A 64,233-nucleotide genomic window follows, 5' to 3' on the forward strand; every position below is an offset into this window, starting at 1 on the left:
CTGTTATACAATTTTACTGAAATTAGTCAAGAATATACAAAAAACAGTATACATTTTTTTAAAAAAGAAGTGTGATAAATAATGGCTTTATATTGAAGTATATGAAGGCAGACTTACTTCAAGATCCCTTCTCAAGCTTAACAGTTACAAGACAACGAAAGTTTTTAAAGTCTTTATGAAAACTAAGACTGACGGTGTTTCAGTAAAATTGTTTTTGTCTGCAATATAAGCATCGCGTGTGAAAATCGCGTCGTGTTAATAAAAACATGCAGTCTGAATATCCTACGGTCCTTATCAGCTGGGTGTAAATTGTTTTGACGGCCTGTGACAACTTTCAAAGTACCAAATTTTCCTATTTCAGAAATCTAACTTTCTTGTACTATAACTTTATTTAATACTTACCTTTTTATGTGTCAAAACTCCTCTGTATATTTGGTATCTTGTTTCCCCTGTCCGAAAGTGTGTTCCGAAGTAAAACCTGTAAAACTTTCGTGTCTGTTCGTCGACGTTACGGTTCACTGGTCGGCCAAAAGAGAGAAGGGCCACCGAAATACAAGTCGTGGGGCTCCTGCAGGGAACGTAAATAACAAGGTGACATTGTCCGCCGAATATTATTTCTATTTTATTCAAAATATACCGTGGATAAAATTCATGACCGATTGGATGCAGCAATTGAATTAAATAAATACATATAGAAATTTTGGTGAAATATTTTGAATACAATTTTATTGGGCGAGTGGATATGAACAATACGCCTCTCTCACTTGCTCTGGGCCCTGCTTACCCATTTATGTACCATTTCAGTTGACTTGGGTGAATACAGTGCTTGGGGGAAGTTCAAAATTATAATAAAACCTTAAAACTTTACAATATTAATAATTTCTTTACATTTTTTTAAATTCCCCATTGTATGCCCCAGGGACTTCTTGTTGACAGACACGACAAACATCATAAACAAAATTCTAGCCCCTCCTATTCCAAAATTTCGTCATTTCATGCACACTTATCGAAATAGAATCCAATTATTGCATCCATTGACTTAAAAAAGGATTGGCATAAGTGCACTTTCTAACTTATTTTGATGTTTTGAATTTTTGATGTTTTCAATTTTTTATTAATTTATTAAAACAGATTTTACCTAGAATGATAAAAATCTCGATTTTTTTTATTATCAGATGAAAAAAGGAATAAAAAAATAGAAAAATTGAGATGAAAAAAATACAAAAATTGCGCTACAATCTGTCATGTTGATTGAACAGTGTAATATATGTTGACCCCCTCTAATAATAATAATGATGATAATAATAATAAATGGCAGTAAACGTTTGCTCTGCACATTTTAATAATTATCCGAGGTTTAGTTTCTTTTTGACTCCCTTGGCCATAAATAGTTAACGGGAGATAACTCTTATAAAAGTTCAAAATAAGACCAATAAGAGTTGCATTGCTTGTTTCCTTCAAAGGATATTCTTCAGATAATCTCCTTTTCCGAAGATAACTTTTTCAACAATCTCCTCTTCGTGCATTGAACATTGGCAACGTCATTAAGATGCACATTAACAATCTCATCAAAAAAAGTCCCCCCCCCCCCCCAGTGGTTTGGGTTTTCACTAATTAGAGGTATGTAATTTGATTTCTTCTGACAATTAAGGAGAGAGACCAAAATAAAAAAAATCTGTTTGATATGAATGGACTCATAGAACACAAGGATGGCTATTTCTGATAATTTTAGAGCTGTGACCAACGCATGGCCGTAGGAACCCGGGGTGGGGTGGAGGGGGGCATTACTATACATTATTGTAGATTACTATAGAAAACATAGCTACTATATGCTGGTGCCCCCTTAATAAAATCGTCTGAAGACTTTTTTTCGCTTGTCAAGGAATATTTGGTTGTTGATAGTGCCCCCAACTGAAAACGTATGGCTGTGCCCCCCTCCCCCCTCACACACACTGAAATTGCTTCCTACGGGCCTGCAACAATAAAAAAAAAATCATGAAAACATTTTATTTAACATAAAAATATAAATTATAAGAAGATATTTTAAAGATAGAAAGAAAATCTAATAAAACGTCAATAAAATCAGTTAAAGATCAGTTTAAGTTTATAAACATAGCTTATAAAGCTATAATTATAAATACGGTGTAACAAAAACATTCTTGTTGATTTGATTACAGTTTTGCAACGAAATGCAACCATACAACAGCAATCTTACTGTTAGGAACGATTGAAAACGTTAAATTCTGACATTGTAAATTTCCAAACTTTGTTAAGAAATCAGAAGTCCATGCATTTTGGTGGTATTAAGTATCACAAAACGACATTTTTGTGTCGCCTGCAGAGCAGAGATGCACTTAGGGATCAATTTACCCTGTCTGTCTGTCCGTCTGTCACACCCTTTATCTCGAGAATTGTAAGAGGTATGGATTTGATATTTTGCACATATACAGTATATATTGCTTGGTACTATGGCTTTTTAAATTACCATGGTTACTGACCTTGTGACCCTTGACCTACTTTTCAAAAATAGATCATAGTGCCGATAAACGGAATATTTTTGACATTTAAGGGGTAGGTCTATGTTATTTAGCTTGTGCGCTGTTTGTCATGAGATATTATGAAAAAATATCAGCATTACAATCCACTCATATAGATCATGTAGACTGACAATTGTAGTAAAGACAAACTGATCTCTTTTGGAGGATTGTTGAAAACACGTCGAGCTTATGATACAGTGCTTTGAAACTGTATCGTATTCGCTTACCAAATAAACTTGTATTTAAATACTATAAAAATACATCGGGATTGGTATTCCAGGTGGATCATGTAGACTGACAATATTGCAGCAAATACAGAAAGAAATCCCTTTGGAGGATTGTTGGAAACACGCATTAATAAATGATAAATACTAGTAACCATTTCTAATATAATTTCTATTTAATTATTCATTTGAGGGTTAGGGAACAACATTTTCTTGTCAAATTCTATTGGAGTCTTATACTAATCCATGGATGTCATTTTTTCTTTGCAAGCGAATGCATAAACTATCATGCTAATAGTAAAAAGTAGCTGACTTCTTTAAGATTTATTTACATCTTTAAGGAAACTACAAAGCAGGCGACACATGAGTTTCTTGGAGCATTCCTGATTCAAAGAATCGCAATACACCGGTAAATAATTTAGTTTCTTTACTGTAAAGGTTTGCAAAAAAGGGACAAAACAAAACATAACCACAAACACACAAAAACTAAACAACAAAAAGAAACAAAAACGGATATTAAGGGGTAGGGGGTAATGAAACTTCTGAAGGACTAGCCGATTACCTCCATAGCATAAACTTAAATTCTAACAAGGGTTCCGTGTTACCTTGGAGGGTACTATTTCATTTACTACATATATGTAAGGAGATCCCTCTCCCACGCTCGATCCTCTTCTGAACAAAAGAAGTAAAAAGGCAGCCGTCACGAGAAAAGGGTGCTTAAGTATGGAGGATAATCGTGTTCAAATATCCAGTCTTGTAAGTTTGTAAATCCGAACTTACAATCGTAGCAGGTTCATAGTCTACACATGTAAGTAGGTAATTCTGATTAATTTTAGCATGTAGTTCCGAACATACATGTACAACTTCAGAATTTACTGTAATTTTGCCCTGCTTGATATCATACTTGTACACTTCGTCTACTTGTAGTAAACAAGACATTAAACTTGCATGTGTTGTAAGTTATCCTTTCATCCCTCTATACATGTTTTCTGCTATCTATTTGCCGAGAACACAAAGACAATTCACAAGTCTACAAATGTATAGTCTAGATTGTCAAATTTTAATAATGAGAAAGTATGGAGGAGTATCAGTACCGCATTTTTTAATGTTTTATTTTCTAGCTGTATTCTAACGTCTTGTTTTTCCAAATATCAATACCCCCTAAAACGTTGTCACGAACCCGCATTTACTGGATGGCTATTTTCAAAAACTTGATATCATTGCAATTAAATTAGGCACTGATCACAGTAGCCTAGTGTCTATGGGAGATAGCTTCGTACGCAATGGGAGCTCAGCGTTTGGTTGTCCAATCTTTCTGGTGCCGTGCCAAACCGAGATATTTTAAATACATGTAGAAAGTGACTATTCCTTTGGCATTGAAAGTCAATGGTCTTTCGACCCTAAAAACCGAAGCCCATCTAGATCCCCGCATGCCATGCATAAGCGGGAAATAATTCATATCATGAAATATGGTGATAAAGAACAGTATTCAAGCTCAAAAGTCCATTCAAACGATAAAAATCAGGAGCAGAGCAAACAAGGACCTCTTAAACATCGGAGGAGGGATCAGGTGGCATGGAGAAGTGAGCATCCCTGCTGACCGGTCACACACACAGGGAAATAACAGAAAATCCAATCGACAAATCAGTGTGTAAATAATGGCATAACAATTAGTACGAAAAATGTCAGTCAGCATTTGACTTAATGGTAGATTTTTTTTTTTTGCTGACAAGGTCATTGTATCGACCGTAGAACTTACGAAATGATGACTTTAAACGAGACTGTTGATATCCTTTTTTCATCAACTTGTTTTGTCAATAACTAACCTCGTTTTAGAAATTGTCATACATAGCGCATGCTCTTGCGTAACGAATCAACTGAGAGATATGCAGCTGATAAGAGTATATTGCTGCATAAGTAAGGGAAGTTGACGATTGAAAAGGTAAAGTCATCACGTTTATCATGAAGCTTTGTTGTTAGGTTATCATTAACGTCTTTTTCTAGTAAAATATCTAGGTATGAAACAGATGTGTCAGACTTTGTGGTATCTTTAATTTCAAGCTCACTGGGATATATCGTGTCGACATATGAACGGAAAAAACTATTGTTAATTGATAATATGTCGTCAATATATCTAAATGCCGAGTTGAAGGCCACAGCAAGTGTTTTCTTCTCATATATAAGATTTTTAATAAATTCTGCTTCATATGAGTACAAAGATAAGTCTGCTAATAACGGGGCGCAATTGGTACCCATGGGAAATCCGACAGATTGTTGGAAGACCTGGTCTCCAAAAAACACATAGATATAGTCAATCAGAAACTCAAGTATATCTTTTTAATATCAACTTCAGAGTACTTGTGTTTACAAACAGAATGTTTTTTAACAAAATAATTTTGTAAATGACCAATGACAAGGTAAATAAATTTTCGAGTTCCATTCTTATTGAAAAAGCAGCTGTCGATAATGTCAAAAAGCCTGGATTTTAATTTATCACTGGGAATGGTTGTATATAGAGTTGAAAACTCACACGTTTTTATGTTATTTTGGTAAAATTTTGTGATTTTAAATTTTTCCAAACGTTCCTTGCAATTTTTAAATATCCAGATCTGATTTACACAACTTCTCACAAATACATTGTTGCACAGTACTCCTGAAGTTTCTCCTTCACTGCTTTTTATATTTAAGTGAGGAGTAAAGAAAGAAGTTTGGAAGAACTCTTACTGGAACCCGCTAATCGTTAAATATCGTTAAATAAATTGCGAACTTGTGAATTGCGCGGCATTATATATAGATACTGGAAAACATGTAGAGAACTGATTGGTAAGTTACACCACAATGAACACATTCAAGTTAACTTGCAACCCATTCAAGTTAAATATCTTGTTTTATACAAGTAGAAGAAATATACAAGTATGATATCAAGCGGGTCAAAATAAGAGTAAATTTTGAAGTACCCAGAAATGCAAAATTTACAACATCAAAAATGCAAAAAAAAAAAGCCAGCTCAGTTATATATGCAAAAACGACTGACATAACTTTAACATGAAACTTAAACACTACTCTCTCTCTCTCACCCCCCTGCAATTACTCTCCCTTTCTCTTTCACTCACTCTCTCCTCACCCACTCCTCTCTTTACTCCCCACTTACTGTCTCTCCCCACTAACTCTCTCTCTCTCTCCAACCACTCTCTCTAGACTCAGGCTCTCACCCCACATTCTCACACTCTCTCTCTCTCCACATGCTCACTCATTCTCTCTCCTCTCTCTCTCTCTCTCCACACTCTCACTCTCTCCCTGCCTCCCTCCCCACTCCATCTCTCTTTATTTCTTGTCCGCCTGTCTCAGTAACACTTTGGCCTTAGAAAATAAATATATATAAGCCTGATACATATATGTTTCATAGTTTTTTTTCAATAAAAATAACGGGGAAAATACTTTTTCTACAACAAAGAGAAAATTTTTATCGTTATTTTAAAATGAATTATAAAATGTTTATTCTTGATCTTTTTACTTTAAAATGGATTTAGCAGAAATGTTTATTTTTTGCAAAAAATGAATGCAATTTAAAATTCTACGGGCGATAACTTCACACAACAGAAAATACTGCTTCCCAGTTCACAATTAGATCATTGCGTTGTTTGTTTGCATGTTTAATGAAGAAGAATTTTATATGCTTGAAGAACAATACTTATATGTTTACTAACATGCAAGGAAGATGATATGTCAGTTTGAAATCCCAGTTGGATATTATTTATTATTTGTTGTACCGTTATGAAAAGTATCTAAATTATCCAATGCTGAGAGGAGGTCTATGAATTATTCTTTATTTGATCAAGTATGTAATATGGGTTTGACATTCACTATCCGTTTCCTATGCATGCACTCAGTTTACTTATATTTTTATAATTTTTGTCCAGTTCAGATATCGTGTCGTTGCGTTTAATGTTAGCCAAAATGCGTTTGCATCATGACTCCCTGTTGTTCTACGCATTATCCGGTATGTCATATTTTCTCATTGCATATGAATGTTCGGTTGCTGCTTTATTCAAATGCGTACTGTTAATAAAAACTACATATAACCTTTGTTAGAGAGCCATGCAAAATGTGTGCTTAAAATTGTTACAACGTTGCCTCTGTCGTGCATACCACCCTCCTCAAGTTATGTAACGTTAAAGAGATGAATTTGTAAATCTTAATGAATTTAAAACAACCTGCATTACAATGCACATATGTATTATGGAAATAAAATCCTTATAAGAGTATTTTCGGTAGAGAAAAGATTTCTTTTCACTTTTATACTAAAAAACCCTTTTATATTTTTATATTTTAAAACCTCGTTTCAGACAGCAAGAACGCTTAATTTGTTTATAGGAAAGACGTACATGGCCAGAAAGGATTTTTTACCAATAGGCCACTAGTAAATTTAAGGAGTGGGTTACAACCCCGTAACCCCTTCAAAACTTGCCACTATAGATACGCTTATACGAATCTCGCATGGTACTTGATTCTAACACAATGTGTTACAATACTTTTTTTTGTACAGTTCTATATTTTTTGCACACGCAACTTCAAATGTGCTAATATTGCCATTCATACTCAGGAAAAAATTATGTAAATTAGACTGAGAAGCTTTTTTCATAATACAACATTGTTTTTTCTATTGGTAATTCTTTTTTACATGTAACTAGAAAGGGGAAAGACGATACTACCTTGTATAAACTTGTGTCAATTCTTGGTATACCAAACACCTCTTTTTTTGAAGCAATCAATTTTTATGTAAAAAGCCTCATTTTGCTGAAGACTTTGTTGACACTAACAAACGACAAAAAACATTGGTAAAGATTTTGAGCTAATCACTTTTTGTGTCCCTGATATCGAAGGTCAGAGGCATGTTGATTTAGTTCTGTGTTATTTTAATTTTTCACAAATGTAATCTTCAACTTTATTTTATGAGGAGAAGTTTTAAACTTTATTCATAGAAAATCAAAGATATTTACGAGATCGAATTTTCTTATTAATCTTCCATTTTTTTTCACGCAAATTTATTTGGGTATGGTTCCAAAGCGTTAACCTTTCTTATAACTTCTAAAGAAAAAAGGAAGACTATATTTTTATTTGTTGCACATTATTTTCCCAGAGTAAAATCAAAGAGGATTAGAATTATGGAAGCTATACATTTTTTTATTTATATGTGTCTATTTCTTACACCGGCTAAGAAAAGCATCTTGATTTTTTAAATAATTACAGCTGTGGAAACTTATTTTATTAAATGTGATAAAACAAATCAAAGAATGTGCGACCATATAACAGTGATAGAACATCATTTTAGTCTTGTTAGGCTTTCCTCTAATGGGGATAAAACATCTTGTATTATTAATGTATAGTATAACCTTTTAATTTTGTCATTTAAACTTTAAAACTTTTAGAAATGAACACTTCATATCATAAGGCTGCGTGATCTAACCCCTGTGTATTTGCCTAACAAGAATTTTCCTACCAAAACCATGCAGTTTTTTTTCTGGTATCAAAAAATGACACAGGTCATTATTCTACAGGGTCATTTTTCTACAATCCACGTGGAGAAAAATGACCCCAAGGCCGTAATTTCTACAAAAAATTGGGTCATTTTTTCTATGTAGAATATTGACCAGGGGGACAAATTTCTACATAGACAAATATTCCCGGTCAATATTCTACGGGGGTCACTTTTCGTCCTTACACCGGCTTATGTTACGGTGTTCAACCGGAAATGCTGCTTCCTCACCGCCAAATCAAATTTACGAGTAAAAATATAGTACGTATGCTCAACCACCTTTGATGCAATACAAACTCTAAATTAAAAAAAATTAAGTTAACTAAGAAATTCTCTAAACAAAACAAAACAAAAACAAACAAACAAACAAAAAACATTAATGGTAATATACTTTCTTCCCTCTTCTTCAATTAATTTGTTTAAAATATTTCATCAGGTCTCCATGTCTGCGTCATATTCTATAAATAAAGGCTGTGTTACTAATGCGGGGAGCACGTGACCCGATGTATACCTTGATGCAAAACTGCCCGCTGAGGACTCATCTGTACATAAACGTTTAACCTTGCTGCATCAATGTTTATTTACTTCTGTAAGTGGAATAAGACCCGAAACAATATTTAAAAAATGTTAAATTCAAACTACATTTTATTTTAAAACATTTTTTTGTTTATACTATATGTCATAAATATATTTTTTGCGTTTCATATTCGTCTAGTGTTATTTATCTGTTATTACAATGTACATGTATCTTTCATGTAAGACAGTCTTTGTTCACTACTCTGTAAATGAGCCGGCTCTCTGTACTTCTGAGTACTTTTATTTCTAAACAGATTAATTCCTTAAGTCCTGAAATTTAAAGTCTTAAGCCTTTTTTGTCAAGTACACTGTATATTTTTAATATGTACACAAAGCTTAATTAAAAATCAAAACAAAAAATTGGGGTTTATATGCTTCTTTTGGCGCTATGGTACATTTAATATGACCTTTTTGTACTAAAATTGTCTTAATCATTATAAATCACAATTTCGAAATTTTCTCTCCAATATTTTTTATCCAAATATATCATGGGACAAAATATACTACTATTTTTTCTTAGAAAAGGCACATTAAAATTGTGACAAAGAAAAAGTTTCAAATTGCTTAGCATAATCAACTATTTGACCTTTCTGACAAATGAAAGGTCAAATGACAAATTGTCATTTTTCGGGCATTAAAAATTTATCAAGCAAGAAAATTCTTTAAAAGTCTTAAACTTTTGTTGAATTTAAGCAAATAGATCAAAGCTATCATATATTCAGAAAAGAAAATCAAAAGTGGGGGTCTATGATGTAATTTTTTAGATATTACTAAAAAAGTGTTAATTTTAAGTTAAAACTGGCTCAATTTTCCCCTGTATTTTCAGAATATATTTACTATATTTGTCACAATATGATGATAGAATTTAATATTAAAAATAATTTAATAGATATTTCAGAACCAGCATCAAACTTTCACTGCACACAATACAGCAGCACTGTGTGCAACCAGCATGGAAAAATAGGGATTTATACTTAACAATACTTCATAAGGGAAAATTGTTCAATTTCTTCTAAAACTTTGTGAAACACTGTTGCCCCCGTGTGTCAACTTATAGCGAAGGTTAAACTTTCTCAGATGCAAATCAAATATATTGGTACCCAAAGTAAGGTCTTATCCCGAGGAATATTCCTGTGAAATATGAAGCCCTAGCAGCAACAATTGAAAAGATATGGAAAAGGTTAAAGTTTTTCAAAAGTATGTCAAACTCCAAGGTCAAAAGGTCAAATTTGTTGGTATCCAAAGGAAGGCCTTGTTACAAGGATTACATATGTGAAGTATGAAAGCCCTAGCACAAACAGCTCAAAAGTAATGGCCAAGGTTAAAGTTTTCAAAAAGTAGGTCAAACTACAAGGGCTGTAATTGTTGGTATCTAAAGGAAGGTCTTGTCACAAGTAATACACATGTTAAGAATGAAAGCCCTAGCACCAACTGTTCAAAAGAAGTGGCCAAGGTTAACATTTTAGAAAAGTAAGTCAAACTCCCAGGTCAAGGTCAAAGGGTCAAAGTTGTTGGTATCCAAAGGAAGATCCTGTCACAAGACATATGTGAAGTATGAAAGCCCTAGCACCAACCGTTTTAAAATTATGACCAAGGTTAAAGTTTTTTCAAAAGTAGGTCAAACTCCTAGGTCAAGGTTAAAGTTGTTGGTATCCAAAGGAAGGTCTTGTCACAAGGATTACAAATGTGAAGTATGAAAGCCCTAGCCGCAACTGTTCAAAAATTATGGCCAAGGTTAAAATTGGGTAAAATTTTGTAAAACTGGGTCAAACTCCAAGGTCAAGATCAAAAGGTCAAATATGATGGCACCCAAAGAAAGGTCTTGTCACAAGCAATACACATGTGAAGTATGAAAGCTATAGCTCTAACCAATCAAAAATTATAAGCATTGTTAAAGTTTTTGCGGACAAACAGATAAACAGAAAAACAGACAGACAGACGGACGGACAAGGCAAAAACTATATACCCCCGCAACAAAATATAGTTCCCGGCTTAATCCTATTTGTATGGAATTTAATCGCCGTTTTTTTTTCTTGAATATAGTTTAATTTGCATTGTAGAATCCAAATTTGATGTAAGAACTTAAATAAGAAATAAAGGTCCAGACAAAAAATTATTCTAAACCTCAGGATCGAACTTCCTTAAAAATGTATTTTGTTGATTATGCAGAGGTGTCAGCCATTTTTATGGAACTCTTCTGGTTTTATCCATCAAAATATGCATACATTTTTGCCCACTAACCCACTATTTTCTTTTCGCAATTTGATTCTGATTGTTTTCATAGAAAGAACTCTGGTTTTTCGCCTTATATTCAATGCCTTGTATCTCAAAAATACGCTCACTAACTCATTTTTACGTCGTATTTTCTTTCAAATCATGAATATCATGAATATTTTGGCAAGATTGTAAAGTTAAATAAGTTATCTCAGCAGAATACATCTTTTAAAAATCTATAAATCATACACAAAACAAACTTCATAGAATCGGTGCCTTGGGTGTATATGAATTTCGTGAACATTTATGCAATTTTTGTTATACGTGTAGATACATAGAGGATACTGAGTGATTTCATACTTGCTTTAAATATTCGCGAGGCTTCCCAAGCGGATATACATCAACGAGGTGGATGATGCAAATACATGGATATAAAATTAAAACAATAATAGATGTTCTTTTATCTTTACTTCATTAATCTTTGATAGATATAGAATAAGAAAACTTGGATACTTTTAAAAATAAGTGAGGCAAATCTTAGAATATTTATTTTTTACATACCTAATGACTGGACACTGTTATTTTCTTGGTATACAGACTAATGAATACTGATTATTCTGGATTTTCAGGAATTTCGATGAGCTTAGTATCTATTGGGTCCACGTAATTGATTAGTTCTATGCTTATTTTATTGTATCATGAAATGTGAAGATAAAGAAGTTAAAGAACAGTGATCATGTACAAAAGTCCCTATAAACAAAATATATTGCGAGCAGAGCCAAACAGACCTCTGAAAACAGGAATGGGATCAGGTGTCATGGAGGAGTAAGCATCTCATGTCGACCGGTCAAATCTGCCTTGTGCCTCTTGTAATGATCTGTTAAAAGGAAAAACCTGTACACGATTCAGTGTAAAAATAATGGCCTAACAATTTGTAAAAAAAAAAAAGGCTTTAATCAGTATTCGACCTAACGACAGATTGCATATGCAAACAAGGTCATTATATTTGCGGAATATTGACTTTATAAGAGATTGTTGATATCCTTGTATCATCAGCTTATTTGCCAATGGTCGGCTTCGTTTTAGAAAATGTTCATACGTAGAACATACCCTTGTGTTTCGAATCAGCTGGGAGACACAAACTCTATGTACAAGTGATAATGGTATATTGTTACGGGGGAAAAGATTGTTGACGTTAGAAATGCTGAAGTCACCAGTTGTCTTTCTATAGTAAAATATCCTAATATGAAGCAGATGTGTCAGACTCTGGTGTCTTTTATTTCGAGTTCACTGGGATATATAGAATCAATTTCGGAATGGAAATGAATATTGTTAATCGAAAAAACGATAAAAACGATATATCTAAATGTTGAATTGAAGTAAAAGAGAGAGACTTCTTTTCATGTAGAAGACTAGAATGAATTCTGCTTCATAAGAATACAAAAACAGGTCTGCTAACTTGTACCGATGACAATTTCAACAGATTATTTGAAGACCAGATCACAAAACTATATAGATATTGACAATGAGAAACTCAAGCATCTTTTCTATATCAACCTTGGAGTACCTGTTTCAGAATCAGAATGATTTTACATAATAAGTATAAGTTTGCAGATTACTAATGACAAAGTGTGCGAATTGAGTTCCATTTCTATGGAAGAAGCAGTTGTCTATGATGTCAAAAAGTCTGATCTGTGGAATGGTTGTATTAAGTATTGAAAAGTCATACATTTTGAAGCTATTGATTTTGGTGAAATTGTATGATTTCAAATTTTCTAAAAGTTTTTTGTTGTTTTTAAGTATTCACATTTGATTACGATAAGATAGAATTGAAAAAAGAGACTGAGTTTGCTTAGCAGAATTTTAAACATACAATGCATTCGGAGAATGATCTAGCAAAGTTATCCAAAAAAGTTAAATGACTCAATATTCTTACAGACTTTCCCCACAAACTAGACAGAAGTGTCCACTACTCACTCAGGGGCGCAACATTACAGTCCTTGTCTATCCTATCGTCAAGGTCATTGAAACAAAAGTTCTCAATGATATACTATATACAATATCATTATGTTCTTGTATCCATAAATTCAACTGGTTCTCAAGCGCAGAGAACCAACAATTTGATTGATTGTATGTTGTTTTACGTCCCATTCGAGAAGCTTTCACTCATATAGATGCGTCACCAAATACCGGGGAAGGGCTTCAAATTTAGACCTCTACTCAGGACCATTGAGCAGTGAGGTTCTCAGTTTTTGAGGTCTAATCCGAAGGATCCACAACTTTCACTTCAAAGTACCGAGCGCTTGGCGAAGGAACAGTTGCTACCTATTTTTTATCGACTTAAGTCAGTCGCAGCCGTGATTCGATCACACGACCTTCCGATCATGGAGTGGGCGTTCTACCGACTGAGCTACCGTGACGGTAACCAGCAATTTGAAAAAGAATGGGGAAGAGCCACCACAGTTAAAAGGGAAAAAAATCCGCCTGAAAAAAAAAACTCTGAAGCAGCAAAAAATCCCATACCTTTTTGTAGTGTTGTCAACGAGTACTCGGTTAACCGGTTAATCATCGGTTAGTAAAACTGCTACTCGGTTACTAGGATAAATCGTCCTCTTACATAGTAAATCAGTAGAAAAAATGTAATTTTTTGTTTATTCATGCCTCCCCCTTTTATTTACCATTTTATTAACCGTTAGATCAATTTAAAGTAAGACCTAATGTTTTACCAATATGATCCATTTGTTTTGATTAGTTTTTTTTCACACTTTTTATAATTGATGGCTTTGATTGTCAAGGGGTGTGTATACACGTTTTTGAAGACTTGCGTTAATTATAACCAAATCAAATAAACCTGTGTAATCTAGTCCGCATTACAACATGAAAGACGATACCGCCACGTGTATCAAAAGCATAGAAATATTTAAAAAGAATGGCTTATTTTAAATCCGTGAGGTGTTATTTATGTAAAATGGGATTAACATATATGCTAAACCACCGCAGACTGAAATTTAACTCTGAAACCCGCGATATGTAAAGGACATCCCGCAAAACAGACAACTTTTACAGTGTGTTTTGAGAACAAATTTATTAAGATAGTGTGTGTTTGTAATTATAAATAAAATTCACATGCCGTGCATTTCCGTTTTACAAATGATAAATATAGAAATTGTAATGACTATGATGGCATTACATATAGTGTATATTACAGTCACTAATGAGTGTATACAACGTGAACAAGGATATTTAGAGGTCTGAAGAAAAAAAAACATATGAGTATCCGGTTACTCGATCGGAAAAGTAAGCGACCAACAGGTTACTAAAAATCTTCCGATTTGACAACATTCTTTTTTTCACATTAGCAAATAATATGATGATCAAAGATCAAATCAATTGGAAATTGTTTAAAAAAGGAGCATGGTAAACATTTTTGGCCCGTAGAACACGGGACACTTTTTTTCTGAGTATGGTATTTTGCTATAGTAATTTTTCATTTAGATGCTCCCCCCCACTTTTTGTTGTTGTAATGTCAAGCACTGGCAAATTCCAGGATTTGAAAAAGAAATGTACTAAAAAAGTAAGACAAAGGTCCAATCCCAAGAAATAGGATTTTCGAGTTTGGACAGTTTACATTCCATTTTTCAGATTTTTTAAGAGGTTAACCTATAGTGCATATTAGGAATTTTAAAAGGTGTGAGTACTTTTTTATCTCACTTATTTCATTTACCGTTTCCTATAGCAGTCCCCCTCATCTACCTGGCCGTCACAATCGTTATCGATTTCATCACCCGGAGACATCATCTTCGCATGACAACCCTACAATAACAAAGGGTAAAATTAAACAAATCTTTTTTAAATATACATTCACTATAATACTCCTTCCAAAAGACAGCAATACAATGAGTCACAACGCTCACCTGAGTTACTTTGGCTCTGCTTTTCATGATTTGAACAATTTAGAATCTACACTACCCCAGGATGCTTCCATATATGTTTCAGCTTTTCTGGCCATTTGATTCTTGAGAAGAAGGCTTTTTCCTATATATTTCAATGTAAAACTCAGTTTAGAATTAAGACTACCCCAGGAAGCATTCCCCATATATTTCAATGTAAGATTTTGATTCCCTATTATGGCCCCACCCTACCCCAGGGGCCATGATTTGAACAATTTGGAATCTACACTTCCCCAGATATCTTCCACATAAGTTTCAGCTTTTCTGGCCCAGTGGATCTTGAGAAGATTTTCAAAGATTTTTCCTATATTTTTCAATGTAAAACTTTGATACCCTATTGAGGCCCACCCTATTCCGGGGGTATGATTTGAACAATTTAGAATCCACACTACCCCAGGATGCTTCCACATAAGTTTTAGCTTTTCTGACCCAGTGATTCTTCAGAAGAAGATTTCTTAATGATCCCACCCTATTTTTGTCTTTTCTTGATTATCTCCCCTTGTAAAAAGAATTGGCCCTTCATTTTAACAATTTAATCTTCCCTTTACCCAAAAATTCTTTGTACTAACTTTGGTTAAAATTTAACCCATTGGTTCTTGAGAAGAAGTTGAAAATGTGAAAAATTTAAGGACAGACGACGGACAACAGGTGATCAGAAAAGCTCACTTGAGCTTTCAGCTCAGGTGAGCTAAAAACACTGAGGATTTGATCTTCAAATTCACTTCACTGTCCAATGCTTCTCAAAATGATAAATCTTACATAATTACACATAAATAAATTTTCACGTCTTTTTTCCAGAACTACGCTGAAGTTTTGATTCTTATATTTGGAAACGCCGCGTGCACCCTATGTCAAATGTCTTGTAAACCTTGGAACTCATATCGTATCAAACAAGGTCGTAGGTGTCATCAGTGGTAACCAAAAAAAGGCTTTAAACAGGATTGTTGAAATCCTTGTAACATCAACTTATTTATAAGTAGCTTCCCTCTGTTTAAACATTAATCGTATTCAGAGCATGCCCTTGCGTATCGAATCAGTTGGGAGACATAAACATCATAGCCAGGTGATGTTGGAAAACTTGTACATAAATAAAAGGAAATTGACGATGGAAAACTGAAGTCATCTTGTTTGACATACAGTTTTGTAATTAGTTGTCCATTATCGTAAAACATCCACATATGAAACAGATATGACAGGCTCTATTTTCGACTTAACTGAGATATATCGACATATGAATTAAAGTAACTATTGTTAGTTAATTAAACGTCGCATTAATATCTAAATGTTGATTTGGAGGCCACAGCAAGAGTTTTCATGTCTGGTTTTTGGATAAAGTATGTTCATAGGAATATAAAAACAGGTCGGATAAAAAAAAACACATTTAGTGCTCATCGGATTTCCAAAAGATTGTTGGAAGACCTTGGCTCCAAAAACTACAAAGATATTGTCAATAAGAACTCCAGCATCTTTTTAATATCAACTTCAGCGCACTGTTATGTAGAATCAGAGTTATTTTAAACAAAGTAATTTTGTAGATGACCAATCACAAGATATGAAAATTTACGAGTTTCATTATATTGAGGAAGCTATTGGCTATGTTGTTAAAAAGCCTGGGGCCCGTTTTACAAAAGAACTTACGACTAAGATCAAAATTTTATTCTGTTTATACCTTTTTAATTTACATTGAATTGAAAATGGTTTTAATCTTTTTAAATGGAATGGAGAAAGATATTATTACGCTAGCAATTTTTAAACATAATTATTAATTTTGCAAAATTTTACAATTCAACTTAAGTTTTTGGTCTTAGTCGTAAGTTCTTTTGTAAAACGGGCCCCTGCTCTTAATTTATCGTGAGGAATGGTTGGATAAAGCGTAGAAAAAGTCATATGTTTTGATGCTATTTATGCTTGAAAAGTTTTGAAATTTCTTTTTCAAAAATTCTTTGTTTTTAGAATCCACATTTGAACTACACCACTTCGTGAAGATAGCTTATAGAACAATTATACGTCTGAGGTTTCTCCTTCACAACACTTCGTGAAGATAGCTTATAGAACAGTTATACGTCTGAAGTTTCTCCTGTACAGCACTTCGTGAAGATAGCTTATAGAACAATTATACGTCTGAAGTTTCTCCTTCACAGCACTTCGTGAAGATAGCTTATAGAACAATTATACGTCTGAGGTTTCTCCTTCACAGCACTTCGTGAAGATAGCTTATAGAACAATTATACGTCTGAAGTTTCTCCTTCACAGCACTTCGTGAAGATAGCTTATAGAACAATTATACGTCTGAAGTTTCTCCTTCACAGCACTTCGTGAAGATAGCTTATAGAACAATTATACGTCTGAAGTTTCTCCTTCACTGCAGTTAATATTTTGATGAAGAGTAAGGCTATAATCAAAATTTGATACAGTCGATTTAGATAGATATAAGTAAATCATCGTATTTATAAATGTGTTAAGAGCAGAAATTGAGTATTAAGTTTTTACTGGGATAGGAATAAAACTGTAGATGGAGGCGTGTTTCGAAAAAAAAAATTACAGCCGAATAGTCAAACGGACGACGGACACCTTACCAATTAATTAGCTTTTCTTGTCGTACACCCAGAGGTAAAAAATGGATTTTTTGTTTTATTGACATAAAAAAAAATCACTTTCGTCCAATAACCGCTGAAAAGAAAAGAAAATGAGAATTAATTCATTATTCATTTGAAAGACAAACTAATAAGAATAGTTTTTTTCTACCCAAAACAAATGAATAAATTGGTAAAGAGAAGCAAATGCGACTCACTCAAGGGCTCTCCACTGCAGTCCTCGTCTATCCTTCCATCTGCATCATCGTCTGAAACAAAATTAAAATATACTGTTTTAGTGTCCTGTGCTTTTTGCATTGAGGAAATCTACCCTGTTACTTAATAATGGTACATAATTGATTTTAACGAACCTTTTCCATTGCAGTCCTCCTCATCTACCTCACCGTCACAATCGTTATCGACTTCATCACCCGGAGACATCGCCTTCGCATGACAACCCTAGAATAACAAAATATATACTACTTCCAAATAAACAATGACGTACATAATAGTACTTCATTAATTCTTATTGCCATATCTAAAAAAAAATCCTCTTACAATGTTCCTATGTGTTTAATAAACTTGAATGACAATTGATCAAGGTTAATTTATTTTTCTTTGATTGTATATAGTATATGATTAAATGATTATTCCATAATTCACTCACAGAATTAACAGGTTTTGTTAGCAGACCAATAGGGAATCCATAAGACTCGAGGTTAGCTTTACCGAACACGATACCGCCAATTACTGTGTTCGGATTGCTGTGCGTGACGGTATGGGTACCAACTGATATGTTGACGTATCCCGCTGCTAGATTGGTGCCTGGGATGTGGACATACGTTTGATTTTGTGGCAGTGGTTTTCCGTCTAGAATCAGACCAGCGGTTTGACTGGAATCAACCACAAACATAAAAAAGTTTTGATACTCGCCTTTGGAGTATTGGGGTGTCGCAAAAGTGTAATCTGCAGCATACTGTTCAATGGGAGGAATTGTAATTAGGCACGGATCTGCTGCATCTGAAGGCAGATTGGAATGTTTTGCCTGTGTTGCCGAGAGCTGATACACAGCAATTGGATGATTAGATGTCACATGAGCGTACAACTTAGAGCTGTAATTCCTTTGCACATGTTGTCCAGCATGACTGAGAAAAAAATGGTCCGTAAAATTTTTACCATCAATGACTCCAGTTACTTTAACACTGGTGTGTCCTTGGCTGGCAACGAATCTGAAAATGTCACCTACATCTCTTTCAGGAATTGGCACTGTAGCAAAGTTTTTACCCCAGGCCTGGACAGGTAGTAACATTTCTGTCAGATGGTCACGTGAATTACCAGTGCTGCCAGCAATAGCCACAACAGCCTTCTTGTTACCACTTATGACACCCACAGCTTTGTTTGATATGATGTGAGTTCCTGTGAGGTCCCCAACGGAAGAGATTTCAAGGGTGCTGAAGCGGTTAAGGGTAACGTTTATCCACTGGTTTCTGTGGTAGACATGACCGTGGAAATTCACGCTAATGTTTGGATGATTAGCTAGCTTGATATGAACACGAGTGTGGTCATGGACACCGATCACTGCAAACACACAATAATAATAGGACGGGGAGTAGGAAATGGTGTAGTATTCTTTCCCCAGGACATCTGTAGGCAGTGCCAAGTAGGCATCGTCCGAGTAGACCTCTCTATTTACTCCATATACTACGATTTCTTCATCAGCCGAGATCAAAATTCCTTTGGTGCTTAGCTCGGTGTGATTCAATCGGAAGTCCTGATCGACGGCAACTCGGTGCACAACTCCGCGAGTTACAACAAACTGTTGATTTATATGTGGATTGCGAGATCGTGGTGACGTCACATTGACGTGTACAGGTTTATTGCTGGAAGTGGTAATGAAGATCTCGGGATTGATGTCTGTGTGCTGTAGAATCTTGTTATCCATAAACGTTATAATAAACTGTTTCCCTTTACTGTCCAGTGCTCCTAAAATGAGAAATCATACATGATTGTATACTTTAACAGTTATTTTCAAAATTGAGTAGGTATCAATTATGATTCTTGCAGTTGAAGAGCCCAGTTACATCCCATGACAAACATTCTGAACACTTTGCAAAGGCGACGACACATAATGGGAATTCTTATTCAGAAATATGAAGTCAGTATTTTTGATTCCTTTAAAATATTTTCAATGTTTTAGTAAATGCATCTTTAACGTTTGTTTTGGAATATAATACGAGAGAGAGATTGACTATGTGTGTGTTTCTTCTCAATCTGTCATTTGCTAGCATAACAATACCGCTTATGGTATGTTTTAGAAAGGATACAATGTAAATACAAACATTTTATATTATTAAAATCATTTTAGAGTGCTACAACTCACACGATGTGTGCAATAAAAATCGTATGGTGTTGTAATCACTTGCTATTTCAAGTACCTTCTTATACACACCTAACTTTCACTAGTCATGCAACCCTTAATTTAAAAAAAAACTACAATTAAGATTCCTATAATTAACTATAATCTATTACAGGAAAGAAATGTAAAAGTAATCAAATGTTAAACAAAGAAGTTGATGTTAATGAAACAAGGCTCGAAATGCATTTAACAGTAATTAACTGAACAAATCACCTAAGTCAAAAAAGTACGTGAACTGTCTTTAACAAGATTTGATTTGTTTTTTTTTTGTTTTGTTTTTTTTTTTTTTCAATTTTCTAAATCTTGTAAATGAATTATTTTTAAATCTTTGGATTAAAATAGATTTTTTCCCTTCAAAAAGAAGAAGGACAAAGTTAATGGAATTTTGTTGAAGCTTCCATTTCTTTAGATTCATCACTCATACAAATAAACGATATAGCAGGGTAAAAACACTACGAATTATCGGAATGGTTGAAAGCATGATTTGTATGGCAGGATTTTTTTTGAAGCGTTTGAGGATACCTAGACTAGAACTTTTTGGTAGTTCATTTTCTCTTAGAATGGACTTTGTCTGGCAGGGGTTTTGTGAAGCACCGCCAAATCCTATATTTATTGATTCTTTTGATAATTGATGAACGTTGTACAGTTTTAGCATCGAATATAACACTGTTTTGTTTTGTTTGTTTCTTTGTTTTGTTTAACGTCCATCTGGAGAATTTTTCACTCATATGGAGACGTCACCACTTGCCGGGGGAGAGCAGCAAATTTTGACTCGGCACTGAGGGCAATTGAGCAGTGAAGGATCTTTTTCGTGCCAGCACCTACTGCGACACGGGACTTCGATTTATACGGTCTCATCCGAAGGACCGCATATAACACTGTGAAGAAATATCTTATTTGGTTTAAATTTATTTGTTCAATGCTTATTTCATATCATTTCTGTTATAAGGATTATTAACTTGCATGAACAAATATAACCTTACATCAGATTCACTATTTAATAAGCATTCTGAGAGTATTGCATAAGCAATACTAGTCCCTTACCGGCAAGTGTAATCTGGCTCCCGTTAAAAATTGAAAATGCCATAATCTCGTCATAAATCAATGAAGCGGAACGAAATGCAAACTTGATCTGTAACTCATCAAGGTAAAGTAACACGCCAAAAATCAGCTCAATATCTGCAAGCGTTTAGAGAAAAATGCGGAAAACCAAGAGGGACAGACTGACAGAGGGACAGACAGACACACAGACGGACAGACTCAGAGGAAACTTATTGCCCCTCCGGTTTCACCGGTTGGTGACTAATAAAGCATCATTGTCGGATACCCACTGGTGATCTCGTCTTTTACTCATCACCCGTGGACAAACTGGCCGAAATATCGTCGTAAAATACGCTAATTATACGCTAATTTGTTGATTATAGTGGATATCTATATGATAAAACATTTGAAACACAATTTTGTACTTCGCTGTAAATGAGTGGTTAATTAATTGAATTTTCTCCTTCAGCTTTTGGCAAAACATATTTGATAGAGCTCACCTTTAACGAAGGGAAGCACCATCAGGGCAAAAATCCACAACTTGTTCGCCATAATTGTAGAGGTAGCAGTACAGATAAAGGTTGTCCATGTAAATCAAAATAGGCTATCTCGAAGATAAGGATCGTTAGTATGCAGATGACAAGTTTACTTTTAATGCAAATCGTTTATTTATTCATTTATTTACTTTTGGTTGCTCTTTTGGTGATCGAAACGATAAACAATGCAACAACTACATGTACAAGAAACTCTTTTAAAACAATTTATTTTTTATTAATTTTGAAAATTTCTACTGGGCAACTAATTTCATTATTGTTTTTTTTTACGTCATAAATGTAATACTGATTTGGTAAGTCAGATGCTTTGTGCAGCAAATGAGGGGTGAGGCAAGAAGAAGCATCTGAAAGATCCACCAGAATTGCAGCGATCAAAGCCTTTTTTCAATCTTCAGTCACTGTTACTAGAATTGATTTATAACTAACCTTAGTTTAATGAGCCGCCACAAATGGATTAAAATTATATTTTTCAATATAGATAACTACATTTTATTCTAATTACCTAAACATTTTGAAATGATAGGGAGGACACTTAAAGACCTGGAAATGCCCTTCACAGAATTACTGGTTAATTTTCTTGTAGATTTGTGTAACTTAAGCTTACTTGAGCTTATCAGGGAAGACGAGAGACAACTTTGTAATATTTTTGATGGTTTAACTATAACCAGTAAAATAAAAAAGAAATCAAAATTAAATCAATAAATAGTCAATTTAGCGCGGTGTTAGTTTCAGATAGAAATCAGCCACAATTAATTCATTCTTTCGGTGTTTTTAGCTCACTTGCTCTGAAAGCTCGTGAGCTTTTCTGATGACCTGGTGTCCGGCGACCGTCTGTCTGTCTGTCCGTCTGTCAGCTTTTAACATTTTCGACGTCTTTTCAAGAAGCGCTGGGCCAATCTTAGCCAAAATCTGCACAAAGCATCCTTGATGAAGGGGATTCTTAATTATTCAAAATAAAAGACCAAGTCCTATTCCAAGGGGAGTTAATCAAGAAAAGTCAAAGTCAAGTCTTCTAAAAAATGCTGGACTAGAAGAAATGAAACTTATTCGGAAGCCTTATGAGGTACTTTAGATTCTAAATTGTTCAAATCATGACCCCTGGGGGTAAGGTGGAGCCCCAATAGGGGATCAAAGTTTAAATATTTACATTGAAATACCTAGGAGAAAAATCTTTCAAAATTTTCTTATCAAGAACCATTGCAGAAGAAAAATGAATCTGGTGTGGAAAGTTTTCTGAGGTTATGAAGATTCTGAATTTTTCAGATCATAATCCCCTGGGGTATAGAGGGACCAAAATAGGGGATCCTAGTTTTACATTGAAAGACATGGGAAAAATTCTTTAAAAATCTTCTTCCCGAGAGCCACTTGGCCAGAAGAGATGAAACTTATGTAAAAGCTTCCCCAGGTAGTGTAGATTCTAAATTGTTCAAATCATGGCCCCCAGGGGAAGGATGGGGCCACAATAGGAATTCAGTTTTACATTGATTGATTGATTGTATATTGTTTTACGTCCCATTCGAGAATTTTTCACTCATATAGAGACGTCACCATATACCGGTGAAGGGCTTCAAATTTTGACCTTTACTCGGCACTCAGGGCCATTGAGCAGTGAGGGATCTTTATCGTGCCAACGCCTGCCGTGACACGGGGCCTCGGTTTTTAAGGTCTCATCCGAAGGACCCGCAACTTTCACTTCTGAGTGCCGAGCGCATGGCGAAGGAACAGTTGCTACCTATTTTTTATCGACTTAGGTCTGTCGCGGCCGAGATTCGAACTCACGACCTCCCGATCACGGAGCGAGCGCTCTACCGACTGAGCTACCGTGAACGGTAGTTTTACATTGATGTACATATTAAAAAAATCTTTAAAAATCTTCTTCTCAAGAACCACTGGGCCAGAAGAAATGAAACTTAGGAGAAAGCTTCCTGAGGTTGTGTAGATTCTAAATTGTTGAAATCATGGCCGCCAGGGGTAGGGTGGGGCCACAATAGGGAATCAAAGTTTTACATTGAAATACCTAGAAAAATTCTTTAAAAATCTTCTTTAGAACCACTGGGCCAGAAAAGATGAAAATTATGTGGTAGCTTCCTGGGGAATTGTGGAATTTTAATAGTACAATTCATAACCCCCGTAGTAGGTTTGGGCCACATTAGGGGGATCAAAGATTTACAATAAAATATATAGGAACAATACTTTTAAGGACCCTCTATACACCGATGAAAAATGTTTTTTGGACTTTAAAAAAATTATATAACGTAAAGAAGGATATTTTGAAATTAACTAATTCATTTTTAATATAGGGAGCCTGCCTTTTTTAATCCGGGAAAAATCTTCAAAGACAATGAAGTAGTGATTAAGAAAAATCGCTTTTCCTTAATCAGATGGAGAAAATACATGCAAATAATGTCTTCAACTAATCTATCTTGGTCTAATATAATGTTTAGAACACTTGAATTTATTTTAAATTATGTCATACAGTGCAGATTACAACTTATTCTATTTTATGTCAAGTGGCGGGTCAGTCTAACTACACAAAAGTACCCTCAAATTAGGGTGCAGTGTAGAGAGGGTCCTTAAAGTATTGAAGTTTTACATGGGACTTAATTAATAGGAAATAAATTTTGAAAATCTTCGCAAGAACCACAATCATGCCACACATATACAAAGATTCCTAAACTGTGTGGATTAATTTTTTTTTAATTATGCCCCCATGGGTTAAAGTTTACTAAAATGGGGATCACATTTTACAAAATGCATTTTAAAAAAATAATCTTAAAAACTGCAAGGCCAAGTTAATCATAATGATATTGAAGCATCCCAATGTTTTTTCACGCAGATTTTGTCATGGGAATCTTAAAGAACTTTTTAGATGATAGATATATAAACGAAATGCATAAGATGACTTTTTTCCAAATTATATCATATAAAAAGAAGTTTTCTTTGAAAAGTTATTTCTGTTAAAAATATTCCTAAATTCTGAATGTTTCACGTTGCTGGCCATAGAGTAGTTTGATCTACACATTTATTTTTACGGAAACTTTGTTTTGTGTATAGTAATTTAGCTTAGATGAAATTTTGTTTGCTTGCATGTTGTATAACGTCCCTCTTGAGAATTTTTCAATCATTTGGAGACGCCACCACTTGCCGGTGGAGAGCTGCAAATTTTGAACTATACCCGGCTCTTAGGGCGATTGAGCAGTGGGGGATCTTTTTCGATCCAGCACCTACTGCGACACGGGACCTCGGTTTATACGGTCTCATCCGAAGGACCGGTCTCGACGTCCCTCAGTGGGATTCGAACCCGCGACGTAAGGATCAACTCCTTACTCTGCGACTCTAGAGCAAACGCTCTAAAATAAGTTTTAATGAAAGTAGATCTGTGGTTTATTATTATTTGTTAATTATCACTGGTAAATAACCTTGTTGTCCATGAGACCTTAAAAATCGATGTCTCGCGTCATGGCGTTGGCACGATAATGAACTATAGCTCTTTAAACAAGCATTCTGAGAGTATTGCATTAGCAATACTAGTCCCCTACCGGAAAGTGTAATCTGGTTCGCGTTAAAAATTGAAAATGCCATAATTCCGTCAAAAATCAATGAAGCAAAACGAAATGCAAACTTGATCTATAACTCATCAAGGTATAGTCACATACCAAAAATCAGCTCAATATCTACAAGCGTTTAGAAAAAAAAAGTGCGGAAAACCAAGTGGGACAGACTGACAGAGGGACAGACAGACGGACAGCTAGACAGACAGACGGACGGACAGACTCAAAGGAAACCTATAGTCCCCTCTGGTTTCACCGGTAGGGGACTAACAATGGCCTGAGTGCCAGTAAAGGTCCTAATCTGAAATCCTCAACCGGTATATGGTGACGTCTCGTATGACTGAAAAAAATCCTGCAAGGTACGCTACAATCATTCAAACTGTATGAGACGTAACAGTTCGCAGAATATTCTATTTAAAGTAACCATGGTATTACCTTTGTTGAGTATAAAAAAAAAAATCACGTATACTGTATGTCTATATACTGTATGTAATTGACTTCATAATCAGATTTAAAATCACACTTAAACTGAATGTAGAGTAGCATTTTAAAAGTTAACAGAAATTTCAATTTTTACTTACCATGACTACCCCTTGTGTCGAAATAAAAAAAAAATGGATGAATATCACGACTAGGAAAAGAAACACTCAGAAAAGCTTAAATTTTGATTTATTGACATAAAAGTTTCACTTCCTTCCGATAACCGCTGTAAAGAAAACAAAGAAATATTTCACTCTTCATTATGAAGATAGGTTGTAAGAAGCAATAGATTTTTCTTTCAGAACATATTAATAAATGATGAAGGGAAGTGAATAAGACTCACTCAAGGGCGTCCCACTACAGTCCTCGTCTATCCTTCCATCTGCATCATCGTCTGGAACAAAATAAAATGCTCTAAAATATTCTACTGAAGCATCTTTTGCTTTTATATTGAGGAAATCTTTGTTACATGTATTTATTAAAAGGGCACATAATTGATTTTAACGAACCTTTTCCATCGCAGTCCTCCTCATCTACCTCTCCGTCACAATCGTTATCTACTTCATCACCCGGAGACATCGCCTTCGCATGACAACCCTATAACAAAAGATGTACTATTTCAAATATATAATGAGACAAATAACTTAATTCTCAGAATCGTTTCCATCATTGCCTAAAAATAGCTCTTGCAATGCATGAAACTAATCGCGAAGCAATTTTAAAAATCTGTCATTGAGTCATTTTATGGCATTATTTAAAGCATCTTTTTTTCATTTAGAAATAGAAGGAATAGCAAACTTAAACATTTGTTTGCACAGGTACCTAATGAACTACTGCTAGACAGTGCTAGTGCTTATTAAGTAAAGATGAATTACAAATATACATTGTATTTGGGTTTCAGTCTTAAGGTTAAATACAGTGTAAGAAATTTTAAATTTTCAAATGTTTGTCTCTGTATATTTGAGCAACTTGAATAAACAATTGCTGATGATCATAAGATATATACGTCGTCGTTTAATTTTTCAAATTTTATAATGCTTTATGTTTTGATCATTTTTTATATCGATTAATACTGGATAGCCGGAATACACTCACAGAATTAACAGGTTGTGTAAGCAGACCGATTGGAAATCCATACGACTCGAGTTTGGCTTTTCCGAACACTATACCACCAATAACCGTGTTCGGGTTGTTATGCGTGACGGTATGGGTACCCACAGATATATTCACAAATCCCGCCGCTAGATTGGTGCCGGGTATGTGGACATACGTTTGATTTTGTGGCAGCGGTTTTCCATCTAGAATCAGACCTGCAGTCTGACTGGAGTCAATTACAAACATGAAATAGTTCTGATACTCGCCTTTGGAGTATTGGGGTGTTGCAAAAGTGTAATCTGCTGCATATTGTTCAATGGGAGGAATTGTAATCAGGCACGGATCTGCTGCGTCCACGTGATTGTGACCCCTATCCTGTGTTGCCGAAATCTGATACAAAGCAATTGGGTTATTAGACACTACGTGGGCGTAAAGTGCTGAGCTATAATTCCTCTGTCTATATCCCCCAGCATGAGCTATGTTAAAATGGTCTGTAAAATTTTTACCATTTATGACTCCTGTCACCGTTATATGCGTGTGGTCTTGGCTGGCGACAAATCTGAAAATATCACCCACTGCTCTCTCCGGGATTGGCACTGTGGCAAAGTTCTTACCCCAAGCTTGTACTGGAAGCAACATTTCTGTCAAATGGTCACGTGAAGGACCAGCAGTACCCACAACAGCTTTCTTGTTTCCGCTAATAACACCTATTGCTTTGTTCGATATGATGTGCGTTCCTGTAAGGTCTCCAACAGATGTGATTTGAAGGGTGCTATAGCGATTTAGTGTTACGTTAATCCAGTCATTGCCTTGATAGGTATGGTTACGGAAAATAACACTGACATTTGGATGGTTAGCCAGTTTGATATGAACTTTAGTGTGGTCATGAACACCAATCACAGCAAACTCACAATAATAATAGGATGGGGAGTAGGAAATGGTATAGTACTCTTTCCCCAGAACATCTGTAGGCAGTGCTAAGTAGGCATCGTCCGACCAGACCTCTCGGTTTACCCCGTATGCCACAACTTCTTCATCTGCCGAAATCAAAATCCCTTTAGTGCTAAGTTCGGTGTGGTTCAGTCGGAAATCTTGATCTACGACAACCCGGTGCACAATTCCACGGGAGACGACAAAATGTTCGTTTATTCGTGGATTGCTTGATCCCGGTGACGTCACGTTGACGTGTACTGGTTTGGTGCTTGAGGTGGTTATGAAGATTTCTGGATTGATGTCGGTGTTCTGCAGAATCTTGTTGTCCATGAAAGTAACAATGAATTGCTTACCCTTACTATCCAATGCTCCTGAAAACAATATTCTGTAAATGGTTACATATATATTTTATGATACACGAATACACGAGTGACACATTTTGAAATAGAATTTTATAATTTTTCTTTTCAATTTTTTTATTTCTGTCATTTTTATCATAAGAATCATTTGTGTCATTAGTTATAATAAAACGATAAAATATTGAAAATTGTAACAATTCGTCTTTTGGTAAATGCAACCATTTTCTTTGTTTTGTGGCAATTTTAAGTAAGAATACGAGGGCTGTTCGGAAATTATTGAGACTTTAACTCCAGAGAAGAGAGATCAAGTCATGAAACTTCACCTGAATTTTATCAAGAACTTTTAATGCAAATATGCAAAATCTCTTGTTGATAACATCATAAGATAAGTCACGGTGAAATTCTAAACTTTCATATGTCCATTGAATCGGAGCACTTTGCAGAATCGCAAAGTCATTTTAACGTTACTTCAGTGTTTGGTTCTTTTTTCTCACATTGAAATGATCAGGAAGCTCAATTGTTCTTTAAATTCTGTCATCACTTGATAACATTCTAGGAACCAAAATGGCGCAAATTTTCTCCTTTCTTTAACCTTAATTTTTTTTTTTTTTTTTTTTACAAACTTTTGTGTTGTTTCTACCCAAATGTCAAATAACTCTTACAGTCGGACGTGCCTTATTCGGTACCAAGACTGGTAAATTAATTTGTCCGCAATGACTGATGGTCGTCCAGCTCTTTTGCTTTCACTGTGGTTGAATGTTTTGTCAGAAACATGTTTAAATCAACGATAAACTAAAGCCGTAGCAGTTTCCTCTGTTTGTTTAAGGTCTTTTGTCTGAACAGTTCTACCTACTTAGGTCTGCACAAAAATTTATGTATGTCTACTGCTCCGCCTTGACGTTCAAATTCATTTTGCCACCATAATAAGATTTCTATACCTTCATGAAAAAACTTGAAGATATTTGTACTTCTAATTAAAATAATCTATCAAACAGAACAAGGTCAAGATAAAGATCAAAATATGGTATCTTTAATTTTATAAATTTCCATACATTCTCTAGGTCAACCAGAACTTAGTATACGAAGAGGCTACAGAATTCTAACATCTAATTTCGAGATTGCGCATGTAACCCTACCACCGACACGTCATTTAAAAGAAAAATTATAATATTTCTGAAATGTTCCTAGCTTTTATATATTTTTTGGTGTTTGTTACATGTATAAACCAATTTTCACCCAAAAAATCGTTGATCAGATAGGAAAATATTTAGAATGTCTCAATAATTTACGAACAGCCCTCGTATATTAAAATATTAATACTATCGTAAATTAACATAAATTACAATAAAAATATGATAATTATTTGATGGATGTGCACGTGCAAAAAGAGGTAAAAATAAGGAAAGTATAAATATAAGTGGAGTGGTAGATTCGATTAATTAAGATCAATTAATATCAGAATTCAGTACTCAAATATATATATTTTGGTACTGAGATTTATATACAATGTAATTAGGGAAGGAAGGGAAACATGCGTAACGTTACTTTTATGACGAATTAGATTTGGTGGTTATCAATGAGATTCAGGACTGAGTATACAAGTTATTTCTTTATACAAAATGGATGAATAATCAAATTAAAAGGAAATACATATAAAAGACTGGCTTGTTTTAGGTCAGCAATGAGTAGATGTTTGTCTCGTGGTTATTGTTTCAAATATGCTTCATCATTTTAAATCTTTGCATATTTTCATTTGTCTATGCTGTTGGCACTTCAAAAAAATAGAAATACATGTATAAATATTGCTAATCAATGATTGAGATTGAGAATTTCGCTTGATGTTGATTATTCAATATAAAAAAAAAATCTGAAAGTTTCAATGTGTTTAATTTAAACATGCTTTTAATCAAAGTTGCCAAACACCGTATGCGTTCCATAAAAGGCATACCATCTATGATCGTTGTTCTGAAGACTGGAATATCAACTTAACACTCATAACATGTATTTTATACAAAATGATTCAATGACTCCAATATCAATACTTGCGCCAGATTTGTGATATAAACATATTAAAATATTTATTTATGAATGAGAAATTTATCGATGTTTTGCCACACAAAGATAACTGAATTTAAACACAGGAAAAAATTGTATACTCCTTTTATGCATAGTTCAAAGATAAAAGAATTTGATTTCACCTTAACAGCCTTACTTCTAGATCAGTGAGATAAAAGTCTTTAAGTAACCTATCTAGCTACTGAAGGTTTTATAGAATTAGTTACTTCCTTTTGATTTGTTTAATACAACTCACCTTTCACAAAGGGGAGAGCCAAGAGAAGAAAAACCCACATCCGGTTTGCCATACTTGTAGAATGGTTTGTCCAAAATGGTTTGTCAAAATTCGCAAAAAAGAGTTATCTCTAGAAATATTGTAAGAGATAACCTCTATCTAATTTTGAAGGACATACGTTGGAACCAATAGTACATAGATGTCGAGTGTACTTTTGATTTTAGCAGAATGAGAAAGTTTATTGATAAGCTGTAGCAACACACCTAGCTACCGTACTTAGAAAGTACATGCGGCTTGGCCAAGATCAGGTGCCCATGTTGGTTGCAGATTAACAAAAAATAGAGTTAAATGATTGATTGATTGATTGATTGTATGTTGTTTTACGTCCCATTCGAGAATTTTTCACTCATATAAAGACGTCACCATAGACCGGTGAAGGGCTTCAAATTTTGACCTTTGCTCGACACTCAGGGCCATTGAGCAGTGAGGGTTCTTTATCGTACCTACGCCTGCCGTGACATGGGGTCTCGGTTTTTTAGGTCTCATCCGAAGGACCTTCAACTTTCACTAAGTGCCGAACGCATGGCGAAGGAACAGTTGCTACCCATTTTTCATCGACTTAGGTCAGTCGCGGCCGAGATTCAAACACACGACCTCCCGTTCACGGAGCAAGCGTTCTACCGACTGAGCTACTGTGAACGGTTCAAGTCAAATTAAATGTATTACTTGTATGTTCTAGGAACACTACATCTTTTGGCAGATTGTCTGAAATTTCTGTCCATTTGTTTCAAGCGGTTAAAAAGATTTCACTCTTACTATAGCAGAGACCCAAGTGGGCTACGGACTATACATATTCAGGCATAACATTTATCTTTATCATATTCAACTGAATATAAAAAAGTATAATTCAAATACAAGCTCTTCACAAAATATTTTCTGAGCAAAAAAATTACATATTTCATTTCCATTAAAATGTTACAGTATATAAAGGACATGGGTAAATTTGTTAATCTTTGAGAGTTTTTCTACTCTTAATATTTGGACATTTGAAGTAAAAATACATTAAATTACTTTCAATTTCTCTAAAGATACTGTATATGAGGATGAAAATTTCTAACTTATTTGGTAATACTCAGACAAAAACTGTCAGATATTTTTTGATTGATTGTTATGAGACCTTGGGCTACGGACTATGCATATAGTATTTTTCATTTAATGAGAGACCATAGAAAAATAGCATGCTTGTATCAGTAAAATCTGTTAGAATTATCATCTTGGAGTTCACGTGTGTGTAATGCATATTAAATCAATTTATACAAAAATCCTGTGAAATTTAACAAAAACAAAAACTTTATATAAATTCACATAATATAAATTGTAAGAACAAAGTAATACATGTCAATATTACATGTAATTGGTGTTTTCACTGTTTTGAAAACCAAACATAGTTTAAGACTATACCGGGTATATATCTAAAGACAAACAATGAGCTTTGATTTAGCATCTTAGAAGGATGAATTTCATGTGAGCACTGGGGATACGGACTATTGTGGACAATCAACTGAAAGAAAATATAATTGTATAATTAAATTTTTGGCATTTTTTTATTATTTGGTTTCCTATAACAGTTCACACCACTTAGTTTGAGTATTTATAATACCATACTTAAAAATCAATTGTCAAATATACCGTGTACTTTCAATGCCAAATGAAATTCCAGCTCAATTACGAGGGTCGGTCAATAAATAATGCAAAAGATCATCAAAAATAGGAAAAGCGTGTAAAGCAGATTCCTAATACTTTCAATCCCTCTAAGCATTCTCTGTTAACATTTACACGTCTAAATTCTTTGTACCCATGACCAGAAAACCTCAGCATACTCATCTTTAGGGATGCCCTAAAGACACTGACGAATAGCATCTTTCCATGATATACCTGAAATTGTAAAATCTTTCTTTGATTGCTTTAATATGTTCTGGGAAGAAAAAGATCTCACAGTGGTTGTGATCTAGCTAATATGGAGGATGCCCAAGCTCTGTAAACTTTCCTTTCTTCAAAATTTTATTTATTTCACTATGCTTATTTGCAGCAGCGTTTTAGGGTGCAGAAAAAATACCCCGGGGACGTATTTGGGTTGCTTTGCAGGAAATCTGCTTAACTTTCCTGGGTGAAATGTTAACATAAAAGTTACTATTGATAGTCCTTCCTTTGGCTGTATGTGCATGTTAATAAAAAGAAAATTAACTAGATGCGATCTCGTTGCGAGCAACGAGTGGGTCTTCCGTCCGATTTTTGATAAGATGAGATCAGAATTTGACTGAGACTTTCGTTCAAATATAATGATGTAAATAAATTGTTAAGAGGAACAATATTGCTTCAGTAATCTGTAACAAAATACTGATCATTAAAGATTATAGATTAATGGGGACGTTTAGCAAAAATTGAAAGGTAACATATTGTTCAGAACATTATTGTGAACATCTTTTATTCAATAATGCTTATCAAAATATTTCCCACTTTCGAGATATAAAGCGTCAAAGATTTAGCATTCTGGCCCCCTAATGTCCCCTTATAACGTAACATATGATGTCAACAACATGTTATATAGTTAAGGAGTACGAAGATGATCTATTTTGCCTTAGTAATGTATTACAAAATATTGATCGTTTAAGAGTTATTGATGAAAGACTTTCGGCCCCTATCGGCCCCAATTTTGAGGGGCCAGTCCTTTTTTCTTGATATCACCTTAAAGCTCTTATGATTTTGAACACATTTTGTTCATCAACTATTCAGAAATTCTTTTTCATTTCCGAGATATATGCAAAAGAAATATTTAGGGACCTGTCCTTCAATTCCTTAATGGACACGTTTAGCAAAAATTGAAAGGTAACATATTGTTCAGAACATTACTGTGAACATCTTCAAAATATTTCCCACTTTCGAGATATAAAGCGTCAAAGATTTAGCATTTCGGCCCCTTATGACCCCTAATTATGCAACATATGATGTGAATAAGATAATATGTAGTTGTAGTTTGCTCAGACAAACATTTTTGCTTCAGTAATATTTTACAAAATATTGATCGTTGAAGAGTTATTGATGAAAGACATTCGGCCCCTATCGGCTCCGATTTTGAGGGGCCAGCCCCTTTTTCTTGATATCACCTTAAAGCTCTTATGATTTTGAACACATTTTGTTCAACAACTACTCAGAAATTTTTTTTTTCGTTTCCGAGATATATGTAAAAGAAATATTTAGGGGCCGGTCCGTCAACTCCTTAATGAGACGTTTAGCAAATATTGAAAGGTTGCATATTGTTTAGCACATTATTTTGAACATCTTTTATTCAATATTGCTTATTAAAATATTTCCCACTTTCGAGATATAAAGCGTCAAAGATTTAGCATTATGGCCCTTTATGGCCCCTAATTATGTAACATATGAGATAAATATCATAATATATAGTTGTAGATTGTTCAGATAAACATTTTTGCTTTAGTAATGTATAACAAAATATTGATCGTTAAAGAGTTATGGTTTTAAGTCTTTTGGCCCCTCTTGGCCCCTAATGTGATGAGTCAGCCCTTTTTTTCTTGATGTCATATAAAAGATCCAGTAATTCTACACAATTTCTGTTCAATATGTTTTTAAAAAATATTCATAGTTTTGAAGATACGATAAAAAATGTCTCGAAAATTCACTCCTGATTCATGTCCTAAATTTCGACCCCTACCGACCTTGCATACTAGGCACTTCAAGAAAATTTGAAAACTGAGGTGCACAACTAGAACATATCCTCCATTATCACTGAAAATTTCATCACTCTAGCTTTTGTCGTTTTTGAGTTTTTGTGTAGACAAAATGGTCAATAAAAATTCGATTAAAGGGCAATAACTTTCGACCGGAAGTGTCTTATCAAAAATGGAATTAACTTCAGATAAAGACCCATCAACCCTGAAAATTTGAAACAAATTGAACGAGCCATCTCCGAGAAATCTTCTGCACAAAATTTGTAAAGAAAAAAAAGAAAATAATAAAACATATTTGGAGCTCTTGCTTCTCTTTGCAATAATAGGACGACAGCTTTCATTCTTGATCTTCCTTTTCGGCTAAAAAGGTACACCAATGTTTCGTCATCCATCACTAAAGTTTATCAAATCTTCTTTTTTGTAAAATTGTTTATTTTTAAATAGACCATTGGCACATTTAACGTGTGTTTTCTCTTAGACCTTTGTAAGGAGTAAGGCACCCATCTGATAAAATTATTGTAAGATTTATTTCATTTGTCAGAACTCTATAAACTGTTATGACGATGAAATGTTTTGTGTTTTAGCAAAGTCTATCAATGGAAATTTGGCATTTTTAGATATCATGTTGCTCACAGCATCCATATTTTTGGTGCCCCCAGAGATTTCGATCGACCACTTTGACTACGATCTTTTAATTGTACTGTTTTTCTTTTAAATTTCCGAATCCATCTGAAAACTATACTGCGTGAAAGAATAGTCTTTCCACATATCAAAATCATATCTTTAATATGTGTTATTCAGCTATTTATGTAATGACGCAGAGTTTTCACATACGCCCTCATTTTCATCTTCTTGGCAGAGATCATTTTTAAAGTTTTCAGCTCAGTGAAGTGACCATGCTTACTTTAAAAGTGAATTCGTTTGCGACAACAATAGGGAAAGGCATGGGGTTTTCTGTGATAAGGAGTTTTTTAATAGAACTTTTCTACTGTTAAAAAATAAAATTAAAGCATTATTGGTGTCCAAACAGGAGCTGTAATTAAATCAAGGCACGATTTTTTGGGGTGGTGGTGGTGGTGGGGGGGGGGGTGCGGACTATATTGCTTCATTGTTTCCGATTTTATTTTAATGTTTTAAAATGTAAAAAATCAAGTGCAACAGCATAACGCTTCAAAATTTGTGAATCTGAGACTTTATTCTGTTTTTTTTTTTCAAAGATACAGATACTTATATATAAGATATTATATACTAATGGAAAGCTCTCATTCTGCTCTTTGCAGTGCAGAAGACATTTAGATTAGATGTAACTGTAAATAGTTACATTTATATAACATGATTTAGTTGGAAATGGGCACCTGATCTTGGCCATTGAAAGCCATTATACAGTTTATATAGTTATTCTAAGATTGAAAGGTACATGTAGGTATGATGAATCTACAGTATCTTACCTATTTAATCCTGTTGTTACTCGGGTAACCAGCGAGTCTATACTTTTTTTTTAACAAAGGCCCCTGGGCATCAATGCTCAGCTGAGTCTCCTTGACCCTCCTAAACTTCGGAATTTTTTAAAAGAACAATTCATAGAAATATCTCAACTATTTTTTCTTTGAAATATTTATTTGAGTATAAAAGTTAGATAAAGAATACACTTCATATTACAAGTTGTATCACTTCCTACCAATAATTGCTGAAAAAGAGGTAAAGATATTTTTAATCAGCAATAAATATCAAAAATTTGTGTAGAGTTAGCGTATTAAATAATTAGTTTGGGAATACCTTATATACTTACAGATTTCTGTACCGCTACAGTCTTCATCGATCCTTCCATCTCCATCGTCATCTGTAAAATCAAAAATCACAAGAAAATAAAATGTAGGCCTCTCTAAACAAAAAGTCTTCAGAATCGCTTTGACGACAACATAACAAAATTATTAAGAACATAATAGGTCGAGATGTGTTTAGTATAGAAAAAGTTGATGCTGAAAAAAAAAACCATGAAAACCTAATGACACTGAGAAATGTTGTAAAGCCGTTCTATTCATAAAAAGGAGCATTCTGAGAAATGCTTATATTGGTTTTGCAAACCCTTTTGAACTCATCCTGTAACACAGTTAAGTATTAACACATATGTCGTCAGTCGTTACCTTGTCCATCGCAATTCTCCTCGTCCAATCTCCCATCGCAATCATTGTCTATTTCATCGCCTTTCCTCATTGGTGGTGCGTCACATACTGGGGTTTCACTTGTGGCCGGAGCAGTGGGTGAAGTCGTGCCGTGAGGTGGCTGATAAAGTTAGAATGAAATTCAAATGTGCACAAATTAAAAAACTACATGTATTTGGTAATTTAAATATTTCAATTACATGTATTATGACTATCCTCCGTTTACATGTTTTATTTTTCAAATATGATATAGGGAATCTTGGTAACCTGAGAGAATTCTTAAGCTTTACGGATTTGTTTAATAATGAAGCAATGGACTCGATTTACTCAAATACTGGCATGTCAGTCAATTTTTTTTATCACTTTGGTGAAGTTATAGCTTCTACTTTTCAATAAAGTTTGACGCTTGTTCGTTGTTACCAGAAGATGTCAATATAATTTAACGTATATCTATTAAGAATGAATTTATATTTTTTTTATAGTAACAGACATACCGGTACATGTATAAAGAATTTCAGAAGGAACACATCCGATATTTTTAATTCGTATACATATAGCACAAGCACAACTGTATAGTTAAGGATAACAGCAACTTTGAATATTGAAATAGAAATGAAAGAAGGTAATCACAATTGATAGTCAATTCGGTTTTTCGTTTTTGCATGTCAGATTTTTGGGGTTAGTCCCCCCTCCCCCCCCCCCCCCACTTTTGAAACCGTTGCTACGGACCTGTTTGTAAGCAAGTACAGAACACTTTATGCTAACAGCAAAGTGACAAGTGATAAGAGAAAACTTACATTTACAGGATTGATCGGTTTGACAAGGAATCCAATGGGAAATCCGTACGATTCCACACGAGCTCTGCCGAATAGGATACCTCCGATTGTGACGTTGGGGCTTGTATGCGTGACGGTGTGGGTTCCAACTGTTATATTAACGTACCCTCCTACAAGGTGCGCGCCAGGTATGTGCACATACTTCTGATGGTGTGGCAGTGGTTTTCCATCTAGAAGAAGACCGCCCTTTTGATGACTATCGATTATAAACATAAACTGATTTAGGTATTGGCCGTGTGAGTACTCAGGGGTTGTGAATGTGTAGTCTGTACCGTACTGCTCAATGGGAGGTATTGTGATCATGGACGGGTCGATATTTTCATGATGGTACGCCTGGGTTCTGGAAAATTGAAATAACGCAATAGGTTCACTGGCCACCACATGGGAGTACAGGAAAGAACTGTAAACTTTTTGAACATAGTCTCCGGCGTGGGGAATGGTGAAGTTGTCAAAGAAGAGTGTTCCGTTGATTTTACCTCTCACAGCTACCTGTGTGTTGTCTTTGCTTGCCACAAATCGGAACTCATCACCTACCGACCTCGCTGGGATGGGTATTGTTGCGAAATGTTTGCCCCATGAATGTACCGGCATCAACATTTCTGTCAGATGATCACGTGAGCCACCCGTATTACCAACTATTGTTTTCTTGTTTCCACTGATGACTCCGACAGGAAGACTTGAAATCACATGACTTCCGGTTAGATCACCAACGGAGCTTACTTGGAAGGTCTGGTATTTGTTCATAGTAACGTTTATCCAATCATTTTTGTGATAGACATGATTGTTGTACGTCACTTCTACTCCGTCTCGGTTCGGAAGCTGAATGGACACTTGTGTGTTGTCATTTCCAGCAATAACAGCAAAAACACAGTAGTAGTAGGCTGGCGCATAGGATATGGTGTAGTACTCAGTGCCTAGTACGTCTGTTGGCAAGGCTAAATAGGCGTCATCTGACGCTGTCTCTCTGTTGACGCCGTAGACAACTATCTCATCATCAGCTGTTATTTTGATGGCTTTGTTGACCAGTTCGGTGTGGTTCAAACGAAAATGAGGATCCACCTCCTCTTTATGGACGATGCCGCGTGTCACAACGAAAGACTGGTGGACTCTAGGGTTTGTGGAGCCTGGGGAATTGACGTGAACGTGCACTGGTTTATGACTGGCAGTGGTAATGAATAGTTCTGGATTGATGTCAATTTTTGGACTGTGGAAGTTGTCCAAAAACGCAACAATGAATTTTGTTCCCCTGTTATCCAGTGCAGCTTAAATATGTAAAGGATAATTCAAGTCAAGGCAGGGTTTAATCAGTTTACAAAATATAAAAAAAGAACATATTCAAAACTCACAGTACACCAAAGGAAGGAAAAATAGTCCACACAAAAAGGACTTCATTTTGTATACCACTGGCGATAAGAGTGATACGTATCGAGACGGATTACATATATATACATGTATATGCACGTAATTGTTGGTCAGATGTTTAATGCTCACCTGTAAAGGGCAACAGCTAAAATGTTTCTGTAAGGGAAAGATTGTAGCAAATGGAGTAAAACGAAATTTATTTGTGATTATAAAATGAATAAGCATTCTGAGAGTATTGCAAAAGCAATACTAGTCCCCCTACCGGCAAGTGTAATCTGGTTCCCCATAAAAATTAAAAAGGCCATAAATCAATCAAAAATCATTGAAATGGAACAAAATGCAATGATCTATGCCCCATTAAGGCAGACTCATACACTAAAAATCAGCTCAATATTTGAAAGCGTTTAGGAAAAAAATGGGGAAGACCAAGAGGAAATCTGGTTCCCCTTGAAAATTTCAAAAGGCAGTGTCTCCGTCAAAAACCATCAAAGCGGAATGGAATTCAAACTTGATCTGAAACTCATTAAGATTCACTCACATGCCAAAATCAGCCCAATATTTGCAAGAGTTTAGGAAAATAGTACAGAAAACTAAGTGGGACAGACAGACAGAGGGATAGACAGACGGACAGAAGAAGAAACCTCTAGTCTTCTCCGGTTTCACCGGTAAGAGAATAATAAAGACATGTACAAAATTATTCTAATTAATTACAAAGGGTGCGTTTGCTTAAAAAAGATGCAAATATTTTACATCAGTAACTGAGGTGTAGAGAAGTATCGTTCGCATTTCCTCATTAAAAAAAAAGTGTCTTGACGATAAGGAACTCGCTAGCGATTGAGTCTTCAAGTACTTCCGATCCACTGCAGTTAGCCAAAAATACAAGTAGTGACACTTTATGTTGGTTTATTCTTCTTATCTGCAACTTTTCTCTTTCCTATGCTCATATTCGTCTCGAAATTCATTATCACAGAAAGTCACAAAAATACAGGCTGTACAAGTTTTCTGGAAAATTAATGTCCACCCCAAACTTGCTTCATGCGGTACCTTGTCAGTCCGGAATCTCGAGTTGTCTCTCCTTTGAATGATAAACGAATATTAGTTTGTGAAATACGTTTGTTGCATAAATATTTCGAGAAAGAAAGGACAGATACTACTCTGAGGCTTGAACCTACGATTTAATCAAATGCACCGTCATTGGAGTCTTTTCTCCTTAAATTGTAGGAAATTTTAGAAGGTAATTAACAAATGGTCTTGTAAATATCAAGTATACACCCGGTATTTAAACTCGGTGGCGACAGTGATAGTAGTATTTCATACAGAGAGGAAAGTCATGGATCGCTACATTTGACAAAATCTTATGTTATTTTTCTAATGTTAGTATAGTCTTACTTAATAATCTGGTCTGGGGAATCAGGAAAACTAGGTAAAGTTTTTCAGTGGACAATCTATCTTACATTTGAAAAATGAAATATTTTGTATAATTATATCAAAGTGTAACATTTTTTATTATTACCGGTATGTTATGAAAATTGACCTTTTGTATTGTTTAGTTTTGATGGAGGTTGACAGTTCTAAGAGAAACGAAGACTGGCAGTCCTTTCGATCTGTTACTGACTGCAATAAATACATGCTGACCAATGAAATTAATTGTGACATCACTTTCTTGGTTGGAAGAGAGCGGCAACGCATGTCCGCCCACAAATATGTTCTTGCGAGTCGAAGCTCTGTGTTTTTTGCCATGTTTTACGGTCCTGTAGCTGAAACAAATAATGAAATTGAGATTCCTGATCTAGAGCCAAAAATTTTTGCCTCTCTTCTGCGGTAGTTTGGAAACAGAAAAAAAATCAAATTAAAATTAATTTTCCATCTATTTTCATTGTATATATATATATATATATATATATATATATATATATATATATATATATATATATATATATATATATATATATATATATATATATATATATATATATATATATATATTTTAAATTTTCATATAAAAAAAGAAATTTGTTTTATTACTATGAAATTAAGTTACAATCTGCCCTGTAACTACATTTCATCAATTTGATAATTCTTTTTTTTTTAACTATCTCTCTCTTTCTTTTTTCAGTTTTCTGTATTATGAAGATTTTACCGTGCAAACGAACAATGCTCCAGATTTGCTCTACGCAGCAAACAAATATGGTCTGATGAAAATTGTGAAAAAATGCAAAAAGATTCTGGAAGAGACCATGTCGGTATCGAACGTCTGCAACATCATGGAAAGTGCTCATACTTTCAACGACGCAGAACTTCTCCGAAAGTGTCGCGAATTTTTCTACAGAGAGCCCGTGAAATGCATCCATTCAGAATCCTTTTTAGATCTGTGCGCAGAATGTGTAGATAATGTCATTTCCTCTGACGAACTTACCGTAGAAGAGTACTTGATTTTCGAGCGAGTTCTTGAGTGGGCAGATGCTGAGTGTGTTCGAAAAGACAAAGATTTAAATGATTCCAGTAGACGACAGGTCCTTGGTAAAATTTTAAATCACATCAGATTCCCTGTTATGGATTCAAAATATTTTGCAGAAAAAGTAGCTGGTCGCGAAATATTGTCGAAGTCAGAAAGACTTGCTATTTTCACTTTCATCTGCAGCGGTCATAAATCTCAGACTGATTCGAATTTCAAGTCATCTAAACGGAGAGGAAGATATGTCAGATCTAGTTCTACAAAGCAAAATACCCATATTTCACAAAGTAACAGACAAAGAGTTGCGATGCGATTTGCGCGTGAAGGTCATGTTTCCCTAAGGAACGAAAATCTATGGTATGTCGGACAGAAAGCAGATAAAATTGACTTTTCATCTTCCAAGACAATATATATTCATGGAGTCGTGGTGTACGGATGTGGGATAGAGGGAACAGAGTACAACGTGAATGCTTCCATACTTAGAACTGGTTTACCGTTTCTTTCAAATGAACTTTCCCATGTGAGCACTACGATTCCTGTGACTGTGCCATATAAAACCTTCAACATATTCTTCCCAGAGCCCGTGCACATTGCGCCAAATATAAAGTACACGATAGCAGTGACCATGCAGGGTCCACGAAGCTACTGGGGAGAGGGAGGCGAAGAATCCGTGACTAGTGACGGTGTTCAGTTCGACTTTTACAAATCGTCAGGGGAGACAAATGGAACGGATGTGGATCACGGACAAATTCCTGGACTTATATTCATTAAATAATATCTGAATTTGAGTCAGCTGACTCACGCAAATGCTGTCTATAAACAATTTATCTTCAATTCTTGCACTCTCATTGAGTGGCTATGTACATCATCATACATTTACACTTAATGTACATTGTTTTCAGTAATGTGTATATATCACTGTTTCATAAAACATGCACACTACGACTTTATTCTACAAATCATCTTTTCTTTATATACATTAAAATATTCTAGGTATATGATTGCTTTGTCTTCATTGACGTGAATGTTCCCATGATCTGTCCATTGATTTAATTGCTTTTTCTGGTTGTCTTAACTCTGTTCTGTTTAAGTTTAATAGGTTAAATCCTACTTACTATTGGTAAGGTTAATTAATCATTAAACTTTGACAGATTTTGAATCTTGAGAATCAAGGCGAAGCCAATTGAAATGTGTTTGGCGTTCGTTTTCGAATCATTGAAGGATTTTATCTCTATATTTGCACTTAAATATTTCCAAATTTATCGAATCAGCGAGAAATAGTAGGCCAGTATGTCCTCAATGATATGCACGTGTCTCTGTTGCACTTTGCGTAATGTGAAGCCAACAGGTCTTTTAAGAAAGACTAAATACCCTGAAATCAAAAAGTTCGTTGATATCATAAACTTATATTATTTAAGCTTTATCGGTTGTTGTGCTGTTATTATGCCTATATATAGGATAATGCTTTGCATACCGAATTTAAACATACAAATAAATATTACAAGTTGTTTAATTTTTTTCTTTCAGCTTTTTAAAAAAAATTCCTTTCACTATACTTATTGTAACCTTGCTTCAAAAATGTTAACAATACGATATATAGAGATACAGACTATTCTGAATCTCACTATAAAAATTGTTATAAACATATACATTAAAGTATAGCTGAGATTTATAATATCAAATTTGAAAAGCAAGCAGTTGTGTACAAGTTTTGGTGGGCGTGTGTCGTGATCTTCCAGATAAGTCTATTTGCAATGAAAAATAATCCCAAGTATTCACTGTTCCGATTTCATTTCAGGTTTGATTTCAGTATTTTTATTTCAGGTTGTGGGCTGACAGTCATGCAGGATGGCGGTCAAAAATGGTTACTTCTGTCTAGTTCACACTGTCAAGTTCATTAAGGTGCATCATTTATTATCAGTGTAAAATAGTTCTGTCCTTGTCATCAAAATGCATTGTTATACCTTTAAAAATCGGTTCTTATATAAATCTATACTAAAAAACGTCTAACATTTCCAATGTTTTACTGAGCGGTCATAAAAAAAAATCGATGTTTGACCGCAGAATGAGATATTGGACCTGTCGATGAGATTTTGGACCGCTTACGTCACAGTATTCGCGGTATTAGGTAAAGCTTAGGTGTTCAGCAGTGACAGCAGTCTCCGGAGTAGCAGAGGATGGTACTTTCTACGACAAGTGGAAGTTTACCACAGATGATAATGATGTCTCCAGTGTAAATAGAATTGAGCAAGTTTTACCGCAGTGCGAGTAAAAAAAAATCATCGTGGAAGCCAGCAAAAAATGAATAAAAAATATAAAAGTATAACAAAACATTTATTGACCGTGTTCTCGAGCAAAATGTGTTTTGTCCACCCCAAGAACCAAACTGTTTCCCTGAGGCCTAACGGCCTCAGGCAAACAGTTTGGTTCTGGGTCCGACAAAACGCATGTTGCCCTCGAGCCCAGTCAATAAATGTGTATTGTTTGCAGTGATACATTTACGAATATGGCTTTGCTATTAAACCTTAAAAATATCACCAATGTTTTGTTATTTATCAAGACATTTTATATGCATACTAGCATAGTGAACATCATGTCTATTAAATATTCATTGTGATTTTTTAAAGTTTAACAATCTATTCTGGAAATTTGATCGAGCGTTATTGGACTAAGCATTTAAAAAGTCAATAAGAAGACATAATTGCTAGATAAGTCTTTTTTTATGACTTGGACACTTCGGAAGAGTAATTTTCTATAAACAATGTTTGCTTTGAGTGCATTGTCATATGTCAAGGTAAAAAAAGTTTTCTTTTTCTATTCACCTTAAAGTTAAATTTTCGATAGGACGGGTTGTACGGAATGCTCTCTCTTCTTTTTAATTTGTTTGCATTTTGTCAACTGTTCTGTTAAAAGCAATAAAGCTTTTTTTCTCTGAAACTTCTTCCTCAGCCCCTTGAAGCAGTGGAATTATCTTGAAAAATGGACATCCTGATAAAAGCAACAGGTAGGGCGTGCCTAAAATTATCTATGTGCTTCATTACATTTATTTATCAACTTCAAACAAATAATACTTCAGGTTGAGGGTTTAAATTATTCTTGGAGTTATTTTTCCTGCTTCTGTGTACATGTTTTAATGGACTTTATTCTGATTTTTTTTCGAAGGATCCTGTATAATCTGTTCAAAGGTGGGAAAATCTCACATCCTTATGGAATAACACGAACATGAAAGGCTTGATGCATGTTTATTGATATTCGATAAACCAGAAATCCGTATTCAGATTGTAGCATAATTCAATTCAAACATAATCGATGTCCTCTCTCAAATTCAGAATTTGTTCAATTTAAATTTGTATCAGTTGTCATACACAAATTTGAATTGAAGAATTATAAATTTTAGAGAGGACACTACTTTACAGAAAACTTTCTTTATGAAAGAAAAAAGTGTCTTGTATTAATTTTGCAAAAAAATTTACCCACTTTCAAATTTCATAGTAAAATAAAATTATAGAACCAGAATTTTTTCAACCTGATTCTAAGACAGCGATGCTGTGAATGGGACACATTTAAGTACAGTGTAGCCCAAACGTCTATATATCTCCACTTTGACTGACAGAGATTAATTGCTATTCCTGGAAATCTTATGGTTCATCTTTTCTTTCTTCTTTTTTCTGTTCTAATTCTTCTCATACAACCTGGTGATATTCTTTAATTTTTGTTTTCTTTTTTTAATGAAGAAGTGATTCTCTGTTAAGCGTTCTGTTCATGAATGAAAGTTCTTCATCGTTTGTGATTAATTAACTAAACTACTTTCAGATTCCATGTGCTTTCACGACATAACATATTCTACATGAAAACTGTATACGTAAATGCACACAAGTCGACATGGTCATAAACTTAAGAGAAGTTATGGATCAATCGGCGATTACATTGAATATCGATATGCACATTGTTTGCAGAGAAGAAAAAAGAGCTTGCCTAAACAACATATAGTATTTGTCTAACATTTAAGTTCTTTCATTTGATATAGAGTTACATACAACATATCTATGAATTTTTTTCCGATAGATTTATGGTCCATATTTTTTGAGCCAGGATTAGGATGAGCTTATATAAGTATTTGGTCTAGCTGTCCTTCACCTGAAGCAATTTTCTACTATTTTGGATTACTGTAGAGATATGACAATTTAAATGCATTTGTACGGAAGACTTTTTTTGATTGGCCGAATGATCAAGAGTTTGTATTGAATCTGTTTGTATATTGAAATCTATTTGTATTGAAATCTATTTTAAGTAACAGAATGAAAATGTTCTATTGTGAAAATTTTGCATGAAATTTGATTATTCACGAATTAATGTAATCAGGAATTTGAAAACCATATTACAAATGTTTTAAACAGTTACATGCGACCTTTAAAATTAGTTCTTTGGAAAATATTATTTGAAAATATTCAGATTCTAGATTATTTTAGGGGATTTTTTTTCTTTTTATCAAGAGAACTTCGGTTTTAGCTTAGCAGAGACAAAGACTTAAGTGGACCTAAGTGATGCAAGTTCTTCATCAATCGGTCTGTCTTCTGTCTTTAAATTTTTCACATTTTTTACGCATTCTCCAGAACCGGTTGGCCACTTTAAACCAAACTTAGCACAAAGCATCTTTTCATGAAATATAATTGAACATAGGAAGGGTCCATTGAAAACTTTCTTCGTTAGAACTAAATGGACACAAATGACATTTTACTGAATCGTAGTGAATATGTGTATTTTTAATTATTGTCCCGAGGATGGGCTGAGTTTACATTTTGGTTCATCTTTAAAGATTTCCTTATCAATAGCTATAAGCCTATTGAATGTGAAATGGGCTCATATTCATGTAGTGTAGATTGAGGTCTATTCATATTGTAGCCACAGGAACGAAGCAATCTAAGAGTTCAAAGGTTTGCATGGAAACGTATTCTTTTGCATGGAAACGTATTCAAAAGTGTGTTTTAAAAGTTTCTTATTAAAAACAACCAGTCTATTGAATGACATGCAGGTATACTCATATATTTTATATAAAAACTCAAAGTCCTGGGGAATTTATCTAATATATTAGAGGGTGATAATCTCTGTAAGATTTAGTATAAAGTACAGTTGGAAATTATTTAGAACTTTATATCAAATTCTGTTCCACCGTTATTTTCACTGGTGGTCGCATTACAAAGTAATGGAGAAATAAATCAGCAATGAAAAACTTATATAGACCTCTTTGTCAAATATATCTTTGAATAAATCTACAGCTATTTTTTGTTGTGTCATCATCCTCACTGCATTTCAATATCCAAAAGTATTTTTAAAATCTTAAGTAAGATGTTATCGAAAGGTGGAGTAAATTAAAGTTTATCAAACGACATTTGTTGCTTTCTAAAAATATCGCGTACCACTTAACGCATGTCTTCATTATTTTACGACTAGAAATTAAATCTAAAACACCCTTTTGAAGATTTGAACTGCAAGGTTGGCTGTAAAGCAAACAAATTTAGTACAGATGGCAATTTCTCTCTTTGGTTTTTAACAATGTTTACATTACTCTTACGCAAATTCAAGATTTTTGAAATAAAATAAGATAGTTATATAATATGACAGCTCTTTTCAAGGCCGTTGGACACAAGGTAGTTCATTAGAGGTCCATTAGAGGTATATTATTTCTAGGGAATTGGATTCTTTAAAGAAGCGCACTCGACGACACCACTTTTCTTTTCTTTTCTCTTTTCTTTTTTGAATTTTTGAATTTGTTTTTCTTTTTGTGGACCAGAAGACGATAAGTTGTTAATTACGAGACTGGCAAGGGGGTGGAATGACTCTCCAGCAAGCAATGACGGAACTCTTTAATCTTGATAGTGCTTGTATACTAACTGGCAACACAATCATAACTGCGCACCCTACCCTGGGCTTGATGTGGTAGCGATAGTGCAAAGTGAGAATTCTCAGGATAATTTATATTGCACTTTTTCAAACTGCTGTAAAAGCAACCCTTCGATAGTACCGTCTCATTTAAGGATTGTCAAAAAACATTGAAATTTATTTCCAGAGAATCGACACTATAGAGAGACTTAACAAACATTGGAGAAAAAGGGTTTTAAAATCTGTCTGTGTCAATTCAAGTCCGCTTTTTAACTAGGATTACTCAATTGCACGAGAGAGGATTCAGTTTTTAATATGTAAGCTTAAAACGAAGTCTAAACGGATTTTTTTCTAATCATTTATGAAAAGATAAGACAATCAATGGAAGATTCTCAGCTCGCTGATTTGCGGCAAGGCCTGGTCAATGCTACGAATGTTAGTCTGTCGTCTGCGTTGGGCGCATCACACGGATCTAATAAGCAGTATCCGGAATAATGATTTGGTAATTAGCAAAGTACAAGCATGAAGGAACGGAACTTGTTTATGTGCTCCTTTCAAGAATTGTCACTTCCGGATATCACTCCAACAAGGGGACCGGAAGCGAGGTAAAGTTACCATTATTTGCCTTAGGCGTATTTAGGCTGTCACAAATTTTGTTGAATTCCTTAAAATTAAGTTTATTATGTAGTTTGATGGAGATTAGATTTTGAATATACTCTGTAAAACACACACTATCGCGTTTATATTTTATACTAGCATTCAATTGTCATGACAATAAAATTGATTGTTTTTCTCTGAAATATATGTAGTTCTAGTAATCTAATTATATTTAATATCCATTTTTCACTGATAAAATAGCTTTAAGGTGCTTCTGCTCTTCAGAAATAAATGAAATATGTATAGGATTGTTTATCAAAACAAACCAACTTTAGACTTTAAAAAATTACGACCAAACGATATGCATATGATCTTTTAAAAACAACAAGAAACTCTCCTTGAATATGAAAACTACTTTGAAATAACTTCAGTGTTTCATAAGAGTTATTTAAAGTATTTTTTTTAAATTTAATTTTGAAGCAATTTTATTCATTATATTGAAAGAGTTCTCAAATCGATGGTTTTGGTTTGGTTTTGAAATTCTGTACATATATGTGCAATGTTACTTTGTACCCTCAAATTACAGCCAGTTGTGATACTCAGTTCCATTGTAATTGTTAAATGCAGCTTGCATTCAGCATTCAAATATAATGGAGTAATGGGTTACATTTGTGTTTTTTCTCAAAATATGACATTATAATGGATTTAAGATTTAAAATTAATTGAACGAAAATTCTGAAGGTTGATAGAAATTGCGTTCGCTATGAATTCATTACCCAACTATAACATTTATGGATTTATTGACTTATTTTTTCAATCCCAGCGCAACTTATAATTATTTGATATTGTCGCGATTGAAAAGAGGGCCATTTAGTTGAATGCTAATGTGTATATAATTTTACAGCTGTTTAAAACACGAAAAAGGTTTTTATCCGGGTATTTATCATTTAAAGTGGTGAATGCGACTCAAACATCTGATTAAATTGACACGTTTTACATTTCTGTTCCTCTTTGTAGGTATGAAAAACATGATTCAGATATATGTGGAATATGATTTATCTACATTTCTTTATCATAAAGGTGCAAACCTTTTCACCTAATGTTCGTATTTTTCTTTGACATGCTAGTTTTTATCGGAATTTTGCACTTTTAATTCTCTGCTTTATTGGACCAACACCAGAATTCTTTAGATGTCGTCCTGTAACATTCATTTATTTGACACAGTTGTACCTCTTGCCTAAAGAAAATCAAACAAGAAATCCCTTTTCAAGCCTTTTTACCAAACTATTTAATCACTGTTCTTAGTTCTTGTAATGTACTGTACATTGGTTTATTCTGAACTGAACTGAATTATTCGGAATCCTCGTTATGCAACTCTAATTTTATGATGAATGCTAAGTTTGTTCTCTAACGATTTTTCAGAAATCGGTAAACAATGTTTCTCGATGATTACTCTTTTAGAATCATTTGAATTGTGATTTATAGGCCTAAGATTAATCACTTCCAAAAGCGGGATTACTGAACACTGAGATTTCTGATGTATTTTTGTAGATCAAACTTTGGTTCTTATGGCATGGGCCGAATTTATCTAAATAGCACATATTTCTTCTATTTTCCTAGAAAATGCCTTTGAAATTTCTTTTAATTCTTAAAGCCTTTTCCTGTGTATAAGGTATTTGCTGTCTTTGATTCATTGCAACCTTTATGTACTAGTAAAGTGTGTGCGTCACAGTGTGAATGACGTCATTTTTTCTAGGAGTGCATCTTTCGACCAAGAGACTAAAATACGTGTAAGTAAAAAGTTTCTTAAAACAATTTTAACCATTTAACATTTTTTCAAGTTCTAGTGTTGACTTGTAGAAAACCTTCCACCGCGTCCCCACACCGCGGACAACTGCCTGGAAGTCGTCGGTAAAAGGTAACGATAGTTGTGGTGAGGGTTTCAAAGGAGTATTTGGAATTGGTTACATCGTAGAAATTTTGACCAAGCACTGTTTAGAATTTTATTTGTCCACATATATTCTAGATGGATTGATTTTTCTTGGATGAAACAATTAAAGCTTGCTCATTGGTTATTTTTCAACTTCAATTTTTGGGTATAAGCGTTCTAATTTTGGGCTTTTATTTTATTTGGAGGGAGTGTTATAAGTACATTTAGAAATTGGAACGTATTGATATTTTTCAATACAAAGCAATTAATGTGATTTCAGTCCATGATATCTAAAACTTATACCTCCTTATTTCCTTATTTATATAAAAAACGTTATGAAATATAAATTATAAAAGGTGCGGATACAATGACACCTTGGGTCATCAGCTAACAACCAAGCTGGTTGTGTTAACGAAACAAATAAATATTTTGCGTCATGATGCAGACATTGAACAGAGGAAGTGCCAGTTCGTGAAGCAGATTAACTGATTTCATTTGTTTTGAAGGGTTTTTGTGCATCTATCCACTGTATTTAAGTTGCTTTTGATATTTTTGTTTCTTGTCTCCACTGTTTTTTTTTAATGAAAGACCCCCGCATTTGAAATAATACCACAATTATTAAGTTGTAAATCAGTTTTCAATACAAAATGCCAATCATCTTTTTAACAACAAGCAGACTTGTAATTTCTTTTATGTTCTTTTTGACATTGTATTGATCATAACTCTTGAAGGATTTAAAGTTATGCACGCAGAGAAGTTGTTTAGATCCACTTTTATGATTAAAATCCGAAGCCATGTTCTCGACGCTAGTCATTTGTCTCTACTTTTGGTATTTTTATGAAGTTCGGTCACAACAGTTTTTAATGTACTTCTATCTATTTAGCCCTTTCATTAGTTCCAGTATTTGCTTTTTAAATACCCATTTCATAAAGATTTTATACGAAATAAGGAAGACGTGTATAGTAACCGTGTAATATTAGAATGAAGAGAAAACATATTTTACTTTCGTAAAAATCATCAGAATGAAAAATGGGTATTTTGATAAGCCCATTCAAAATTTATTTGATATCAATTGAACCGGAGAGGAATTCTATAGTAATAAGACAGAGGAGGGGTAATAAATGCCGATATCCTTTAATACATGTCGACGATGGGGAGGCTATATAGAATGTCGTGTCTGGACGTTTGGCATTGTCAGGAGTCGTAGTCAGTCAAAAGACGAACTCAGGCAGAGAGTTTCTGATTACCAGCCCTGTGTACCGGATGTAGGATTACTGAAAAGACCGTAATCCAACGCGCCTTGGCTCACTTGATCGAACCATTGGACCCTACCTATGAAGAATCACCGTTACTGCATGTTTGCAAAGAAGCCGTAATTACCTCGTTTGGACCAACTTTCTACGTATCCATTGTGCTTTTATATCCTCGACGTTCATATTAATCCATAGTTATATTTACAGACATTTTAGCTGTTTGACTAAACATTTTGAGACTTTGGCACTTTCTATTGGAATTTGTTCCTTGTTTGGCAATACTGTGTGAAGACATGATAAAAAGAAAAGAAAACAATTCCAGAGTGGGGATTGTGGACAATAAACGGAGAATAGGAATTACGTATAACAATAGAATTTACCTGCCATATGTATGTTTATATTTACCCAAAACTTTAAATACAGCAGCAGTATTACCGAAGTTTATTGACAATTCTATCAATGTTTGACGACTTATTGTTCTTTAGATTGGAACATTGTGATATTTTCAACATTGTTCCCCATACTTGTATTGCATCCCTTTCTTTCGCTATGCTGAAGTTGTTGCTGGCATTTGCAGCTTAATTTGTTTAAACGTTCCTGTGATCAAGATGTATCTGGCAAGTTGCGGTCAACAAACTCGCCAGGTGGACGTATATGATAATAGAAATCTGAAGATGGTCAGTGGATATGACCTTCTAGACAAACTGTCCCGCCGGAGGATGTATGCACGCTCCAATGTTCGTGAGAAGTCCTCCCTATCTGACCACTATGACCAGCAGGATTTCGTCATCAGCCTTGATGATGTAGGAATTGAAGTTGAGGGTCTTGGGTAGGTGTTACTTCTTTAAGTTCCGTGCCCTGTATTTTCACAACTCTAAAATCGCAAAAAGTCTCTCTCTCGCTCTCTCTCTCTCCTCTGATGTTATCGCTCACATTTCCATAAGACCATATTTAACGTATTTCGGAAATTATAATTGCTCTAATGAAAATAATAAGCTTTTGCAGTTTGCATTAATTATACAATTACAAAATATCAAATTTGGAAAAGTGTTTTAAATCTTTAAATTAAACTTGATTGAAAAGGGTGATAATGCTATTCAATACTTTAATAATTCAGCGTGCATACAGAAGAACGCTGGTTAAAGAGACGAAATCGTTATGTCCAGATGCACAGATATTCGAATAGACTTTTAGTTTTGAATTTAAACGTTTTCTGTGCTTCAATTAAAAAACAAATTACTTGAGAACATGTATAATGTTCATAAGATTGACATTTGGATAATGTTGCTATTACCCTTAATGGTAATAAAATATGAAAATCAAGCTCAAAAGTCCATTGAAACAATACAGTTTTTGGGCAGAGCAGACACGGGCCTCGAAGAACACCAGAGGTGGGATCCGAGGCCTTTGAGTCCAAGGAGTATGCCATCAGTTTGCCATTAATGCCTTTCTCTAGTAAACTATCCAAATATGAAGAGGTGTGTCAGACTCTGTGGTGTCTTTTATTTCGAGTTTAAAGGGATATGTCGAATCAACGTAGGAATAAATATTAATATTGTAAGGAAAAAAAAAAAACACCGTCGTTATATCTAAATGTCGAATTGAAGGCCACAGCAAGAGACTTCATCTTTTTATATAGAAGTTTTTGAATAAAAGGTCTTTCTTGTTATTCAAATGGTGATTTTTGTTAGATAACTGGAATAAAGGCGCGGAAATTTTACTGGTAGGGGACTACATATTTGTTGTTATTGTGTTTATACCAAACCAAATCTGTTTATTTCTGCATTTGTAAACGTTGCGTGCATGGTTGGAAGACTGGAAGACAATCGCTTAATAGCAGTTTAGATTATGTTTTATAATCACCCAAATGTCTTACGTTTGTATGCTTTGGTCCAGCTAATTGACGTATTGCTTGGTGAGAAAAAAAAGTTTTTATTCCATTCTTCTTTGGAAAAGGGAAAACACAAAAATGTCTTTATTTAAAAAGACTGCAATGTCTTGAAAACGCATGAATCAAAGCCTTACTTGAGAAGAAATTAAGAAATGAGAATTATTTGATTGGTTTTACATAATACTAATTTACAGAAATTTAATAGATTTAAATTTAAAAGTGGAAAAGAAAAAAAATATCCATAGCGGTCTTATTTAGCAGAAACATCGGCTCTGACTGGAGTATTCCGATTAAATCTTCAAATATTTTACCTACCAAGAAAGGAACTTTTTGTTGGCTCATGGCGTATCGAAAATTAATCAATTTGAATAATTTATAATCATGTATAATGTGTTTGTTTTCTCAGTGAATAACAAATTCTTGAAGAGACAGCTGGTTGCCAGTAATTATATGTTTGATATACAAGGTCGCAGAACTTCTTTATTCCACTGCCTAATTCTTATCGACTTGATCATTCCGGGTCATCACCAGTCATCTGTCTTACCCGGCCGGAATTGACATTCTGCTAGTCTTACATTGTTCACAGGGGTTTTTAATTTCGAATCAGTTTTCTCAAATTTGGCAGAGATAAGGCTTGTAGAGGATTACGGTAGCAGTTGTATGTTTGACATTCCTTGATACTTCTAATATTAAATAAAAATTGATGTCCGAATAATCATTTAAAAGAAGACAGTTTGGGCAGAAAAAAAGTTGTCGTAAAAATATATTTATTTATAGTTCTGTGCAGAATTAACCAACGTTCGTTTGGCGTACATTAAAAGAAGGACATGAAGTGTTTGTATTTGATGACCGTTGCACGAATATGCTTGTCATTTCGAATTATTATTGTTGGCAAACTATGGTCAACATTGCTTCTTTACTGTCAAATCAGATCTGATTAAAAAGAAAGAAATAAGAAATCGAGCTTTCAGCTTTGTAAAGCTCTTAAACATGGACGACATAATGTAATCTGCAATTCGTTTCTCACTTCACCGTGAGTTTTAAACTATAAGATTGATATCTCAAAGAAATCAAATTCTTTTGCAACTTTGTAAAAAATGGTCTGGTCTACTCATCATTGACAAGGCATCTCACAACATCGCTGAAGTATTAAGACTAATTTTCGTCGTATTCATTCGAGTATAAAATTGAATTTCAAAATGACATGAACATTTGAGGTCTTTTTTTTTTGCAATAAAAAGATGACAACAATGCTTATGTTCTTTTGATGTGTGGAATTTTTTTCTCCTCCAGTAACAAAGTTTACTGAGTATCACAGAAAACATTCTGGGAAAGTTCTGTTCCTGTGTAAAACACATTCACTGCTCCTTCAAACATTTAGTTTTGATAATTATGCATCTTTTAAAGGAATTTCCTCTGCATGCTCTTTAGCAACGTGTAGAAACAAATAGAAACTGTAGGAAAGAATATCCATTAAACAGCACATTGCCGAGAATAAATGTTGTATTTCAATTGCCGAACATTAACTGTATTGAACTGCAGTTCCGCAAAAAGTTTAAATTGATGTAAAATGAAATGCATGAAGAGATTTATTTCGTCTTTGTTCCGAAGATAAGTGAAAATTATGACACGACTGGAGATCTAGGTAAATACAAGAAGTTAATTTGTGTAACATTATAGAATTCGTCCACTAGGGCGGTTATCTCAAATCGATAAGTCGTGTTTGAACTTCAGTTTGAGTGCTTGTGACTGAGATGCTATCATTTAGAATTTGAAGAGGTTCGTAATCTTTCTTATATTATTTGCTTTTCACAAATCGATATTAGGAGATGAATCTGGACAGGTGAGGGATAAGCTCCCCCGCTGTTCTTTGTTGGTATAAGTGGTCTATTGCTGGAACATCTTTAAGGTAGATATCAGAAAGTTTTCACTGTAGGGCACCGCGGAGTCAAGAGTTGTTTTTTGTAGAAATATTTTGGTAGTGTTGTTTTCAGCTGGAAATATCTCCGAGGTAAGATTAAGGTAATTTTAAACATTAAAAATAAACGTTTCTTGATGTTCGATGTATATTTTAGTTTTTTAAGATTTGACAAGATTCTATCCATATAAAGGAATAGTAACTGATAAAACGATGAATTACAATTAAGTTTTCATGAAGAGGATATATACTAGTAAATATAGGTCGCCAATATAGTGACAGGATTGAGTGACGAAAGGCATAAAAGATATTCATTGTAAAGCTGATGAATGCTATCGATGCTAATTTTTTCCTAAAGTCATGAGATTGAAAGGACATTAAAAGAAAGTTCAGTGTATGTATCTGCATCTATACAGACTTTTTTTTAAATGGCTGAGTTGTGTTTTGAATTTTAAAAAGGTGAATATGACTGCAGCTTTTCAAATACTAGCGCATATCTGTCTTTATGTCGTTTTTATTCGATTGATTTTTGTAATTTCAGCCTTTCATAAGTAAATTAGAAAATATTTGTGGAAGAAAAATCATACGAGTAGTATTGTGACACAATTTAAGTTTTTTAACTCTAACTAGATCTACATTGTAACTGTCAAAGATTTTGAGTTAAGAAAGTTAAAAGTGCTCCCGGTGCATACCTTCGATGTAACATTATTCATTCAATGATTTATTCTGTCATTTATTCCTCAATTTATTAAAAGATCGCTTAATTTACACATATTGATGGTTCTTTTGATCGTCAAATAAACAATTTCAATTCATTAAAGATCGATATCTTTATTGAACTATTGCGTAATATTTGGCATCAAATTGCATTTTTTGAAGATAGCATTAAATTTGTCACCTGATCTTCTTAAAACACTAGACACTTCAAGTTAAACCAGCGGGACTAAATTGTCGTGTATAAATTACAACATAAGGATTATTGGATACGCCTTTTATATCTCTGTCTCTCTCTATTTGATGTTTCTTGGATTCCAGTTAAGAGACCCCGTCAGCCCAGCCTTCTCCAGTGGAGGTCCTGTATCGTTAGGTCTTAGGACTAAATTTCTGTAGACATACAAGTATCCATGTTGCCAGTTCTATACACTGGAACAAGGTCTGACCCGGGCTTGTCATCTCGTCTGCTGGGATTACAACCAAATGAAAATCTTTCTCAGCAATTTCTTATAATTTAATGGAATGATATTTAATTTATGATATATTAATGGTTTGTAATTGTGGGATAATATCGTTTTTATGGATTCCAGCAGATCCCCTGTTTACTCTGAGGACACTAGCAAGGCTTAGGGGTCCATTGAAGCTTTCTTATCCCCCCGATGATTTCGTTCCCTCTGACACATTGATCTAATCACGATATCAGTAGTTTAAATAACACCAAAAATATTTATCAAATACACAAAGTCCTTTAAATTTTTCTTCTTCGCACTTCAGAGTTGTTTTGACATATGATTTAATACCTTTGTGAATGTTGTGTCCCCTCCAGAATTGAGCACGCGATAATTATAGCTGGTTTTGTGAGGAACTTCTGTATCTCAATTAAGTCTATTTAACCTGGTCTCTCTCTAAATAAGTGGGGACTTTTGATTTTGTTTGTTATGAGCCTCTCGCTATCGTGTGGAGGGTCCTTATAAAGAAGAACCAACATGTCCGAGGAGCGCAAGCTGTTGAATTTGTTCCCTGTATCCTTGTCTAATGAAGATAAACAGTTACTTGTGCGGTAGGTACTGGTGCTTACAGTTGAAAGTTTAAAGTGGTTGAAAATTTTTAAACTGATTCTCATTTAAAGTCTATGGTCGAGGAAATTGAACTTCTAAGCTACTAAGCTTTGAAAGTGCTTATATAGAAATGTTCGTCTAAAATTAGAAGATTTTGTCTATTTCTATTGTATAATATACAAAGGGATATGTAATGAGTATGATTTTTAAAATAAATTCTAGATTTTTTACATACTGGCATGAAAAAACGTTCGTCTTATTTAAATGAGCTTGACAACTTCCATAATACCTTTAGAGGGATACATGAACAATGTAAATTTTCATCTATTTGGGGGATTTTTCCCCATACATTTGCATGACACTTCTTCAAAGCAAATTCTACCGTTATCTTGTCTTCTACTTTTCCTTAGTTTCTCTTTATTACAGTTAACATACATTGCAGTTGGCGTCAACCTAGAGTTCAGTTCTATTTCCAATTTTGTAAATGAGAAACTTGGTCACAAGAAGTGCAGGCGTCAAAGAGGCCTATTATGGATTCAAAGAAACGTCTACAGTTTCTTTTTTCAAGTGTCAAGATAAACTAGACCTACTTCCGGAATGTCGCGCGCATTTTGGTTAAATCGTGAGCAAGTTTATTATACATGCAAGGTTTTTATTCAGATAACGGGTTGAACTTCCTGCATCGTTGGTGATTTGTCTGCAGGGGAGAGGTGGTCGAGTTTCCTAATTGGAATCTTGCTTGAATAAAGAAATTTCTGTGTGGTGACATTCGATGGTGTTTTGATGCAGTTTTGTTTATATTTGCATCGCCAGTCCTCTTTGTGAACAAACTTCCGGTGCAGAATCATTAGACTCCATGCTTCAGACAAAAGGGACAAGTAACAATCAACAAAAATTATTTCACTTTCGATCAATAGCGCATAAAAGAGACTGATTGAAACTGCAACATTGAAGAAATTTCATAACAGTCAGGAGTGATAAAAATCTCTGTGTGCTTAGAGCATCGATTTTTCTTTAATACATTTATTACCTTCATAGGGTTGAATTGCTACTTTGCAGCCACTAATGGAGCAAAACATAATCACAGTTAACTTGTAAATCACTCCTCAGGACTTGTCACCAAAATAAAATAGATGTATAGAACGAAATGAGAATTTCTGCAGATTAGAAAACTTAAATTAACTTCTCTTAAGTACATTATTGCTACTTCTTTTGAAATCTTGTTTTGCAAATGGTATAATCAGCTAATGTGCCGTAAACGCTTTAAGAACATCAATACCCCGTGACTGTTCGGGTTGAAGAAACCAGGTGTATCTTTTCTTCCTTTCTTTCTCGCATTCTGTATTTTTGTGAAATCTGTTATTTAAAAAGAAGTCGTGCATTTGTCTCTTAGGAACCATGAAGACTTGGGGTATTACGCCTTGTTACAAAACTCACATTAGAACAGTTCATCGAATCTAAGCACACGTCTCAACGACGGGGGCGAGTTCATAGTTCTTTTTCAAAGAAGGGTGACTTTCAAAGGATGCCCAGTGTTGCAGTGCGCACCTGACGTGGAATCTTTTATGTGGGCATTAGCTCCCCTTGATGGCCGTCCATTTCCCGTCTAGGAAACCCCTGCCGAGCGTGTGTAATTAAGTGGCAATTAAGAAGAAAAGATTGGAGTGTACTGAAGGAAAAACCTTTTAACCCTTCTTACAAGACAAACATTAAACACTTTATTTCAAATATCTGTTATTGATCTATTCGTATATGAATATTCTTGCATTTTCTTTTGGTTGTTGTCTGAATATTTAAACACAAGTGTTGTCGGAGAAGTTACTCCTTCAAGATTTATGTGACGTCCCGCGAGCTCTCAGGATTAACACGATCGTTCGTCGTCAGTGATTTTTTTAAGTTCATTTTCATTTGGCTTTACATTTTGATGTAAAAGTTTGGAGACATATAACGTTTTCGAAAATTGTTCTCTGTAAAATGAGACAAAAAGGATGTTTTCGATTTTCGTCGGAATCGGATTTTCATCTACCTAGGTTGGTTTGTTCAGTATTTTTTTTCTTAACAAACATTAGATGTGAGCCTTTATTTTTGGCATTATTATGCCAATTGTATTAAACACGATCGATTCTAGACTTACATTGCGTTCCTTGTATACACTGTTTTTTCTTTGTTTGTCAGATAAGAATTTCTGTAAATGTTTCAAAGATAATATCCCTCATAAGGCAACAGTAACTATAGCTTCGTAAATTCGGTTGTAAAATGCGTAAAGGTAGAATGCAGAAAGAAAAAGATGTAAATATTCAAATTTACGTCGTCTTGCATGAAATCCTCATGTTTGGAGAAATCCATTTAATAGCTCTGAAGTTATAAACTTTTATTGTTTGTTTAAATGGAACATTCAAAGATATTATTTTATCCTTACTATTTTACAAATTGAACGAATACATGTAGTTCATGTGCATTTAAAGAAACAAACAGAACGTTTGTTGCTTCAGAGAAAGTTCCTCCTTTTACACTTTAATGTAAAATCATCTGTCTTGGCATGTTTTGTTTACCATTGTAGACTGATGGAGAGGACAAGCATTGATCACCGGCGTTCCCGGACTGTGCCCTGGTTTGAGGACAATAGGTCATCCTATCAGCACCATGCTGAGTACCTTAAAAAGCTTTCCACTTTGCGAGATGAACTTATTCTTCAGGAGCAGTCACACCTTGCCAATGCACTCGACAGATTACGCATGCGCCAATACAGTAAAGATAACGCGCTTGCACGGAACAGATCAAAGGAATTTCCGCCAGACTCAAAGCGGTCTTTAGTGACTACCATCGAACATTTCCAGAAAATGAGACCAAAGAGGTCTCCTCCACATATATCCCCATTAGAGGGAAAACAGATTCTAGAACCACAGACTTACAAACCTTCTAAAAGTCCACAGTTATCAGAAAAAGGTGTGTCGCAACGGTTGATGGACGACAGTGTTCGGGCAAACCTACAAAGGATACCACAAACCACCGTACAACCGACATCTAGCATCCCGAACATAGGACGTAAATCTATCGCTAAAAGCAAGGAACTAGTGTTAGATGGTTCTCCAATCCACAGGCGAGGTACGTTACCGTCTCGAGAAGAAAGAGACCCATTAGAAATAAACCCATTCAAGGCTGTCTACAAGGGTAATAACGGAACACGCTTAAAGCGTCTAGTACGACCGGATTCAGACGAACTTGATTTGCGAGCTCAAGCTATTAGGTTTGAAGCGTTAAGTGATAAAGATAAGATAAATATGGACAAATTGAGAGAATACTACTGCATTTACTATCTCCCAACAAACACACCAACGAACGTTTCAGACGATGAAGATTCAATGGAAATGCCGGAAGAGAGAGTTGTACAGGAATCGGTGGGATTTCAGCATGATAAAAAGAAACGTTTGACTCTTCTAGAGGGTAAAGGACGAGGTTTACATTCGAATGATCGTGTGGTTAATTCTCCAAGGAAATCTCAAGAGGAACAAAATAACAACGGAATCACGGACAGTTTGATTCTAAATGGCCAGGGTATACGGGACCAGGATGTGGCGCCACCGGCGGAAAGTCAACCGCTGGCGGAAAGTCAGTCTTTTTCTATATACGGTGATAGAAAGTGTGCGGTTCCAGTTCGGAAGCAAATCATTGTGGACATGCCGTCTATTGTGTTTAATAACGCTACACCAGAAAATGAGAATTCCGAAGTATTGGAACGGAAGCGGCGCTCAGTGTTACAAAAGACGTTCAAGCAGAACGAGATCCGTCAACGTGAATTACGTAATCTCTTCGATGACGTCCGAGAATTAAACAAACGTAGTGACGAACTGACAGAGTCAATAAAGTCATCTTCAGATTAAAACAGTGCTTTCACCAATGTAGTACATGTATTACCATTCATTTCAGAGGCATTTTTGTTATTTATTAGTAGCTCATCGACGTCCAGTCACCAGTTGTCATGTCATTGCATGCCAATTTGTTGTTCATCTAGTCATTCTATACACTTTTGTTTATATAAGTGCACATTGCTTAAATTCCTTTTGTTTAAATTAGTTATTAAAGGAGTGGAAAAAAAAATAAATTGTTAAACTTGAAAACATTCTTATAGTGACCATGCATACCTATACTCAAACTTAACCAGACAAAATAGAACCCTTGAATGAGAACTTTAGGAAACTTGAATTATAATTAAACGTTTCAGTAATTTCTTTTCATAAGACTTGTATAAGGGACGTGCATATGCTGATTCTGTCGTTCCCAAAAAAAAAAAAAAAAATAATCCGATGAGCATAAAAAGTAATATTTCTAGACCCAAGGCCAAACTTTGATTACACTTCCCATAAAGCAAATATTCCTGACCATTTGATGATTCAATCTGTTGAATAAGACCATGAACAATTCAATTTTTCGTCCTGAAGAAATAGCATAAATATCGATAAAAATCTTGTGTGGGATGAAGGAATGCATCAATTACTACATCTTACATGGCCGTAGGAACCGGGGGGGGGGGGGCGTGCCCCCCCCCCATAATTTTGCCGATATATAGATTACTATAGAAAACATAGATACTATATACTTGTGCCCCCTCAATAAAAACGTCTGATGAGCTTTTTATTTTCTTTTTGCTTGTCAAGAAATTTTGGTAGTTGATAGTGCCTCCTCAACTGAAAATGTATGGCTGTGCCCCCCCCCCCCCAACTGAAATTGCTTCCTACGGGCCTGTCTTAATAGAACATTGGCAATCAAGGACAGTCACAGTCCATACGCACTCTAAAGACTCTCTCAGTAGACCATGGACATATTTACCATACAAAAAATATTCTTAACGTTACACGGTCATTACTTTTCAATGTAGAAAAGTACAGAAAATAATATGTCGCGAAGAAAAGTTCACAGCCAAAAATGCAAGGATTTCCTATAATGTAGCAGAGTTTTAGTAAAAGGGAGAGTACATATTATTAAGTAAAGAAATTACTGTTCATCTACATACTAAAAGAGAAGTAAACAATTCACCTTAAATATAACTAACTAACTTTAGTATAATAAAGGAACTCCGCAATACTCAGACTCACTACATTAGACAAGTGTCAGTCGACACAATAGATGTACGAAAATCACTCAAAGTGCCTTAAGATACAGAAGTAGAAATGTGGCACGAAGGACAGACCAGGATACATCTTAAAGACATTCCCATAAGCCAATTTCAATAAAGAATACTCTGAAAAGAAACATGGCATAAGAAACAGCCCAATACACACACTAAAGAAATAACTTCCAGTACATGTCACTGAAAAAGAAATATGGAAAAAGGAATATCGAAATCTTTTTTAAGGATGCATTCTGTTGAGATAACTTGAACTTAACTTTTCAATTTTAGTACTTAAAGTCGATGAATTAGTTATTTGAAACAAAATACGGAAGAGTAAAATATAAGTTAGTGAGCATATTTTTCAGATATAAGGCATAGGAAAATATGACAGGAAACCAGACTTCTTGGGATTTGTCATAGACAATGAATAAAAATTTTCTCTCTCTGAAAACTTATGATCTGGAATTTTACTTTTCTTCATATTTGTTGAGAATACTATCAAAACTACAAAGAATCAAAATGTAAATAGAAAATAAGGGGTTAGTGGTTAAAAAATATGTTTATTTTGATAGGCAGAACCAGAGAAGTTCCGTAAAAATGGCAGACACCTCAGCATTGCCGGCAGAATACATCCTTACACAGTGGTGAGGCTCCACCGACAGTCTACAATATGCGCATACATGTAAGAAATATCGAAGTACAGCTATATATGGAAAGAAATGTGACTTCAGAGTCTGTCCACTAAAGATAAACTTATCCAAGTACATTCTAACGAAAACATTTGTTTCTGACAATATCAATTTATTTTTGGAGATCAGGACTTCCAACAATCTGTTGGAATTCCCATCGGTACCAATTGTGCCCCGTTATTAGCAGATCTATTTTTGTATTCATATGAAGCAGAATTTATTCAAAAACTTCTACATGAGAAGAAGAAAACGCTCGCTGTGGCCTTCAACTCGACATTTAGACGACGTATTATCAATTAACAATAGTTACTTCCATTCATATGTCGATTCGGTATATCCCACTGAACTTGAAGTAAAAGACACCACATATTCTGACACATCTGTTTCATATTTGGATATCTTACTAGAAAAGGAAGTTAATGGTAACTTTACGATAAACGTGATGACTTCAAATTTTCTATTGTCAGTTGTAGCAATATACCCTTATCATCTGCATATGGGGTTTATGTCTCCCAGTTGATCCGATACGCAAGAGCATGCTCTATGTATGATTAATTTTTTAAAACGAGGCAATCTATTAACCAACAAGTTGATGAAACAAGGATATCAACAATCTCGTATGAAGTCATCATTTTGTAAGTTCTATGGTCGATAAAATGACCTTATCAGCAAATGTACAATCTATCATTAGGTCAAATGATAGGTTTTGTTGACTGACGTTTTTCATACTAACGGTTAGACCATTATTTACACACTGAAATTTCTACAGATTTTTCCGTTTACCCAATTATGACAAGGAGCACAAGGTGAATGGGACCGGTCAACAGGGGATGCTTACTCCTCCATGGCACCTGATTCATCGTCTGATGTTTTTGGAGGCCCATGTTTACTCTGCTTCTGATTTGTATAGTTTGAATGGACTTATGAGCTTGGATACTGTTCGTTATCTCCATATTTCATTGCAAAGGATTGGTTTTGAATAAAGATTTATGATATACATATACATTGTATATCTTAAAGAATAAGGAATAGAGCACCAAAGGCAGTCTACACTACAAGAGTCATGCGCGGATCTAGAGGGGTTGTCAGGGGTGGACCTGACCCCTTCCCCTCCCCTCCCCCCTTCCTCCTGGGATTTTCAGAGTTATTAAATTTCTTTGTTAAGTAACAAAAAATGTCCTTGGACAATTATAAACCTTTTCTTTACATTCAACAGAGCATTGCATACAACATGGATATTATGAACATTCTGAAGCTTCCTTCTGGAACCTAAATAAGATGCATTCAGTTTTACCTATAAATATAAATATAATTTATTAATCTACGAGCCAGATATAAAATCTGGATCTTTATGTGCAAATTAAATAGTACTGACATCAGCGTATTACAGAAATATAAAGATAACGAACAGTAATTAAGCACAAAAGTCCATTGGAACAATGTAAGCAGAGTAAACACGGACCTCTAAAAACATCAGAGATGGGATCGGGTGCCAAGGAGAAGTAAGCATCCCCTGTTGACCAGTCACATCCGCCTTGTACTCCTTGTTGTGATCGGGTAAACGGAAAATCATTGGACAATTCAGTGTTATAATAATGGCCTAAAAATTTGTATGAAAAACGTCAGTCAACATTCGACTTAACGATAGATTGTATTTGCTAAAAAGTCATTGTATCGATCACAGAATTTGCAAAAATGTTGACTTTAAACGAGACTGTTGATATCCTTGTGTCATCAACTTATTTATTAAGACTGCCTCTTTTTGGAAAATGTTCATACGTAAAACATGCACTTGCATATTGAATCAACTGGGTGACATAAACTCCATATGCAACTAGATGATAAATGATATATTGCTACATAAATAAGAGAAGTTGACGATAGAAAAGTTAAAGTCATCACGTTTATCATAAAGTTTGTCGTAAGTTTGCCATTAATGTCTTTCTCTAGTAAAATATCTTAATATGAAAGAGATGTGTCAGAGAATTTGTTGTTTTTTTTATTTCGAGTTCAAAGGGATATCTCGAATCAACGAAGGAATGAAAATGAACATTAATAATTGAATAAAATAGTTTGCAATCTGTGTAAACACTAGTTAACATGCCATTGACGTATATCAACCAGAAGTCTCTGAAGAGACTGTAGCTCTGCTGGTATGTATTTGTAATAAGAAAGATGTATCTTTGTATAATCTACTCGTTTACCAAGTCTTATTAGAATCGGAACCAAAAATGTAGGTGGAGTAATGTTTTGAAAGAATTTCAAAGAAATTTCTATTTTTAGTAAACATGGGAACATCT

The 64,233-nt window shown here is 34.5% G+C and overlaps 6 protein-coding genes across 10 annotated transcripts in view; 2 read left to right on the plus strand and 4 right to left on the minus strand.

Moving 5' to 3' along the window:
- The window catches only part of LOC133197224 (innexin unc-9-like), a 4,847-nt gene extending 4,299 nt beyond the window's left edge, over window positions 1-548 (minus strand). Inside the window, exon 1 of the mRNA XM_061333143.1 lies at window positions 403-548. The gene's annotated coding sequence lies outside the window, so the exon portion shown is untranslated. The remainder of the gene's footprint in view (window positions 1-402) is intronic.
- Window positions 549-14,868: 14,320 nt separating this feature from the next.
- On the minus strand, window positions 14,869-21,621 carry LOC133196040 (IgGFc-binding protein-like). Its single transcript, XM_061331991.1, has 5 exons — window positions 21,568-21,621; window positions 18,278-19,593; window positions 17,982-18,069; window positions 17,829-17,879; window positions 14,869-14,900 (listed from the first exon to the last, which is right to left on the minus strand). Exons 1-5 carry the CDS (start codon window positions 21,617-21,619, stop codon window positions 14,869-14,871), a joined length of 1,539 nt encoding a protein of 512 aa, XP_061187975.1. The 5' UTR covers window positions 21,620-21,621.
- Window positions 21,622-25,858: 4,237 nt separating this feature from the next.
- On the minus strand, window positions 25,859-30,412 carry LOC133196041 (IgGFc-binding protein-like). The gene is made up of 5 exons (XM_061331992.1): window positions 30,351-30,412; window positions 26,748-28,051; window positions 26,162-26,249; window positions 25,996-26,046; window positions 25,859-25,878 (listed from the first exon to the last, which is right to left on the minus strand). The coding sequence occupies exons 1-5, from the start codon at window positions 30,400-30,402 to the stop codon at window positions 25,859-25,861; spliced, it is 1,515 nt and encodes a 504-aa protein (XP_061187976.1). The 5' UTR covers window positions 30,403-30,412.
- Window positions 30,413-35,745: 5,333 nt separating this feature from the next.
- On the minus strand, window positions 35,746-38,468 carry LOC133196042 (uncharacterized). The gene is made up of 5 exons (XM_061331993.1): window positions 38,423-38,468; window positions 37,038-38,338; window positions 36,223-36,361; window positions 35,868-35,918; window positions 35,746-35,765 (listed from the first exon to the last, which is right to left on the minus strand). The coding sequence occupies exons 1-5, from the start codon at window positions 38,466-38,468 to the stop codon at window positions 35,746-35,748; spliced, it is 1,557 nt and encodes a 518-aa protein (XP_061187977.1).
- Window positions 38,469-40,001: 1,533 nt separating this feature from the next.
- On the plus strand, window positions 40,002-41,727 carry LOC133196043 (BTB/POZ domain-containing protein 6-like). The gene is made up of 2 exons (XM_061331994.1): window positions 40,002-40,259; window positions 40,555-41,727. The coding sequence occupies exons 1-2, from the start codon at window positions 40,066-40,068 to the stop codon at window positions 41,666-41,668; spliced, it is 1,308 nt and encodes a 435-aa protein (XP_061187978.1). The 5' UTR covers window positions 40,002-40,065; the 3' UTR covers window positions 41,669-41,727.
- Window positions 41,728-46,853: 5,126 nt separating this feature from the next.
- On the plus strand, window positions 46,854-60,230 carry LOC133197229 (uncharacterized). Of its 5 annotated transcripts, none has more exons than XM_061333150.1 (2): window positions 46,854-47,378; window positions 58,695-60,230. In XM_061333150.1, exons 1-2 carry the CDS (start codon window positions 47,296-47,298, stop codon window positions 60,013-60,015), a joined length of 1,404 nt encoding a protein of 467 aa, XP_061189134.1. In that variant the 5' UTR covers window positions 46,854-47,295; the 3' UTR covers window positions 60,016-60,230. The 5 variants fall into 5 exon arrangements, with proteins under 5 accessions (XP_061189134.1, XP_061189137.1, XP_061189133.1 ...); XM_061333153.1 differs by lacking the exon at window positions 46,854-47,378 and adding an exon at window positions 49,212-49,288; XM_061333149.1 differs by lacking the exon at window positions 46,854-47,378 and adding an exon at window positions 50,506-51,382.
- Window positions 60,231-64,233: the final 4,003 nt, after the last annotated feature.

The sequence above is a fragment of the Saccostrea echinata genome, unplaced genomic scaffold (genome assembly GCF_033153115.1).
Source record: "Saccostrea echinata isolate AGI-Se365-2 ecotype Australia unplaced genomic scaffold, CSIRO_AGI_Sech_v1 ptg000030l, whole genome shotgun sequence".
Lineage (NCBI taxonomy): Eukaryota > Metazoa > Mollusca > Bivalvia > Ostreida > Ostreidae > Saccostrea > Saccostrea echinata.

Excerpts from the sequence above, each read along its gene's own strand:
- LOC133196041 (XM_061331992.1), bottom strand. The coding sequence starts at position 30,402 with ATGGCAAACCGGATGTGGGTTTTTCTTCTCTTGGCTCTCCCCTTTGTG. Across the intron at positions 26,250-26,747 it reads TTACACAACCTGTTAATTCT|GGTTGTCATGCGAAGGCGAT; the intron begins GTGAGTGTATTC and ends CTTTTGTTATAG. Across the intron at positions 25,879-25,995 it reads CTGTAGTGGGACGCCCTTGA|CGGTTATCGGAAGGAAGTGA; the intron begins GTGAGTCTTATT and ends TTTTCTTTACAG.
- LOC133196040 (XM_061331991.1), bottom strand. The coding sequence starts at position 21,619 with ATGGCGAACAAGTTGTGGATTTTTGCCCTGATGGTGCTTCCCTTCGTT. Across the intron at positions 18,070-18,277 it reads TAACAAAACCTGTTAATTCT|GGTTGTCATGCGAAGGCGAT; the intron begins GTGAGTGAATTA and ends TTGTTATTCTAG. Across the intron at positions 17,880-17,981 it reads GGAGGACTGCAATGGAAAAG|ACGATGATGCAGATGGAAGG; the intron begins GTTCGTTAAAAT and ends ATTTTGTTTCAG.
- LOC133197229 (XM_061333149.1), top strand. The coding sequence starts at position 51,162 with ATGTATCTGGCAAGTTGCGGTCAACAAACTCGCCAGGTGGACGTATAT. Across the intron at positions 51,383-58,694 it reads ATTGAAGTTGAGGGTCTTGG|ACTGATGGAGAGGACAAGCA; the intron begins GTAGGTGTTACT and ends TTACCATTGTAG.
- LOC133196042 (XM_061331993.1), bottom strand. The coding sequence starts at position 38,468 with ATGAAGTCCTTTTTGTGTGGACTATTTTTCCTTCCTTTGGTGTACT. Across the intron at positions 38,339-38,422 it reads TTTCCTTCCTTTGGTGTACT|CTGCACTGGATAACAGGGGA; the intron begins GTGAGTTTTGAA and ends TACATATTTAAG. Across the intron at positions 36,362-37,037 it reads AACCGATCAATCCTGTAAAT|CCACCTCACGGCACGACTTC; the intron begins GTAAGTTTTCTC and ends TAACTTTATCAG.
- LOC133196043 (XM_061331994.1), top strand. The coding sequence starts at position 40,066 with ATGCTGACCAATGAAATTAATTGTGACATCACTTTCTTGGTTGGAAGA. Across the intron at positions 40,260-40,554 it reads ATTTTTGCCTCTCTTCTGCG|TTTTCTGTATTATGAAGATT; the intron begins GTAGTTTGGAAA and ends TTCTTTTTTCAG.